Genomic DNA, 63,425 nt, shown 5'->3' on the forward strand with positions numbered 1-63,425 from the left:
ATCCTGTCCCACCAACTTACCATTCTTTGGCGTGTCGGATGTTAGGAAAGGCAGTCATGGGCAGTTGGCGGGATCCATTCTTACACAGCAGGCTGTGTAAGAATGTACGTTGGGGCTGGAACACTTCCTTTCATGCTGATAAGGACTCTTCATGGCCTGTGCTGGGCTTACTGTCTTCTTTGGGAGAATTTCTCCCTATTCCCGACTTGGTATGTACTTCAGTGTTCTGCTTAAAGCTTGTGGGTCATATGGCACCTGGCTGACCCCACTGCTATGGAGGAAATGGGTCCTTTGCTTGCAGCACAAGAAGGGTGCATGCAGACTGTCTCCCTGCATCATCTGCAAGGTGAGACCTGCTGGCCATGGAGGATTCATGCTTACTATTCAGCCTGATCTTGTCTCCTCTCTGTGTGAGTAAAGCCTTGTTCCCTTCCCTCCAGTGCCTGTGACTTGATTTACTGAGTCTTTCCTGATGATCCTGATCCCTGCAAACCGTGCAGTGGAGACATCTGGGGCCTGTTGCTCCTGGTGGCAGGCATTGTTATGCTCGTTCCTATCCTTCCCACAGTGGGACTCTGTCCTGGAAACAGTGACAGGGGTCGCTGGCTCAACAGAGGGCGATGTTGGAAGCATGTGGGATATGCCCTTCCTGAATATTACTTGAGAAACACTATCTAGAGAACATATTTATTTTGATTCCTTGCCATTTCTACCTTTTCATAGATGCCCAATACATGGTAATTGAAGTAAATCGGCCTGTAATAAATATCACCTCAAAGATCCTGTTGGGCAACTTGGACAGCAGCAGCCTCACTCCTAGAGCCGTTTCTAAGGCATCTTCTCTATGGAAGGGAGGATGCTCCTTCATCCCAGCCCTGTCCCCCCAGGGACAAAGGTGGCTTGCCTGAGGCAGTCAGCCCACAACCCGATTACAGCAGCTGCTCCTGGAGATGGAGCCACTGACCCAAAAAGACCAAGGGCTGAGGTTCCGAAACCCTCCCCTCAACTGCAGGTCTGATCTAGTAGCACATCCAGACACTGAGCTGGGCCAGGCGTGTGTAGTTAAGACTATAACAAAACGATCAATGACCTGCAGTTCTTACTTGCTTGTCCAGTAGATTAAAATGAGGCAGGGTAAAAACACATGAGGGTAGCAGGGAGCTCATTATTGGTAGTACCAAACTGTCCTATACTTGAATGCAAGGAAGAGGGAAGACAAATGCCATAGGTTTTGTCCTATAGCTACGGCTGTGGTTATGCCCATAAAGCCCTCACTTTCTAACTCAAAGCTGTTTCCTTGTTCCTACAACAAATGCATGACATACTCACTGAAACAAATCACAGAGTCCGTGTATAAATGCATTGCTGGAGATTTCGACAAGAAGAAGACCAAAAAAAGACTGTTTTCCCTGCTCAGTGCGGATGTCAGTCAGCACCGAAGCATTCCGGGAATGTGACGGAAATTGCATATACAGAAAAGTATGCTGTTAGTGTATTAGCAAGGGTGACCTATTCTTTTAGGCTATTCAGAGAAATAACTGTCATTTGCAGTGATTTTAGTCAACTGCTCTCTCTATCATTTTGTGTAATTAGGGACAGCCATTTTCTCAAGGGTAGCAAAACATGCAGAGATTCAGCTCTCTCCAACCCCCCGCCCCACAGAACAGCTCCATTTCTGTAACCCTCAGAACATTTATGGTCTTTGAGCAAAACGAATCACTGAGGCAGCCGTGGCATCAACATGGAACATGAGGGGAACCAGGCAGAGAGGCACAGCTGACATGTGCAATCAGCTCCGTGGACGGAGGAGGGATGAATGACAGAGCAGTTTACTGAATGTCCTACCTGTCCATCACTGGTGCCGAAATGCCCTCTTGGATATTCGGCCTCTTATTTTTCTCTCTGGAGATCAGAGCCCCTAAGGACATCAAGGCTTTATGTATTTTAACATGTCAGAGGAGAAAGTGATAAAAATTTTCCTGCCACACAAGGTAAAGGGAATTTAAATATGTAATTGTTTTTAGAAGTTGCTTTGTTCTAGCACTACCCTTTTATCTACTGCTCTGAGAAATGACTTCATTTAGCCAAACTCTTCCCCTCCCACCTCCACCACAGGCTCTTTTAAAGCATAAGCCACATGGCTTCGCTTCATTAGCGTCTTTGTTTGTGTACCAGCATCATTGATGATATCAGTTATAGCTCTGGGAGTATGGTTTGTTCATACATTAACCATCATTAGGAACAAACAGCAAACAGCTTTTCTCAGGAGCAAAGCCCATTCCCTGAACTGACACTGAAAGCCTAAGAAATGAAGCTCCATCTAGGTATTGTTTATGCCTGATTCTTAAGCTTTGTCTTACATTAGCTCTGGTGTATTCTCCTGAGTTTAGACAACTAACCCCCTCTACCAGTGTAGAAAGGCTGTTGTTTTTGCTTTATAAGACTCACAAAGAGTATCCTTGTCAATGACAGCATCTAGGAAATCCCAGAGTCTTCCTTCATTTTTTATGCTTTTTAGCTGTTTCAGGTTGTCATTAAGTCATGGATTATCTTACCTGTGGCATCCAGAGACTAAGTGAAGTCTTGGCTCTCAACATTTCAGTTTACACAGCTAAATTCTTTAAGAAAGAAGAAGAACATATACATTAAGAAACAATCCTTTGGTTGTAGATTTGTTATCTAATAAATGATAGGGTTTGGCAATAAAAATCAAACCACTGTGTTACTAACATTGGAAAAATATGATTAAGAACACTTCCAGGCCGGGCATGGTGGCTCAAGTCTGTAATCCCAGCACTTTGGGAGGCCGAGGTGGGTGGATCACTGAGGTCAGGAGTTCAAGACCAACCTGGCCAACATGGTAAAACCCCATCTCTATTAAAAATACAAAATTAGCTGGGCGTGGTGGTGTGTGCCTGTAATTTCAGCTACTCAGGAGGCTGAGGCAGGATACTCGCTTGAAACTGGGAGGCAGAGGCTGCAGTGAGCTGAAATCACACCATTGCACTCCAGCCTGGGCAACAAAAGCAAAACTCCGTCTCCAAAAAAAATTTTAAAAAAAGAACATTCCAGTAGCAGTTACTTTCTCCAGTGCATTTCCTGTGACTTGATTTATCTGAGAGCTGAAAGACCTACTTCTGAGTTGTAGATGATGTATATGGTGTAACTGAATCAAATCCTTCAGCTGATGCATTTTCGCAGTCGTCTAAAATCCACAGTGCCAAGCAATCCATTGATCACTAAATTTTCAATACTTTTTACCAACTAACTCTCATATTTGCTTTATGTTTGATTGATTTCTTGGGCCAAGGCCATTAATGAAACAAAAACAAGTCTAAAACAGTAGCTCCCTTGAAGCACACACAGACATGGCTAAAAACCTTGCTTCCTCTCTTTCCAGCATAACTTGATTATCTGTAAATGGTGACAGATGCTTTATCTGTGATCTGAACTGTCCTGTTATTAAGTGACCAAAAAGATTAGCCATATTTTTTTAGTCTGATGCCTCAGGTCAAATGTATTGTGGACGAAAGTGATAGGAACAAACCTTCCCTTTGCCATCAGACCATATCCGCTTCAACACTTCCTTACTTGTGGTGCAGGCAGAAAATTTCTCTACTGTGGCTGACCGTCTGCAGGTCAATGAGAGAGGGGGTCCTTGGGGAGGACGTTCCATGCCCCGGGGAAAAGCCTAGGACTGTGCAGAACTCTCTCTGCAATTTGCTAGTTGCTGGAGTACCTCTGCTCCCCACGGAGAAGCTGGAGGTTGGCGATGAGCAACGTTTGTGTTCTCAGCCACAATGTCACAGACTTAACCTGTGGCAGGTATAACGTCTGCCAAAAATGGACAGCTCTGTCCTTGCAAAGCTTGATATTCTGAGGTTATGTGACTCATTCTAGATAAAATGTCTGCAATTCAGCTAAGCTACTATGGACAAAGAGTGGTCTAAACCAGGGGTTTAACAAACTTTTCCTGCCAAGGGAAAACATAGTAAATGTTTTCTGCTTTGTGGGACATACGGTTTTTGTCACAACTGCTCAATTCCCTCACTGTAGCACAGAAGGGGCTAGTCACAATATGTAAAAGAATGAGCATGGCTGTGTTGCAATTAATTTTATTTTGAGACAAGGTGCCACTCTGTCTCTCAGGCTGGAGTGCAGTGGTGCAATCTCGGCTCCCTGCAACCGCCAGCTCCCAAGCTCAAGTGATCCTCCCTCCTCAGCCTCCCCAGTAGCTGCGACTACAGGTGTGCACCACCATACCCAGCTAATTTTTTTGTGTTTTTTGTAGAGACAGAGTTTTACCATGTTGCTCAGTCTGGTCTCCAACTCCTGAGCTCAAGTGATTCTCCCACCTCGGCCTCACAAAGTAGTGGGATTACAGGTGTGAGCCACCATGCCCAGCCACATTTAATTTTATTTAGAAAAACAAGCAGTGGGCTGGGTTTGGCCTGGGGCCCATAATCTGCCAACACTTGCTCTAGAGAAGCTGTCTTCAATTCTTTTGATTTTGCATGCTATCAGTTTAAATAAAACAAAATACACATACATACAAACCCACAATGCCTTAAATACAAACCCCAATACTGTATATTTGCATTTATATATAAATTATATACAAGCATGAATGTGCTAATATATTACTTCATTATAAAACATTTAAGACAATTTAAAAAAAGATATAGCTGAATAATGCTTTTGAATATAAATTTAATTGCGATGACTTCATACTGTCATTGACTAATAACTAAAAGTACAACATATACTCAGAGCTAGGTTCACAGTTTATGTCAGAGGATTTAAATCCATAATTTAAATAGTTTTCTTGATAACTGAAAAAAAAGGATAACTTTCTATTAGATCTAAACACATCCTTGTTTTTGTCTTGTAATATCACTGGCAAAAAAACTCAAACTATTTTTTGTTATAACAAACATATTACTTGCTCTACACTAGACATTGTCCTAAGAGTTTCAAAAATATTAACTTATTAATTATCATATTGGCCCCGTGTGGTGGGTACTATTAGTACCCCCCTTTTAAACATTTGAAAACTGAGCACACAGAGGTTAGGTAACTTGCCTCAAGTCACAGCTGCTAGGTGGCTGGCTCCAGAACCCTTGCTCCTATCTACTGAACTAAGGGGCCCCAAGCAGGCATAAGGAGAAGTGTTGGCTCTTCCACTTTCTTGCTCTCCCTTATACTTTCACCATTAGAATTAAACTTCGGTCCACACTTTCAGGAATATTACTTGTCTATTTAGTGTACATTGACTTTAAGTCAAACTAGGTAATGTAGTCCCCAAATCCACTTAATCAGACACATGTAAACCACAGTGTATACTGCAATATAATGAATGGAACTGAATGGATGAGGGCTCCCTGTTAAACCCTCAACCTTATAGAATTCCCTCTTCCTCTTTAGGAGAACCAGAGAAACGTGTCCATTTGACAAATGGACTTACTGAGGGTGCCAGGGTCAATTTGAATCTTAAAAATTATTGCCGGGCACAGTCGCTCATACCTGTAATCCCAGCACTTTGGGAGGTTGAGGTGGGTGGATCACCTGAGGTCGGGAGTTAGAGACCAGCTTAACCAGCATGGAGAAACACCGTCTCTACTAAAAACACAAAATTAACCAGGCATGGTGGCACATGCCTGTCATCTCAGCTACTCGGGAAGTTGAGGAAGGAGAATCGCTTGTACCTGGGAGGCAGAGGTTGCAGTGGGCTGAGATCGCCCCATTGCACTCCAGCATGGGCAACAAGAGCGAAACTCCATCTAAAAAAAACTTTTTAGCCTTAAATTTGTTCTTATTTTTTAAAATACAGAAATCCTAACATATTCTTTGAATACCCTGGTAATCTTGCATACCTCTTGAGATACGCCATCCACAATCATCTATAGGAGTGATCTTACGTCCCAATTATACTGTGTTTCCAATAAAATGTTGACCTTGTATACGGTAATAAATGTAATAAGGACTAATCTATGCCATGATTGGCATTATATTAAAACAATTGCAAAGGTACAGTCAGATGTCATTGCACTGATCTTCAGCTATTATTAATCATTTAGTTAACTTAAAACCCTGCTCCTTTCTTCTGGACTTAGAGAGAAAATCATCTGCAAAGGGACTTAAGCACTGGGCAGCAGCTTGTGAAATATCCCACCCAGCAGTATTCCTTCTGCTTCCAATTTCTCAGTCTGTGGACTGGTGCTTAACACTCTCGACTGTTTCTCACACTTACCTGCACAGCAGAATCACCTGGAAGGCTTGTTCTGACAGATTACCCTGGCCCGGAGTTTCTCATTGGGTAGATCTGGAACGGGCAACAAGAATTTGCGTCTCAACACATTCACAGGTGATGGTGCTGCTGCTGCTCCAGGTACCACACTTTGAGAATCACTGGTCCAGGTAACTATCTGGTCCAGCTCTCCCCAGGAAGCAGAAATTGGCTTCCTGTTGTCTATGTAAGTTTTCTATTTGACATAACCTTGTTTTCAGCCATCAATCTTGATCTCACATCCAACCCCATATCCCAGGTGAACCACTTAGAGCTATTCCTGCTGTCAGTATTTATTCCATGCCAATTCCGGCTCAATCCTTGCTCAGCAACTACCCACTACCAGACCTATCCTCAGCAGTAATTCCAGGCCTGTTGTGGAGCAGAAGTTGGCATAATTATGAGAAGAACTGTACGAGGTTGTATGCTTTTCCTTCTTTGCACCCTCTATTCTTACTCTGTCCAGTTTCATATGGTCACACCCTTGTTTCAACTGTCACCTCAAGGTATGATTTCTAAGCTGTACATCTATAGCTCTTACCTCTCTCCTGAGCCCCAGACCTACACACCTCAGCTTCACACTGGACATCTCTACCTTGATGGGCCCTAAGCATCTGAAACTCAATGTTATGGGTTGAATTGAGTTTCCCAAAAAGATATGTTGAAGCCCTCACCCCCACTACCTATGAATGTGTCCTTGTTTGAAAATAGAGTTCCTGCAGATATAATTTACCTAAGATGAGGTTATACTGGAGTAAGGTGAGCCCTTAATCTAATCTGACTAGTGTCCTTATAAAAAGAGAAACAGACACATATGAAGAAGAGGCCATGTGGTGACAGGGGCAAAGATTGGAGTGTTAAAGCTACAAGCCCAGGAACGCCAAGGACTGCTGGCAAACACCCAAAGGTAGAGGAGGGGAGGAAGGAGTCTCCCCTACAGCTCGCAGTGGGAGAACAGCCCTGCTGACATTTTGATTTTAGAATTTAGCTTCCAGAACGGCCAGACAATAAATTTTGGTGGTCTTAATCTACCTAGTTTGTGATTTGTTACGGCAGCCCTAGGAAACTAATATACTCATCATGTCCAAAACCAAACAGAACAACACCTTTACTCACCAATAACCCTAACTTGTATTTTCTCCAAAGTTCTTTTTTCAAATAATAGCAACACAGTCTACAGTCTTCTCAATGACATAAGCTAGAAACTTAGATTCATTTTATACTTTTTTTTACACTTCACGTCTTATAAGCGACTAAATTTTGTTACCTCTGGTTCTTATCCGACTTTCTCTTTAACATCTTGGTCATTGCAACAATTTCCAAGGCACCTGTTTCTTTTTTTCCTTCCATGTATTTCCAGTAAATTCTTAATGTCTCCTACAGTGATCTGTTACAAGATTAAAATATTTACAGTAATAGTAGCTACGTTTTTCTGAGAATTAACTTTGTGCCTGGATATGTGCTAGGTTCTTTCACAGGTATTTGATCTTCAAAATTTTAGGCAGCAACCTTTTATTATCTTATTTTATGGATCAAAAAACTGGTGCCCATGTTCACAAAGCTGTCAAATGTCAGAGCTGGGATTTGAAGTCTTACTCTCTCTGTTAACACCTCTTGTGGCACATCACGTCACCTCCACAAACTAAAAGTACTGGCATGGCACTCAGGCCAAGCCTCTGCCCTACACATTCCTCTGCAACCCTTGGCTCCAGGCACATAAGACTGCCCATCAATCCCTGAATATGTGATTCACCTTAGTGCCTTTATGGCTTCGGTTGTACAGTTCCCTTACTCTATAAAGCCAACAAGTTTTCACTGCCTACAACCCTTCAGATACTTCAATGCCAAGCTTACCTGTATGTATGGTCTCTTTCACCAACACCCCAGGTCAAAATTACCTGTTCCTTCCTCAGGGTTGGAACTTAGGCCATTCCACCTTGCTTTATAGCTAGTCATTTGTATGTTTATTTCTCCCATTGTCTTGCGGGCTTCTTAATTCAAGGGCTATGTCATTTAATTTTGTCATTTAGTTTCTTCCTGTCTTTTATAGCAGTGCCTCAATCAATGTTTGTTGATTTGAATTGCTAATAACAGCAATAGCAATTATGATAATAATGTCAGCAAGCCTTTGCTAGGCATTCATACTCAATAAATTCAGTAAGATTCAAAAAATAAAGTTTTTTTATTTAAAAAGTTGTTATCAGTTTTTCTTTGCCCCCAACTGAAAAGATGTTTCTTGATCTATTTACCTATTTTGGAAGCTTTACTTGAAATACCTATTCATTTCCATTCAATTTGAAGTTTCTGTGTGATGTAGACTCATTTATTATGTGGTAATATCCAAATCTGTTCATCATTCTTTAGAAATGAAATGCTTACAAAGGGAAGGAGAGGGGAATCCATTTCTTTTCCTGCTCTCCAGAACATGTTCCCTTTAGATCTCGAAGCAGATTTTGTCCATGTGAGGTTATGTCACAGCTAGTTTGGACCTAACCTGGTACTCCATTACATTTTGTGAGAAGAGGTCAGACTGAATTGAAAATAGCATATTCACCTCACCGCCCTTACGGTTCTGGCAGCTTAAACCTAGCCTTCATTTATTTTGGCGTCCCTGAGAAATGACATAAGATCAAATTCCACACTTTTGAGCCAATAGAAGGAACCCAAAGAAGAAAATAGAGAATAAACTAAGTGAGCCTCATGGGAAATCAAGCCAGGCTGGACACTCCGGCAAAGTGGCAGAATAACTTTCTGCTTAAATGAGAAACTATTTAGAAGTCAGTCATGTGCAAATAATGAAACAAAATGGTTATATATGTGGGTGCCTAAATAAGGAACAGACTGAAGAACATGATTAGGAAATAATTAAAAGGAAAACAGTATTTTCCCCAAAGCAGAGAAATGTGATGAAAAATAATCACTCTGCCCCCTTGTGCTTTATTTTTTTCCCAACTGGAAAAATATCCCTATTTCTGCCCGTAATTTGAAATATCTGGAACATTGAATTTATTGACAGGAAGTTTATTTACCTTCTAATCAGAGAAATCCTAAAAGGAAAAGAGTGCTGTACACATCAGAGGTACCCTAGAGACTCTGCTGTTCATAACTCTGCATGAATAGGGTGGAAAATGCCATATTCCCATTAAAGAGCAACACAGTTGGTTAAAGAATGAACAAAAGGCAGCATTTCTTCATTAGTGTCATTGCAGGAAGCTGATGCTGTGAAAGCTGGAGGCCATCAAATGGGATATTGCAGCAATAAAACAGAATGAAAAAATGAAATGCTCCATTCTCTTGTCAATCTCATATCCTTGTCTTTTTCTTTTCAATATACTAGGCACTACCCTGGTAAGCTAATGCATATTTGCAGTTTCATTTTGTGTTTGGTAATTGTGCTATGGGCAATTATTCATTTGACAGAATTTGCTTTAAATGACAGAAACTGGCAGGTTGGAAGAAAAAATCCAATGTTGCCTAATCACCAATTAAGGAAACTGCCAGAGGGAAAACTGGACCTGGGACTAGTATCAGTAAAAATGATATAATGATGCTGCACTTCAAAAGACATTTTGAAGAGGCACTTAATGAAGGATGTAAGAGAGGAGGATTACAGGGTGGCTGATATATATATATATATATAATTGCCAAATTTAGACCATGAAGATAGACACAATGGGGTACAGCCATTTTTGCAAAGTTTTAGACATCTAAACAACAAATGTAACCAATTGTGCTGCAGTTGACAGAAAGGCTGATTATTTTCCTGTAAATGGAGAAAGTCGGCCCCATAATCAATTTGTTGAGAACTCCTTATTGTGAAGGGAGGTCACCCTGGTAGGCACCAGGGATACAAAAATGAGTAAGCCATAGTTTTGGCCCACTGTCATGGATCTCATAATCTAGCAGAAAAACAGGCAGGCACGAAGGCTAATTGTATGCAGCTAGGAAGGACGAAGCAGACTATTCTCTACATTTCCCAGTGAGTCTTGATGCCTATCGGTATCAAGGTGACCTTTCTTTCTCCAGTCTCCCTCACTCTTCTTCCCCATGGGATCCTTGATTTCATTCAATTTCTCCAATTCTCCAATTCCCCATCTCCACGATTCAGCTCCATCTGCAGGAGCAGCATCAAATGTTACCTATCTTGGAATTGCCGAAGAGGCTTTCGTTCCCTATATTCACAAATTAAGAAATCCTTTCCCTCTTGCTAATACTGATATCTTCTCATGGATTAACTTCAGCGAATTATCATATTAACCAAGTCCTTGGCTCTTTACTCTGTTTTACCAAAGAGTCCCCTCCCACGAAAGTGTGAAGGAGAAAAAGAGGAGAGAAGAAAGCTCTAGTTTGCCCTGGATAACATGCACTAAAATCATGGTGTGAACAAAGTCATGTGAAATTACTGAGCACTTGGAGGAAGCATCACCACAGATTTCCTGGAAGAAGAGAGGTTGAGTGAGTGGGATGCTTGTGCACAACCCTGTGCTGCATACTGACAAATTAAAGCACATAAGCTTTGACTTCTGTCCTAAAGAAGCTTTGAATCTAGCCAAGGAGAAAGAATAAACACACATGAAATTTAAAAATAAAGACAACCTAGAGTGGAATGTGTAATGCAAATACATTGAAATTTATGTCCTTGTTTCTGTGCTAAATCAGACTAGGACTAGGCAAAAGCAACTTAGCTAATGGTTTCTGGAAAGACTCGTTTCTGGAAGTTAATGCTGTGAGTCAACTAAACTAGCTTACTTAGCGAAAGACTGACAGTTTGCTTGGCAATATTCACTTTAAGACCTCGTCACTTCGTATGGTCATCAGTCCAAAGCTCTCCTGTCATTAATTCTGCTCAATACCAACCAGTTCTCTGCCTTGCAAGACCTGTCTTAAGTCACCCAGCTCTAGTCTTAAAATACTAAGAATATCTTTCTCTTATTTTTCCCCCTTTGAGATGATACTAAGACTGTCAAGTTTGTCCTCTTTCTTTTACTGCAGTGAATCTAATCAGCTTTCCTTGTTCAAAAGACTTTTCTCATGATCTTTTTGGGAAAATTGACAGAACAAATTAATAATTTTTTGTAAAGACAGATGTCTGGGCTAACTAGTAATTTTTGTAGCTATACAATTTGTGCATAAATACTTCATTTCTCATGCGTCTGAAGATGGAGCCCAGGAAGAAAGCAATAGCCATGACTGAAAGGTTATGCATCAAAAAAACACTAATGAAGTATTGGAATAAAGAAAAGCATTAATCTAGGAAGTGCCTGGAGACCCTTGGGAGTGGCACTTTTGCTTTTTGGTGGTACTGATGATGGGATGGACCAGGGCTGAGACTGGACACAGCTTTGGGTAAAGTTTTATAATCTGATCGAATTTCCTTGGGCTCCATTAGCCAAAATTCCTTCTAAAAAAAGAGTAAGTCATGTCAGTGCCTGGGGATATACACTGAATTGTGACAAACTAGGAGTGGATGGATACTCCAGGAGAGCTAATTTACAGAGCGAGCAGGGCACAGAAAACTCATCCTAAGGCGAGAGAATGGAATGAGCGTCAGTGCCTAGGGTCAATGCATGTGCAGATGTAGGCAGCCCTTGGTCCCAGGACTTATCAGACCCAGTTATCCTGGCAGCACACATACTCTACACAGCAAGTGTGTAGAAGTCAACGAGCCATCTCACCAGACTGGCAACCCCTCAGGGCCCAAGCAACTCTGCTGTGGGAGTCCCCTAAGGGCATTACACGGTAGAGGAAGTGTTTCTCTGTTCAACCCTTGACAGGTCAGGGAGCTTGGGGCACAGAGGTCTGTGAGCAATGAAGGTTGAATATCTTTTCTTTGGAAGGAGCTGAGGCTCACAGAGGGGTGCATGTTAAAGCAGCAGAGACCTGAGAAGGTAGCCCTGAAACATGAACATATGTCAGACAGCCCCTTCGCCCATACTCTCAGAAGGGCTTGGGGCCTGGCGTTTTAGAAGGAACTGGAATTACTTTTATGAGTCATCAAAGCCCAGAATTAACAAGACTTCGGTTTGAATCTCAAGGAATCCCAAGCTTGAGTCCTCAGGCTGATGATGCTTGGAAACATGTGAGTCACATCATGCAAAGGCACTGGTTTCAGGATGATTTCCTGGAGGAGTCCTGGTAGGTGGGAGGTGGCTGTGGTAGGAATCATCATGCATGCCAATGCAGGAAAGGACAGACCATAATTGCTTCAATCTGAGTCTCCTTTGCCTACTGAATTCTTACTCTCCACAGACTGATTATAGCAGAGAAACAGTTAAGAGCCTAAGGAATTCTAAAATAATAGAAGCCAGTGGGAACTGGAATAGTCATAGAAAAACATGTGTGGCAGAGGCAGATGGCCTGAGAAGGCTGGTAAAGAGAGTGAGAGAGGAGCTTTTACCAATACATCTGCCTGATTCTGTTTATTTCCATGCAGTCACTCTCCAAAGCCTAGGACCCCAGCGGCCTGACTGCACATTCAGTTCAGCTGGGTGTGGTACATTAAGATGATTACAAATTCTCCTCCTATTCAGAGTGGAGTCTAATTTTCTTTCCCTTGAATCTGGGCTTGTTTAGGGATTTGTTTGACCAACAAAATGTGGTTGAAGGAATGGTCTGGGACCTCCAAATCTAAGGCATAAGAAGCTTTGTAGCTTCTGCATTGGCTTCTTGAAACTTTAGCTCTGGGGTTAGTCAGGTGCTATGTAATAAATTCAACTATCTGAGACCACCATGATGTGAGGAAGCCCACGCTACCTGCTGAGAGAGAGAGAGAGAGAGAGAAAGAGAGAGAGAGAGAGAGAGAGAAACCGAAACCCATCTATCCCTAGCTGTTACAGCCCACATAGCCCAGTGGTCCAGGCAGCAGGCAAGTGAGTAAGGAAGCTGTATTAGTCAATTTACATGCTGCTGATAAAGACACATTCAAGACTGGGAAGGAAGTACAGCCACAGCTTGGAGTCTTTGTCCTTGGGAGGAGGGCAGGAAGGCAGAAGGAGTGACAATGGTGTCACTCTCTGGCACTCACACCTTTGGCCTCCTAGGTGGGTGTTAATAACACCCCAGCCTTTCCAAGGTAGCTCTAATTTCAAATGATCTGTCCTAAGGTCTTGGAAGAATGGTAGCAATAAAGGACGGACTGAGGAGCCACAACCAATGCCATTGCCCCGGTGCTATCCCTTTGTAGCTGTGCTGTGTGTCCCTGATTGAGTCACTTTCCCTCTCTGACCCTGCTTCCTGTGTCTGTAGAAGGACTAATACTGACCTTATGTAAGGGTGACACGCACTGCTGGCTTTCCTTCTTTCCTCCTTCCATAGTAGCAGAAATGGAGCCAGGCGCGGGGCTGAGCAGCTGGGCTACCCTTCCCCATCTTCTGTGAACAAGATGTGACTAAGTTCTCTCCAGAAGAATGTGATGGAAATGGTGCCTTCCATTAAGACCAGAGCAGGAGAGATCATAAGCTTTCCCCTTTCCACTGGCAATGGTCCAGGTGAGGCACCCACACAAAACTGGACAAAGAAACAAGATGCTGAAGACTCCGGTCCCTGAATGATTGTAGGGAAGAGAGCTGCATGCTAAGCTAGTTAGTTTATGAAATAAATTATTTTGCTTGACCAATTGTGTATTTCAAGTTTTTGAAATTCAACCTTATCCTAGTTGGGTATATCTCACAAAACTGTGAGAAGCCAAAGAGAAAAAAGGAGGAGACATCCTCTTATAAACTGTAAAGTGTTTTACAAATATATTATAGCTGCTCTGTAATTGAATGACCCATCCATGGAAGCAACAATTGTGAAAAACTAAAATTACCCTACTGTCCATCTGAATTATTCAGCCTAATCTTACTACTCTGGGCAAATTAAGCAAGGATGGTAGACACATTTGGGTGTTTGATATCAAGCCTCTCTTCCTACAAATACCCCTCCTCTCTGGGAAGTCTCACAAGGTAAGGACCATGAAGCCTAAGGTCTTTACCTGACATCCCCCTCCACCTGCCTTAGCATGCAACCAGCCTAAGATGAGGCTAGCGGGAGTTCATGTCCATTACGCTGAGGAGTGGCAGAGGCAACCTGGACCGTGCCTGGGGCTTGCCCTTTTCTCCAGAACAGGAACCTTGACTGATGCCCCAGGCTGTTGTCAGCTCTCCACATCGGAGCTACTCGCAGACACAACCTAAGCAATTAAACAATATCTGTCTTGAAAATCTCCCAATTCCCTTCATTACAGCCTTTCACGAATCCTCTCAACATCCCTGAGAAAGTGGAAAGCAGGTGTAGCTTTCCTAACCTGACAGCCAGCAGATGTTTGGGGAAAAAATTAGGCAGCTCATGAGGGCATACAGGAACAGAGCTGGGCCGAGCGTGGTACAGCTGCCCTGGGCACCTGCATCTGACCAGGCATGCTAAGCCCACTCTACCTAAAAATAGTGTCCTGCCTGCCTGCCAGGAGGCCAAAAATACCAGGTATTACATCGTTGGAGATAAGAATGAGAGGTCTCATTCTTACCTAAGTTCATGAGTCACAATGGAGGCGTGGAGCCCCTGGGAGGAGGGACACACAAAACACCCACTTATAAATGACAAGCTGGGATAAGAACCCATTTCTCTCCCACGGTGAAGCCTAGACATGCCCTTTCCATGTTACCACACTTGGTCCCCAGAGCTGAGGAGGACACAAGTCAAGAGCTAATTGGGTCCTCTTTCTGAAACTCCCTCCATTTATTGCAAAGGAACCTCCTGAGGAACAGATTTTTGCTTCAGTGCTTTTCTGTTACGTCAACTTTTGCTGTCTCCTCATCAGGATGTTCTGTCATTGAGCAGTGCAAATTGTGAAGTCTTCCCTAACAGCTCTGGCAACATGCTGCAGCTGAGGGACCAAAGGAGGTTGGACCCCTGGATGCAGTAAAACGCAAGCACGCTCTCATCTGAGCGCTCTGCCATTGCTGTGCCCTCCAAAGAGAGGTGTACACAAACTTTACCTTTGATTCCTGCTCAGGCCACCGAACAAGACACGGTCTCTGAGCACTCTAGACCAGTTTTGAAAACAGAAATCTTTTCCTTTTCCCTCAGCTTTCTGTTTGACACACTATGGCAGCTTCTGATCTTTCTTTCAATTCTCTCCACCGCCGAGGGCCTTGATTCTCTTAGAGATTAGTCTCTCCTCCCAGTTTACAATGACTTGATCTTTCTTTGAGTTAAGTACCCTTTACTTCTTTAGAGGGGAAAGGAAGAGCTAAAAACTTTCTTCTAACTTACACCTTCCCTTTTTTCTATGTCAAGACTGAAATCTCAGCCGGGCGCGGTGGCTCACGCCTGTAATCCCAGCACTTTGGGAGGCCGAGGCGGGTGGATCACCTGAGTCAGGAGTTCAAGACCAGGCTGGTCAACATGGTGAAACCTCATCTCTACTAAAGACAGAAAATTTAGCTGGGCATAGTGGCATGGGCCTGTAATCCCAGCTACTTGGGATGCTGAGGCAGGAGAATCACTTGAACCTGGGAGGCGGAGGTTGCAGTGAGCAGAGATCATGCTAATGCACTCCAGCCTGGGCGACAGAGCAAGACTCCGCCTCAAAAAAAAAAAAAAAATAGAATTTGGATGGTGAGGAAGCATTGAGATAATACTGTGATTTAGTTGCTTGAGTAATGGTCCAGGACAGCTTCCACTGTGAAATATAAAGAAGCATTACAGAAGAGATTGCACACTCCCTGTCAGCTCTTGGCTCTCATACAGTGAGATGCTGTAGTCTTAGTGGGATCTCATCAAATAACACAACAGAGTGACAGCCTAGTTTAAATTCACTACAACTGATACACTAACAAGTTACTCCCACAGTTATTCTAAAATCTTAAACACAAAATGTCAAGCTGGAGAAGAAAATAGAATGTAATTATTTACTTGTTCTTTTTTTGAATTTTTTTAAAAAAACTTCAGAATAACTGTATTTAAACTTTCTGAAATCAAAACACACTGGCATTTTTATTTGGGGTCTGAAAGATAAACTATGTGTTTCCAAACAGCCTAACATTTGGCACGAATTTAGGTCACTTAGTTTTGTTTGACTAAGGAGGGTATCAATATTAAGATGGGATGAGGTATAAACGGGACTATGTGTGAGAGCCAGTGTGTGTCTTAGTCTTTATACCTTCAAAGTACATAATATAGTCATTGAAAGAACAGTCTGATTAAGTGACCTGTAGAGCAAACATGGCAATCATCATATGTACCATATGCATAAGGTAATTCCTTTTGTTTTTTATTGTAAAATGACCTTTGAATTAGATTATTAGGGAAAGGGCTCTGTTTGGAGCAGGAGTTCTTATGTGAACCTCCCAGACTCCTTGAAGTTATTTGCCAAATTTTACATGCATATGACTATGTCCTTTTTTTTTTTTGTTTTTTGTATAGAGAGTTTATGACTTTCAGCAATTCTCTTTTTTTAAAAAAACTTTTATTTTAGGTTCAGGGGTACATGTGCCAGTTTGTTATATAGGTAAACTTCTGTCACTGGGATTTATTGTACTGATTATTTCATTATCCAGGTACTCAGCCTAGTACCCAACAGTTATTTTTTTCTGCTCCTTTCCTTTCTCCCACCTTCCACCCTCAACTAGGCCCCAGTGTCTATTGTTCCCTTCTTTGTGTTCATGAGTTACCAGTTAGCTCCCAGTTATGACTGAGAACATGCCATATTTGGTTTTCTGTTTCTGCATTTGCTAAGGATAATAATCTCCAGCTCCATCCATGTTCCCACAAAAGGCATGACTCATTCTTTTTTATGACTGCATAGTATTCCATAGTATATATGTGCCACATTTTCTTTATACAATTTCTCATTGATGGGCATTTAGATTGATTCTAAGTCTGCTACTGTGAATAGTGCTACAATGAATATTTGCATGTATGTGTCTTTATGGTAGAATGATTTATATTCCTTTGGGTATATACCCAGTAATGGAATTGCTGTATCAAATGGTATTCCTGTTTTTAGCTCTTTGAGCAATCACCATACTTCTTTCCACAACCATTGAACTAATTTATGCTCCCACCAACAGTGTATAAGTGTTCCCTCTTATTTGCAACCTCACCAGCATCTGTTATTTTTTTACTTTGTAATGATAGCCATTCTGAGTGGTATGAGATGGTATCTTATTGTGGTTTTGATTTTCATTTCCGTAATGATCAGCGATATTGAGTTTTTTTTCATATGCTTGTTGACTGCATGTATGTCTTCTTTTGAAAAGGAGCTGTTCATGTTCTTTGCCCACTTTTTAATGGGGTCGTTTTTCTCTTGTAAATTTGTTTAAGTTCCTTATAGATACTGGATATTAGACCTTTTTCAGATGCATAGTTTGCAAGTATTTTCTCCCATTCTGTAGCTCTTTACTCTGTTGATAGTTTCTTTTGCTGCGCAGAAGCTCTTAAGTTTAATTAGATCCCACTTGTCAATTTTTCAGCAGATTCCCAAAGGGGTTCTTCACTCCAGAAAAGTTTAAAAGCCTGTGATTTGAAGGAGGTTGCATAATGCCAAGAGATTACCCAATCTTAAAGTTCCTTATTATCATGTCTAGGCCAAGCCATCAATCCCACCTTCTCCCTCTTGCTACCTTCTCCTTTCTTCCCTGCTGCAGGCCCAAGGAGATGCCAACTGAGACTCTGACTGTGATTCTGCTCTATTTTATCCCAGAAGACATAGTTCACTAAACTTCTCCACCCTTTCAGGCTAATTACCTCCTCTCAGAAAGACTTCTTCTCCTGATGGAGAGTAAAACAATATGTGCCAACTAGAAGTGACCTGTTCTTCGATCGGCATTGGGCATTGGTTCACTTTTAGGAACTTTTCTACAATTAAATACTTTGCCTAAATTAATCTTCACTACAATTCCATGAGTTGGCTCTTTTTATTTTCATTCTAAAGAAGAATTAACTGAGTCTAAAAATGGTTAAGTAAATTGTGCAATTCACATGTCTGGTACATCCAAAAGGAAACCACTGAAAGGTGTTTAAGTTGGAGAGTGGTAATCAGTTTGCATTCTTAAAAGGTTACTGATGCATGTGTGGAAAATCAGTTGAAGACGTACAAGAGTAGGATGAGAGAGAACACTTCAGAGGCTATTGCAGGACCATAGACAAGAGATGATGGTGGCTTAGAGTAGAGAGGTAGCAACAGATATAGTTAGAGTATAGATTCGGTAGACTGGATTCGATATTGACTGAAGGTCATAGAGAGGGAGTATTAAAATGATTCTTAGGTATCTGGTACGAGTCATTGGACTGACAGTGGTGGTAACCAGCCTCCAAGATGGCACAAATGATTCATATCTCCTGACCTTCACAGTCTTATGACTCACCTTCCACCTTATATTGTGGCTAGCCTGTGTGACTAAGAGAATACTGAGAGAGTGACAGTGTTTACCTTCTAAGTCTGGGTCATGAAAGATACTGCAGCTTCCTCCTTGTTCTCGCTTGGATTACCTGCTCTGGAGAGGAGTCAGCCACCATGTTGTGAGGACACTTAAGCAGCCCTCTGGAGCCCTATGGAAAGGTTCATATGGGGAAGATCTGAAATCTCCTACCAACAGACTGCACCAACTTACCAGATATATTAGTGAGCCATTTTGAAAGGGGATCTTCCATCCCCATTTGAGCCATCAGATAGTGGCAGTCCTCGCCAACATCTTACTACAACCTTGTGAGAGACTTTGAGCCAGACAGCCTAGGTAAACTATCCCCAAGTTTCTGACCCACAGAAACTGTAAGGTAGTAAATGTTCATTGCATTTTAAGCCACCAGATTTTTTTTGTAATTCATTTCACAGCACCGGATAGCTAATTTATTAGTATCAGGTTAGGGTTTTTTTGACTAAGGAATGATGAGTTTGGTTTGGGCATGTTGAGTTTGAGATGTCATCTAAATGGTGACAGTAAGTAAACAGTTATGCATATGAATTATTACACAGAGTCTGAAACTCAGGGAGATCTGGATTAGAGATTTGATCTGGGAGTCCTCAGAATATGGATGACATTTGAAATTAAGAAAGAATATGAAGAAACAGAAGAGAAGAGAGCATGGAAGGCTTCTGGGAGGAGGTAATAGCTGATCTACATTTTTATATATGATTAGAGGTTAGCCTGGAAAAAGAGGCAAGGATATAAATAGGAGAATTCCTAGGAAGTTAGGCTATAAATAAACCACTTGTGAAAAAGTGGTATTCATTTGATTTGAGGATATGTGCATTTCCAAGAATCCCCTAGCTAAATGATAAAGCTGCTCAGTCCATCACATACCTCCACTGAAGGCTATCCCTGATATTGTGTTAGAGGATAAATGAAATTACCACATAAATATAACCAAAATATTTGTGCTTAATAAAGGATACATAAGCAGCAAAAAAATGAATTTTTGCAGATAGAAAAATTAGAATTAGCAATCACAAAATAATTGGTAACAATATTCTTTACCTCCTCAAGCCCTCTTTCATAAGTCAAGTGGTTGGAGAAATAGGTATTTTCACTATTTTCACTCAGCTGCGTCTTTCATTTCTCTTTATGTGTCCTGGCTGCTACAAAGAATCTATATTATAAATAAAGCTTTAATATTTGTATATGGAATGATGTATTAAAAAGTGGCATAGAGAATACCTGGAAAGATTTTAGAGCTGAGTTAGATTCTAAGAATCAAACAAGAACTATAGAGCTAGTAATCAGAAAGAAAGATAGATATTTAAAGTTACTCTGCCATTAGATTAGTCCAAATGGCAAGAGTCTATGTACACAATTCCTGTGTTCAATGTTCAATAGAAAAAGAGGAATGTGTTTTCTTCTCTGCCACAGCCATGTGAGAAAGGATTAACTCAGCTACCTGACTTTTAAAATTTAATGGATGTACTTATGGAGGAATATTAGAGGTGACTGGTCTTGATTCAAAAATGTTAAATTTCCTAAACCTGGACTATGTTTTCAAATATTCAAGATGCATTTAGCAAAGCAAGGAAAAATAAATTCAGGCTGCTAGCTTGGCAGCTGGTCTGGATACAGTATTTTGCTCTGTTTACTCTGTCAGGAAGCCAGTTCCATTTGATTAAATTCTGAAATTAGAATGCATGCACTCTGGAAGATACTAAGCAGCTTCATGCTTTTACCCGTATGGAAAACGTGATTAAGGAAATGAACTCAATGGCTGTAGCATCAGAAGCGATCAGTGCAACAGCTGTATTCAACTAGGCTCAATGGGCTAGACCTTTACTTTATTAAAATGGATGGCTTTAGCATAGAAAACTGTGTCCACATCACAAAACTGCCATATTGCTCTGAACTCAGGCCTAGAAAGGAGCCAAGTGGAACTGCCATCAAATATTATGGCAGCAGTGCAAATGCAGATCTGCTCTCACACCACAAAGCTGAAATTTAGCCAAAATGAGAGATAATTAAAGAATTTATATGCAGTCTTTCCACACCAACATATTAGATTGTTTTCAAAACTGCTAGTATGTCCTAATTTGGCAAGTTTGCCAGAATTCCCCCACAAAAATCTTGAGATTTCCTGTGGTGTGGCAACATCTTTTGCTTTGCCTGAAATGAAGTAACCTGTGAATATTAATTTATATGTAAAATATTGTCAGAGGCCAGCTATAACCAGATAACCCAGCAACAAAGACCTTGCTGTGTTTATTGACCCCATTAACAGAAAGAAAGGTAGAATTTTATTGGAAAATACTTAGATTTTGACCTGTGATTGCCAAGTCTTCACTTTGACCATATAGGCTTGTTAATAAGTTGAAAAATGAAATGGAATTGAGGTTTTATTGTATCCATGAAGTGCAAAAGATGTGAAGGGAGTATGACCTAAGAGATGAGGAACTGGAGGGTGGTTGAAAAAAGGCTTTCTAGAAATAGAAATGCATTGATATAGACACTGTATTCTAGGATCTGGTCCTCAAGCTTCAGACATTCAGAAACTCTTTGTAAGGGCCTCCAAATACGATGAGATTCTTTGGAACTGTCTCATACTAACCAAACTGGCAGAGAGTTGGTATGTAAAACAGAATGCCAATAACCATGTGCTATGGTTTGAATGTCCCCCTCTAAAACTGAAGTTGAAATTTATTTGCCAATGTGATAACATTAGGAAGTACGGCCTTTAGTAAGTGATTGGGTCACTAGGGTTCTGTGGGAGTTTGGCACCTTTTTTCTTTGTCTCAGCTCTTGCTTACTCTTCTGCCATGGGATAACACATCACGCAGCATGAGGGCCTTCACCAGATGTTGGCACCATGCTCTTGGATTTCCCAGGTCCCAGAACTGTTAACCAAATAAATGTATATTCTTTATAAATTACTCACTCTGTGATACTCTGTTATAGCAGCAGAAAATGGACTACGACACCTTGGGGCTTGGAATGCTCAGATGAACTGAGTATACTCTCTCCCTCAAGACATGGTAGATCAATGTTTGCTTTTATAGCTTGAAGAAAGGGCAAAAATTAAAAAAAAAAAAAGCTGATGGGTTTCACCTGGCAGTTTTATCTGGCCAGGCATCCATCTCTAGCAATGAAATGTTAGTGTTCTCACATTGGGGCACATACTTCCCTCAGTAGGAGAAACCCTGGCAAATACTTGCTTATTAGATTGTCTCTTTAGAAATACCATGTAGGCCAGGCACCATGACTCATGCCTGTAATCCCAGAACTTTGGGAGGCCAAAGCAGGCGGATCACGAGGTCAGAAGTTCAAGACCAGCCTGGCCAACAAGGTGAAACCCCATCTCTACTAAAAATACAAAAATTAGCTGGGGATGGTGGCGCAAGCCTGTAATTCCAGCTACTTGAGAGGCTGAGGCAGAATAATTGCTTGAAACGAGACCCAGGAGGTGGAGATTGCAGTGAGCCAAGATCATGCCACTGCACTCCAGCCTGGGCTACAGAGTGAGACTCCGTCTGAAAAAAAGAAAGAAAGAAAGAAATACCATGTAGACTACCCCTTTTGCTAATAAAATATTTTTTATTTTCTAATTTTATTGAAATATATAAGTTATATACAGAAACAGGTGTGGTGGCTCACACCTGTAACCCCAGCTAGTCAGGAGGCTGTGGTGGAAGATCACTTAAGCCTGGGAATTGGAGGTTACAGTGAGCTATGATCACACCACCGCACTCCAGCCTGGGCAATAGAGCAAGATCACATCTCTAAATAAATAAGTAAATACAATAAATGCATCAATTCAAAGTGTACAGTTTGATAAGTTTTGATTGCTCTATATACCCATGTAATAATCATTACAATCAAATACAGAATATTTTCATCACCCTCCAAACAATTCTTCTGTGTCCCCTCTTCCCAATCAATTCTCATCCTCAAGTAACCCCCAATCAGTTTTTACCACTATACATTAGATTTGTCCTTTTAGAATTTCATCTACATAGAATCATATGTATATAGCCCCTTGTGTCTGGCTGCTTTCACTCAGCATGTTCTTGCAATTTATTTATGTGTGTGTATATCAGTAGATAATTCTTTTTGATTGCTGAGTAGTACTTCAACTGTTTACCCACAATAGCCTTTAGATAGTACTTTCAGAGAGAGTTTATAAGGTCCACTCTTATTAGCGCCAATTATGAAATGGAAAAAATATAAGATGGGGTTAATTTTTGTTTTTTTTTACAGCCAGGGTCTGGCTCTGTTGCCCAGGCTAGCGTGCAGGGGTGGGATCATAGCTCACTGTAACCTTCAACTCCTAAGCTCAAGCGATCCTCCTGCCTCAGCCTCCTGTGTAGCTGGGACTACAGGTACAGCCCACAACATTTTTTATTATTTGTAGAGGTAGGATCTCACTATGTTGCCTAGGCTGGTCTCAAATTCCTGGCCTCAATTGATCCTTGTCCTTCAGCCTCCCAAGCCCCTGAGGTTATAAGGGTGAGCCTGTGCCTCGCCAGGGTCTATTTTTAGTAGCCACACATCAAGAAGACTTAGTGACCTCATCTTAAGACCTCACATATATGATTTTACACATGTATATTTTGCGCAATGATCAGAATGATAACACCCCAAATCATATTATATACACACTCACACACACATCTTAGTTTTACAAATACATTTTAAAACAATTTAAAACAAGCATGGAAAAGGGCTTCCAGTATTAAACAAACAAACAAACAAAAGTCATCTGCACATGTTAAATTAAGTTTTATATATATGTATTCTATGTATGTAAATAAACACATGTTAAACTAAAGAATGCCACCTTCTCCAGTTAATAAAGAGACTACTTGTTGCTCAACATAGTCATTGAGTCCAGGGACCATAATGTAACCCATTATTGCATCAATATGAATAATCTTTGTGTTTTTGTTTGTTTGTTTTTGGGATGGCATTTCTCTCTTGTTGCCCAGACTGGAATGCAATGGGGCAATCTCATCTAACTGCAACCTCTGCTTCCTGGGATGAAGTGATTCTCCTGCCTCAGCCTCCTGAGTAGCTGAGATTATAGGTGCCCGCCACCATGTCCAGCTAATTTTTCTATTTTTAGTAGAGACAGGGTTTCACCATGTTGGCCAGGGCCAAAAGCACTTCCCAGCTGGGCTCGGTGGCTCATGCCTATAATCCCAGCACTTTAGGAGGCTGAGGCAGGCAGTGACGAGGTCAGGAGATTAAGACCATCCTGGCCAACATGGTGAAATGTGAATCACCTGAGGTTAGGAGTTGGCGACTAGCCTGGCCAACATGGTGAAACCCTATCTCCACTAAAAATACAAAAATTAGCCAGGCATGATGGCTCACACCTGTAATGCCAACTACTCAGGAAGCTGAGGCAGGAGAATTACTTGAATCCAGGAGGTGGAGGTTGCAATGAACCAAGATCGCACCACTGCACTCCAGCCTGGGCAACAGAGTGAGACAATATTTCAAGAAAAAAAAAAAAAAGAAAGAAAGAAAGAGAAAGAAAGAAACAAAGAGGCTGGGAGCTGTAGCTCATGCCTGTAATCCCAGCGCTTTGGGAGGCCAAGACCTGAGAATTGCTTGAGGTCAGGAGTTGGAGACCAGCTGGTTAACATAGGAAGACCCCTATCTCTACAAAATATTTTTAAAAAATAAATAAATAAAAGAGAAATGAAGAGAAATAGTAATAGTTTTATTTAAATATTTTACAGATAATTTAAAAGTTTTAAAAGTATTTTCTGGGCGAGTTCCATGGCTTATGCCTGTAATCCCAGCACTTTGGGAGGCCAAGGCAGGTGGATCACCTGAGGTCAGGAGTTCGAGACCAGCCTGGTCAACATAGTGAAACCCCGTCTCTACTAAAAATACAAAAAATTAGCCAGTGTGGTGGTGGGCACCTGTAATCCCAGCCACTAGGGAGGCTGAAGCAGGAGAATCGCTTAAACCCAGGAGACAGAGGTTTCAGTGAGCTGAGATCCCATCACTGCACTCTAGCTTGGGGTATAAGAGTGAGACTCCGTCTCAAAAAAAAAAAAAAATTCTGGCTGGGCATGGTAGCTCACACCTGTAACACTAGGGCTTTGTGAGGCTGAGATTTGAGGATTACTTGTGGTCAGGAGTTCAAGACCAGTCTGGGCAACATAGAAAGATCCCATCTCTACAAAAAGTAAAAATAAAACAAATATGTTTTCTGATTAAAATTTACAATTATATGTTCAGAAAAATATAATGAGCAAAGTACATATCACACAAAATGCCATAACATTTTGGCAATTCTAGTTTTTTAACGCATATTTGATTCATATAGGTAAAATCATATAATACAGATAATTTCATATCCAATTTTCATCTTATACAATATAAATGTAATTATATCACAAATAAGTTCATATTAATAAAATTTCAGAAGTATTTGAATGGCTATACATTAAACATCATCTTAAATCAGTGGTGGCAGACTCAAATGGCTTCAGGGGCCAGGTAGTAACTAAAATATACAAAATAGATGAGTATAAGATGGCAGGGGGTGGTGGTAACCAAAAATGCATGTCCTAGCAAAAGGCATTCAAATTTAGTTTTGTTTCTAAACATATGCTGACAAAATTCAGTGGGGAAAATAAGCAAGTCACAAAAGAATACGTGCAATATAATATCATTATGTTGTTTTAAAACATGTAAAACAATTAGATATTACACTTAGGGATACATCAGGGATACACATGCAGTTAAAGTCGTTTAAAAAAAATAAAGCACAAGAATGCAAAACACCAAATTCAGGGCAATGATTATGTTTGGCAGGAGAGAGTGATGTGAGCAGATTATCAAGTTGAGTTAAACCTAAGGGATTTAAAGTGTGGAGCAATATTTTACTTGAATGGTAGGTATATAGGTATTGGTCCATTTTACTTATACTGTTTTGTACATATTAAATATTGTGGCCCGGCACGGTGGCTCATGCCTGTAATCCCAACAGTTTGGGAGGCCGAGACTGGCAGATCACTTGAGCCCAGGAATTCAAGACAGGCCTGGGCAAAATGGCAAAACCCTGTCTCTACAAAAAAATTAGCTAGGGGCCAGGAGCTGTGATTTATGCTTGTAATCCCAACCCAACACTTTGGGAGGCCAAGGTGAGTGGATCACTGGAGGTTAGGAGTTCGAGACCAGTCTGGCCAACATGGTGAAATCCCGTCTCTACTAAAAATACAAATTTAGTCAGGTGCTGTGGTGGACACCTATAATCCCAGCTACTGAGAAGGCTGAGGCAGGAAAATGTCTTGAACCCTCAGGTGGAGGTTGCAGTGAGCCGAGATCATGCCACTGCATTTCAGCCTGGGCGACAGAGTGAGATTCCATCTCAAAACAACAACAACAAAATTAACTGGATATGGTGGTGTGTGCCTGTATAGTCCCAGCTACTGGGGAAGCTGAGGTGGCAGAATTAGATGAGACAAAAAAGTCAAGGCTGCAGTGAGCCATGATTACGCCACTGCACTCCAGCCTGGGCAACAGAGCAAGACCCTGTCTCAAAAAAAAAAAAAAAAAAAAAAAAAAAAGCATCTTTTTAAGAAAAAAAAAAAACTGTTAGCCACAGAGAATCTCATGCCAGATCTGCCCACCGGCCACTCTAGCATGATAAGTGGTATTTCATAGTTAACAAGTGAATACTCCCTCCTCCACTAAATAGTTTTGTGCCCTTAGGCAGTTACTAAAATTCTCTGCAACTAAGGCCTGAAGGCTACATCTAGCCCTCTGCTAGTTTTGTACAGCTTTTTAGCTAAGAATGGTTGATACATTTATAAATGCTTGGAAGAACTACCGTTAACCACTGTTATTGAACTGTGAACGGCTTCAGAAATTAGCTTTTGCTGCAGACTTATGTTTCTAATACCTAAAATTATAAGGCAAAACAGCTCTTACATGCCACACTTATATGGTGATAAAGTCATTTCAACAAAAATTAACATTGTTTGAACACCAGCATCTCAAACTGCTTTATGCCTTCCTATATGTTAAAAGTTAAAACAAGAAGCAAGATCTCCATACCCACGCACATTTGCAGTAGATAAATTTTACAAGCTCAAAGTAGAGGTCTAATAGTGTCTTTTAGACCTGGACGTAAGTGCAAAGAAAATGTTCACAATTCAAAATCCATTTAACTGTGCAATTGAAGAGCTTCTACTTCAATTGGTAGCAATTAATCTGCAATGTAATGACAGGCTAAAAGGCAAATATTAAGAGAAAAATGTAATAGAATTGTATAAATGCCTTCCCAACGATGAATATGTTCAATTAAAATCATATGCCTGTGGATTCATATCAGTATTTGTCAGTACCTAACTGTATGAAAAGACATTTTGAAGATGAAATACATAAAATCTCATTTAAAATCAGTATTTATAGATGAACATTTGCTATTGATTTTGATGATAAAGAACACTTAACTTTGTCTTAAGTTAAATGGTATCCCTCCAAAAAGACTTCCATCTTTTCCTTGAAAGCATTTGCACTACAAAAAAAAATTGTATTCAATTAGTATTATACTTTGAATTTCATTAGAACAAATTTTGTGAAAGTTTGCTTTCTCTCTTGTTACGTAAGTTTACATAAGAGCTTCGATTTTGCCTCTTGGACCACAAAGTCTAAAATATTTACTACCTAGGTCTTCAGAAAATGTTTGCCAGTCCTTGTAATAACATGATTGTGAAGATTAAATAAAAGAATCCTTGTGAAAGTGGTTAGCAGCAAACTAGAATATAGTATAGTTGATAGTATAGTTTTGTTTTGTTTTTTTTGGAGACGGAGTTTCGCTCTTGTTACCCAGGCTGGAGTGCAATGGCGCCATCTCGGCTCACCGCAACCTCCGCCTCCTGGGTTCAGGCAATTCTCCTGCCTCAGCCTCCTGAGTAGCTGGGATTACAGGCACGCGCCACCATGCCCAGCTAATTTTTTGTATTTTTAGTAGAGACGGGGTTTCACCATGTTGACCAGGATGGTCTTGATCTCTTGATCTCGTGATCCACCCGCCTCGGCCTCCCAAAGTGCTGGGATTACAGGCGTGAGCCACTGCGCCCGGCTACTAATCTAGATGGATAAAAGTTTGACAAAAAATGAGAAGGATCAAGTGATTTAATTAAGGAGACTAGAATAGGCATAGGCACAGATGTAGAGAAGAGCAGCAACCACCTGGGGGAATTAAGGAGAAAAGGCTGGCAATGCAGCTTGGTCAGATTATGCAAAGCCTTAAATGTCTGTTTTTGAAGTGTGCAATGTATTAGAGTTACACTGCTTCGGTGACTCTCAGGTCTTTGGGAAGTTGAAGGCAATATTTTCTTCCTCTGATTTAGCAGTGCATTTTGAAGTAGGGCAGCCTTCAGATATTCTAGTGAAATAAGGAGCCAAGTAAACTGTTACTTTAAAAAGAAAATACATTATTAGCATTGTTAAGATAACACTTGCACCCACCTGTATTCATCAGGGGATGTTCCTAATGTCTGTCATCAATAACAATGCCAATTTTGATCCTCAGTGTCTAGGGAATCCCTTCTCCCACCCACTTGCCAAAGACATTGATAGGTATGGGTCATCACGTGCAGTAAAGACAGGGTTGAACCTTATCAAACCAGGAGTGAGAAAACCAGCCTATCTGCCTAATGGATGACATTGTTTGTTTGTTTAGAGGGAGTCTCCCTCTGTTGGCCAGGCTGGAGTACAGTGGTGTGATTATAGTTCACTACATTTCCTCCAACTCCTGGGCTCAAGGGATTCTCCCACCTCCGCCTCCCAAGTAGCTGGGACTACAGGCCCAACCCACCGTGCCCCACTCCTAAAATTCTGGAAGCTTACCAAAATCTGCCACACTATATAAAAATCCATTCCTAATATCTGAAAAATTGGATCCAGTAGGGAGCCAATGGAGCTTTTTAAGTACAGCATTTCTAATTATGTTTCTGTAGAAGAGAGGCTCCTCAGGAAGGCAGTAGCATGCAAATATTTTAAATTTATGGACAAATACATTTGTGAAACACTATTTGAAACAACGCCAAACAGATTTCTTTTTCTGAACCTTTCACATGCCCTTACACATATGGCTCTCGAAGAAGGCGATAAAGCATGCGCTTGTCAAATTCATTGGCCTCATGTCCTTTTTTCAAAGGAGTATCCTGTATTTCTAGTAGAAGTTCTGTAGAATATACTTTGGGAAACAATAAAGTATTAGTTATGTGATCAGGAATATGTGCTTATGTGCTTTAGGAATATTCATTTGGAGGCTACATACATTAAGGATGAAGTAGAGAGACAGAGGCAAAGAAAACAGGCAATATGTCCAGGTAAATATAGTCCAGGTGATAAGAGTGATTACCAAAAGGTAACATAAATACATTGTGAATTTCAATGGGGCAGGACTTTGCAATTGAATGGAAATAGGCAGCAAGGACAGGACACAGGTGGTACAGAGTCACAGTATTCAAACACACATTTTGTTGACTAGAAAAATTTCTTCAAAGAAATTAAGAAAATAAAAGCTGCACCTTAGTGGGATCTGGATAAACTTACCAAGGGAATGAAAGACCTACAATTAATTCTGCTGGAAAGATAGTTGAACCTTACTCTTTTCTTCCAGGTGGACTTTTCGCCCTCCTTTCTTTTTCTTTTCTACCTTCTGTTGGCCCTCTTAAAGTTACCTTTATCACCAGATCTGGCTACTGAGGGAAGCAATGTCATTGGTCTCTTTTTTTCTGTCTCCCAAATGGATATTAAAACAAAACAAAAAATAACTCTTCTTTTTCAGAGTTCTTAAAACTGCTTTTTAGGAGCTTTAGTGCTGATGAATAGAGGAAATAAATATCTTATTAGGACCCCACTTCAACATATGCTAGCCAGTTGCTTAGTATGATGTAAGAAGAAGGGGCAATACAAACAAACTGAAAGTTACAATGGCTTTTTAAAAACTTACAGAAGTGTGATTGTTTGGGACTACTCTTAAATCTCATCTCTTTTAGAATGACAACATGCTATGTTTAATCATTGATATGATATAAAAATTCATTTTGTGCACTAATATATGGATGCTTAATAATATAGTCTGCTCTTGGGAAACTTAGTTGTCCCTGCTTCAGATAATTAAAAAGAGGTTTAGGTTGGTTCGTGCTTCTACAATGTAGTCTTTGTGACTCGAGGGTCACATTGTAACTTGAATGCTACTGCAGAGGTTAAGAACAAGAATTTAGATATCCATTGACTCAGATTTAAAATAATGGAGCATTTATGTAAACAGGGTTCTCCTCTTGCCAAACAAAACATAAACCACATCATTTTCTTTTTTACTCACATACATTATTATTCAACCAAAGCCCTATTCTTGATTACCCCATTCCAGAACAAACAGAAATGAAGTCACTTCTACTTGGTCCTCCCTTGTTTTAGTGCAGTTTTGTGACATTTGTTCCTTCATTTGACACATTTCATCTTCTTTTCCCTCACAAGCTAAAAAATACGCTTCCAAGGCATATTTAATGCTGAATCATTTTGTAGGTGATAATTATATGAGCCAACTGGTCTGCCTGTCACCTTAGCATAATTGATAGCACTCTCTTCCACTCCCAAGTGCCTCATTTGCCGATATGGTCACCCGATATGTCATACCTAATTTTTCTCTTCTCATCCCCCAATTTCCCATTTCCAATTTTAACCACATTTATTTTTTAAGGCATAGGATTATATACTAAATTGGGAAAAAACGAAGAAGTCATCTAGTTGTATTTCACACTATGAGAATTCCTTTGACAAAATCCTTCATAGGATGCCCCTATCTGAACTTTCTGGCAGCTAATTCGTTACCTTTTGAGGTGGTATTTTCCACTACTAGGCATCGCCCCCTTTTTTTTTCTGAGACAGTCTTGCTCTGTCGCCTAGGCTGGAGTGCCCTGGCATGACTCAGGTCACTGCAACCTCCACCTCCTGGGTTCAAGCAATTCTCCTGTCTCAGCTTCCTGAGTAGCTGGGATTACAGGCACACACCACCAGACCTGGCTAATTTTTGTATTTTTAGTAGAGACGGGGTTTCACCATGCTGGTCAGGATAGTCTAGAACTCCTGACCTCATGATCCACCCACCTCAGTCTCCCAAAGTGCTAGGATTACAGGTGTGAGTCATCACGCCCGGCCACTACTAGTCATCTCTAAGTTTTAAGAAAGTCTTTATCTTCAGCTTTAATTTTATTCTTCTTCCCCAGTCTGAAACTCTGGTTATAGTTTGGAATTCCTTTCTCAACCATGAGTTTTTGTAATGCCCCAGTTAAGGCATCAATTGTATATTATAAACTAACTTCTTTTTAGTTATTTGAAATATTAGTTACATATTACCCTTGGGAAAATTGAGAAAATAGTTACTCAAGTCATTTTTTTGCATTCAGATGAGGCACCTCATTTGAAAGGCTGCAGGGCTCTATCATTTAGTAGCTGTATGACCTTGGAAAGTTTATTTTATCCCCTTCAGGCTGTTTTTCAGCAACAAAATGAAAGTAAAATACCCCTCTTACGGGCTGCTGTGAGAATCAAGTAACAAAGCTCCTTAGGAACAGAGACTTTATCATGCTTACCACTTTATTCTAAGTGTTTACTGCAGGCAGTAGCAAGTAAGAGTAAGTTCTCAATAAATCTCTCTATAAACAATAAAAAGTCCTAGCACATTGACTTGCACATAGCACTCAATAAAAGGTAGCTATTACTATTCTTTCATTCTTCCTATGATCTTGTTTCTAGAATTCTCACTCTCTTATGGAAGTTACCTTGTTTAATCAACATTCTTCTTAAAATGTAGTTCTTTTTTTTTTTTTGAGATGGAGTTTCGCTCTTGTTACCCAGGCTGGAGTGCAATGGCGCGATCTCGGCTCGCCGCAACCTCCGCCTCCTGGGTTCAGGCAATTCTCCTGCCTCAGCCTCCCGAGTAGCTGGGATTACAGGCACGCGCCACCATGCCCAGCTAATTTTTTGTATTTTTAGTAGAGACGGGGTTTCACCATGTTGACCAGGATGGTCTCGATCTCTTGACCTCGTGATCCACCCGCCTCGGCCTCCCAAAGTGCTGGGATTACAGGCTTGAGCCACCGCGCCCGGCCTTAAAATGTAGTTCTAACAATTCAGTACTACGTGGTGTATGGGGAGACTGCTTTATCTGAACATAATTATTTTAAGGAAGTCTAAACAAGAGTCTGCTGGAAAAAAGCTAGTCTACCAGCTTATATAAAGAGCAGGTGCTTACAAAACCCATTAACTTTCTCACAATACAACCCTTTAAACACTAAGAGAACAAAAAATATCAGCAAACAAGAAGTGATCATTCAGGTAAGAGAAGAACCAGGATAGTGCAGTATTACGGAAAGCCACTGCAACCAATAGTTAGGTTTATTACTGTACCTAATAAACAGGCCAGTGTGGTGATTCCTATTCACTTAGTAGCCTCCCCATCTAGAATATACTCTGTGATCTTTTTTGATGGCCAGACTGTGTAAAGTTCATACACAGTGTTTACTCCAGGGATCCCCAGATATTGTTAGTTGAATGAGTAAACACAGATTTCAAGGAGGGCGCTACAGTGAGCAGATGAACAGCTTTCTGATAGGAGATTGTACAACTAATGTTTTCACCAGTGTATTTTAGGACAGCAGATTCAGATTAAGGCGCTGGGATTGAATGCAAATAGTAAAATTACAAATATAAAGGAAAAAATTTATTTGGAACCTTTGCCAAAGAAAGAAAAGTAAATTGATTTAATAATTTGAAAGAACAGTAAGGTTTAGGTTTTGTTCTTATTTTTAGTGTGACTGAGATTGGAGTTTGTAGACATATCTGAAAAAAAAAGTGAAGGGGAGATGGAAGATGGTAAATGCTGAGGAAAAGATGGAAGGATAAGTCAGTGTAATAAAAAGGAGCATTTCTTTTTCGCCAACAGAAGTGAAGGTAAAGTGTCTGAGTTAAAGAGGTAGACAGGAAGCTGGAATTTTGGGATTCCTTGTTGGAAAGATGTGAACAAAAGGTGAATGAAAGGATTGATCTCCCGGGAGGGTGGTCCCATCAGCTTGGCTTTGAGACGACCTAAGAAAATCCCTTCCATCCCCCCTTCCCTGATCCAATCATTCTGGCTGCATAAAACCACCTGAATCAATCAACTGTTACACTTCCGTTAGTGCTAGGATACATTCATATAACTCCCACGTATTATATTAAATGAAAATAAATCTATCTAAAAATAAGACAAGATTGCTGTTACACCAACAAAGGATTTTAAAGAGGCGTGTTTACAAGCTAATTGAGGGCCAGAGGAAAGGAGTTCGTTTAAACTGAAAGTCGAGCTGCGATGACACCTCTAATGAAATCAAACGCTGTTGCAGCACACTTCTTAAAAGAGACTGGATTTAACGCCAGGTATCGGGTAGGGTGAGAATCGGGCGTGGCGGCTGCGGCTCCGGCTCCGGCTCCGGCTCCGGCTCCGGCTCCGGCTCCAGCCCCGGCCCCCACCATTCACTCGACGGCTCTCCGCCCGAACGCTTGGTTGCACAGCCTGCCGAGGTTCTAGATGAACTGCCTCGGGCCTGGAAACAAGGAAGCCGTCTCCAGAGACCATCGCCAACGCTGACGCCGGCGGGCTGAGGTCGCCGTGGGAAAAGCGGTAGGTCACCCTGCTTCTCTGATCACCGGCGGACAGGGACACACTGTTTAGGGCCATCTTGAAACACTGCCTGCAGCATGTGCGTTACGTCCCTTGGTCAAGGCAGGCCCTTCGCGGCTCCCTAGATCAGTCCAGCCTGTCTCGGACCCCGCAACTAACCACACCAGAAGCCATAACTGGGCCGGCGAAAGAGCAAGAAGCCGCCTTGCCTTTAGCGAGCGCCACCCTCGCGAGCATGCGCAGTCCGTCCGCGCACGTCGATGCCCAGAGTGCAAGCGCAACGGGCGTTTACGTCGGTGACGCAAGGGAGCGTGAGGACGTGGGGCTTCCGAGATTGCGCAGTGAGTGTGTCGGCCTCGACCCTTTGGCCAGGTTAGGGAGGGGGCGACGTTGAGATGGGGGCGGCGGCGGCGGAAGCGGATCGCACTCTCTTTGTGGGCAACCTTGAAACGAAAGTCACCGAGGAGCTCCTTTTCGAGCTTTTCCACCAGGTAAGCGTCTGGGATCGGCCCTTTTGCCTTTCGTTTTTCCGTCTGGCCTAGGGCCCGGCCCAGCGGCCACCCCTTCTTCTTTGCGCGAACTCGGCCTTCTGGGGACCGGACGGGTGGCTGTTTGAGGGTGAAGGGCGCGTCTGGGTTGGGAAACGCTCGCTGGGTGTCGCTTTCCTGGAAGATCTTGCTTCGTTTAGGCCAGAAGTGACGACTAAAGGTGGTGGAGGGATCCTCGGTCAAGCTTCCCGTGGTAGAGATCCAGGGGTCCTTAGGGACATAGTGCGTGTGTAGGGTCTTCGTTGAGCAGTGCTTTTTCTTATTTCTCCTGTTCTCATCTTCCTCTTAGGATAATTTGCCTTTGGTTTATCTGACTGGGAACGTAATATTGTAATTTATTTGTGTTTGTTTTCCCTTAAAGTTTGCTTATAAAATTGCAGCATTATTAAAATACATAAAATAAAATCGTAAGTACTCCGTAGAAAAACAGCATTTTAGTGTTGCTGTATTAAAATGTGTGATAGATTCTGAGTATCCCATTCCCCCTAGCCCTATCCCCTAATAACTGGTATTGTTTGATTAATCAATGCAAAAGTCAGTTTTTAGTCCAAGAAAATCGTTCTGTTGTTCTTGATAAATGTTCATTTTCACGGAGTGGCAAAATAATGGCGATTGGTCACTATGTTAAGAAGCCATACAGTGCTGTGATTTGCAAAAGTGATGGTGTTTCCAGTACCTTACGGGCCCCCTTCCCCAAATAAGTAAATCTAATGTTCAGTCATAACTAGGATGTTTACTGTAGCCAAAATAGAAATCGGTGCATCAGTTTTAAACGAAGTTTCTGATTACATTTCTGTTGTTTTTAAACTTTATCATCTCTTATTTGTAAAATTCGAGTATTTTCCGTTAGTTGCTTTATTTACATTCTAAATGCCTTTTTGTTTGTAGGCTGGGCCAGTAATAAATGTGAAAATTCCAAAAGATAAGGATGGCAAACCAAAGCAGTTTGCATTTGTGAATTTCAAACATGAAGTATCTGTTCCTTATGCAATGAATCTACTTAATGGAATCAAACTTTATGGAAGGCCTATCAAAATTCAATTTAGATCAGGTAACTGTCCAATGAGGTTAGGGGGGCATTGTTTCCTGCTGTTTTTAAATTTATTATTAATTTTAAAGAACCTCTTATTTGTAGATGAAACTGCTTTCTTAAGCATTGTGAATAGCAAACTTTATATATCCCTGAAAACGGGTAACATTGACAGATTTTGAAATTATAATTTTAAAACTGAGCTTAAAATTTCATTTTGGGTTAGTGAAAAGAACATAAACTGTATCACTAAGAGAGTTGGGCTTGAGTGCCCTGAAAAGAGCTAGGTTTATTTTCTGAAAATACTTCTAGCTGCTTTGTAATTACTTTTATATGTTTTGATTCTTGATCATGTGAGGATGAAACTTTCTATGTATCCAGTCTTACAATTTACGGTGGTGATTAGAAAAATGTAGTCAGATTGGATATTTATGGGATGCTTTGTTTTGCTTATCCGATATTATACACTTATAATGTTCACTCTGATGAAACTGTAAAGCGGTCTACAGCAGTTTGAGACTTTTTGTTTGTTTGTTTTTTGAAACAGAGTCTCAAACAGAGTCTTGCTGTTGCCCAGGCTGGAGTGCAGTAGTGTGATCTCGGCTCACTGCAACCTCCGCCTCCCAGGTTCAAGTGATTCTTTTGCCTCAGCCTCCTGAGTAGCTAGAATTACAGGTGCGTGCCACCACGCCCAGCTAGTTTTCATATTTTTAATAGAGATGGGGTTTCACCATGTTGGTCAGGCTGGTCTCGAACTCCTGACTTCATGATCCTCATGACTCCTGACCTCGTGATCCTCATGACTCCTGACCTCGTGATCCTCGTGACTCCTGACCTTGTGATCCGCTCGACCTCTCAGAGTGCTGGAATTACAGGCAACAGGCATGAGCCAACGTGCCTGGCCAGCAGTTTGAGATTTTTCTCTTTTAGACTGTGTTTACCTTTTTGGAGTGATTTCAAGTGGGAAGACATAATTTCAAATTAAATTTTCTATCAAGAATAATTTTTCAAATTATTTCATTTTAGGAAGTAGTCATGCATCGCAAGATGTCAGTTTGTCATATCCCCAGCATCATGTTGGAAATTCAAGCCCTACCTCCACATCTCCTAGCAGGTAATATTTCTCACTTATTGTTAAGATCATTTATCAGGAATTCTTATAGGGAATAGCCTCAAAACACATGAGTAAATAGTTTCCTTTTTTGTGGTCCTATGTCTTTATTCTTCTGCTGTATTACTTGCCTTTTGGGGTTATTGTTATATATCTATTCTAAGGGGGCTATAGACAAACTCATTGTATATAGTTCCCTTAAAATAGATACTTACATAAGTGTATGTTTATTTGTAGCAACATAACCATACCCACATACATATGTGTACAGTACATGTATACACTTGAAACAAAATTTCTCAAAACATTATTTACCCTCACTACTTGCATTTCTATTTTCTATTTTACTTCATTTTTTAAAATTTTATATTTATTTTACAATCGTTAATTGGTTGTTACTTACAGTTGAAAAATACCAGTTAGTCAGCAGACTACTGGAGTAAGAATTCCTAGAATTGGATTCTAGGTCTGCCTCTGTCAGTTGTATAATCTTGAGCTAGTCTCCTTTCTTTAGTCCCATCTTCCCATGTGTAAGGAAAAGAAGTTGAATTAAATGATTTGTAAAATCCCTTCAGGTACTGAGTATTAGAAGGTATCATATTTACTTAAATAATTTTATTTGTTTTGGGGAGGTTAATATTTTACCAGGGACAGTTTTTTCCTGGTATATCCATAGAGCTATTTAAGAGTCATTTAAGAAAGATTTAATAAATACCTGCCATATGTCAGGTTCTTCACCAAATCTTTTACATATATGATTTCATTTATTCCTCACAGCAGTTTTATGAGGGTAGGGATTATTTTTATCTCTACCTTATATATGAAGGGAAATGAAGAATGGAGGTTAACTTGCTCAGGTTTAGTGGGCTGGGATTCAGACCCAGGCAGTATAGTGTAGTTAATAAGCCCAACCACTCTGGGGAGGAGCTTTAAGTCTAAATGAAGACAGGTATTATATATATTTTTGCGACTACCTATTCGATTACTGTAATAAGCTCTCTAAAGTTAAAGAGTAGAAAGGGCACTGAGAAAATTTTAAGAGAAGGAGATGATATAGAGGAATGTGGAACTGAAGGAAGCCAGTGTACGTAGATCATAATGAATGAAAATGGAGAGCAGTAGGGGATATTGGTAGATAGTCTGGAGAGGGTCTTGTAAACTATTATCAGGATTTTGAGGTTTTACCCTAAAATAGAGTAGGAAGGCAATGAAATGTTTTAGGTAGAATACTGATAGGAACAAGTTTATACTTTAAGAGTTGTTTGGTTGCAATGGGAGAATGGACTGGAGGGCACAAGTGTGAAAATACAGCAGTGAGGATTTGGTTGCAGGGTATTGATAGTGGTAGCAGTGTAGCAAGGAAGCTATTGATGGATGAGATTGATAGTTTAGATTAAGGTGGTGCTATGAGCTAGAGAGAAGTGGATGGATATGAAGAGATACTGGAAGGTGGAATTGTAAGCAAGCAATAGTGCAAAAAGGGTATCCTGGTATTCTTTCTTGCCAGCTGAAGTTAACTAACAGTATTTAAACATTTCTTGGTAAAGCTGGAATTTAAAGCACTTCTGGCCACTTTAATGAAATCTTCAAAGGCATCCTAGCTGGAGGAAAATAAAAAGAAGTTTCCCCCGCAATATCTTGCAGGGTAAAAAAAACCAGGTGCAGTGACCCATACCTGTAGTCCCAGCTACTTGGAAGGCTGTGGTGGGAGGACCACTTGAGGCCTTGAGTTCGGGACCAGCCTAGGCAACATAGCGAGACCCTCTCTTTCTTTAAAGAATTTCTTTGAAAAAAATGTACAAGTAAATACTTTGGTTTTAATCAAAGGCTAGAGAGTTTGTAATTTTTATAATATAAATTGTACTCCCCCCCACTTAGCATACAGATAATATAACCTAATTAGAGAAAACTAAAAATTAAAAGATTCAAACTGTAAGACCAGCCAATTGGTTATTTGATTCTAATGACATTTTAAAATAATTTAAACATTCTTAAAGTGAGTTTTTCTGTAGAGTAAGTTACTCCTATAGGAAGTAAGGAATAAGGTATAAATCCTCAAAAGTAATATCCTATGAATGTTGTAGAACTCTTAATTCCTTACCTCTGAAAACCTTTCTTTTCTGTCTCAGGAAATGTCTACCTAATTGCTCAAGCCAAAAGTCTAGATCTGATCCTTTATTTCTTCTGTTTTCCTCATTCCACATATCTAGTCGATCAAATTCTTTTCATTTTAGTTTTCAATCTAGGTCTTTGCATTAGCTCAGGGACTGACAAATTATTTATAGAAAGGGCTATATAGTTAATGTTTTATTTTTTATTTATTTATTTTTTTGAGATGGAGTTTCACTCTTGTTGCCCAGGCTGGAGTACAGTGGTATGATCTCAGTTCACTGCAACCTCCGCCTCCCAGGTTCAAGTGATTCTCCTGCCTCAGCTTCCTGAGTAGCTGGGATTAGAGGCATGCACCACCACACTCAGCTAATTTTTCTATTTTTAGTAGAGATGGGGTTTCTCCATGTTGGTCAGGCTGGTGTCAAACTCCTGATCTCAGGTAATCCACCCGCCTCAGCCTTCCAAAGCGCTGAAATTACAGGTGTAAGCCACTGCACCTGACCCATAGTTAATATTTTAGACTTTGCAGGAGATACTGTTTCTGTCTCTGCCATTGTAGCACTAAAGTAGTCATAGATAATACAAAACAAGGGTATGACTATGTTCCAATAACACTTTGTTTAGGGAAAACTGAATTTGGCAGTTTGGCCCACTGGCTATAGTTGCTCACCCCTGCGCTAGTCCTTCAGCTGGGAAGGTTTTGCCTCCAGGTAACCTTGGTGTTCAGTTGTCACCTTTTTAGAAAGACAGTCCCTTGCCAGATAAAAGATAGGAGACCTCCTATCTGTTTCACTTCTACTTGATCTTTAATCATACATTTTATCGCTTAAAATCATGAGAAAATATCTTCTTGTCTGTATTCTTATTCTAGCTGCTTGAGAGCAGATACCTTGTCTGTCTTATTCATTCTGACCTTTGAGAAATGTGTTTTGCTTGTGGTTGTCATTTAGTAAATAATTACTGAATGGTTATATGTTGGTTTTACTTTTAGCAGGTACGAAAGAACTATGGATAACATGACTTCATCAGCACAGATAATTCAGAGATCTTTCTCTTCTCCAGAAAATTTTCAGAGACAGGCAGTGGTAGGTTGACTATTTTTCAACTTGAATTGCCAAAAACAAACCATACTTCATTAAAATGTTCCTGTTGTATCAAGTAACTGGTTTTTAATTAACTTTGTTAAGTTGGAGGTTTTATTCCTTTAGTCTTCAAGGCGTAAATGGACTTTTTAGATATCCTTTTCCCAAATTTTTGTTAGACTAGCATGATCTTTTTAGATTGAGCACTCGTTTTAGTTTTCACTGGGCTGAAATATAAACTTAAAAGACTGAAGAAATAGAAGTAAAACTGCTTTTGTACTTGTTTTTCTTTTCAACCATCATTTACTCATTGTCTGATGCTCTTGCACCTTATCCTGAGTGACTTTTCATAAACTTGTGTCTCTAGACCAGTTCCTTTTTGAACTTAACTTTTTTTTTTTTGGTGGTGTAATATCATCATGAGACTAGGCTTAAAACCTTGGCTATCTTTTACTGTTTCATCTTTGTCATCACTTACTCAAATAGGAAGCTATTGGTAACTGTTTGGTGCCTAAATCGTGACCTTGGCTTATAGTCCCCAGGCTTTCATATTTCATAGGTTTGCAAAATGAAATATAAAAGTGAAATTAAATTTGAGAGACCAGTATGAAGCATGTTAACTTTTACGTACATATTGCCTATTTTTCTGATTTTACTGCTGACTATTAAAAATGATCATATAGTAGTATTTATCCACAGGCAGAATTTGGGAACCACTGGTCTAGTCAATGATACCTTCATTTTCCCCACACCAGTTCACCTTGCACACTGTTTCAGAATTAATATTACAATTCTGTTTTGCTTATCTTCTCTGCACATTGACTTTCCATTGTTTGTAAGATAAAGTCACATTTCTGTAGCCCAATTACTAGGGATTCTTATTGTCTGATTCCAGTAAACCCTGTAGTCTTACCTTTAATCATTTGCTACTTACAAGATCTGTAAGCTGTCTCAGCCAGAATTACTTGGTATTTTGTGAACCTGTTCTGTGTTTCCCTGTTATTATTGTTTGTGCAATTGCCTTTTCTTGGAATATCTCCGCTTTAAAATATTTTCTTAAAATATTCCATCCGTTGTTTTAATACCCAGATCATATGTCACATTCATGAAACCTTTCCTAATAATACTGACCTCCTGATTCTTTATATGTTTTTTACACAGTGATTTTGCATTATAATCATTTTGTGTGACTTATTTTAAGTTGCATTCTTGAGGACAAAAAGTAGTCTTTATGTATATATATCTTGTAGGTATACATTGGAATTAATGAAGCTATTGTACTACTTTAGTCATGTTTAATATATGATCCATCTAGGCAACAGTGATTTTATTTTCTTTCATTATCTGTAACTGACCAAATACATATTGGCTTTGCTATCTAGAAGTATTAATATTTCCGCTTTTCTTCTCCCCTCAGATGAACAGTGCTTTGAGACAAATGTCATATGGTGGAAAATTTGCTTCTCCACCTCTGGATCAATCAGGATTTTCACCATCACACAGTCATAGTTTTAACCAGTCTTCAAGCTCCCAGTGGCGCCAAGATACCCCATCCTCACAGCGTAAAGTCAGAATGAATTCTCATCCCTACCTAACAGATAGACATTATAGCCGGGAACAGCGTTACACTGATCATGGGTCTGACCATCATTACAGGGGAGGCAGAGATGATTTTTTCTATGAAGATAGGAATCATGATGGCTGGAGCCATGACTATGATAACAGAAGAGACAGTAGTAGAGATGGAAAATGGCGCTCATCTCGACACTAACACGTGTTAAAAGGACACTGTTTTTATAGGGTCATTTTAGGCCTTTGACTAAGTTGATAAGGAAATAGTTTGTTGAAAAACTGTACAGAGCAGCTTTACAAGTTGTCACATTTCTTTATACATTTTTTAAAGCTACAATTTCATACAAAATGAATTGTGGTTTTATTACAGTAATAACCTTTCACCTCAGGGTTTTATGAAGAGGAAAAGGTTTTATGCAAAAAAAAAAAAGTGCTACAATTCCTAATCATTTTAGACACTTTAGGAGGGGGCAAAGTTGTATGATAAAGCAGATATTTTAATTATTCGTTGTCTTTTTATATTGCAAGAAATTTCTTGCTAGTGAATCAGATTTTGGTGTACATAATAGAAAACATCCAAGTTGGCAGTCTAAAATGGCTACCAGTATTTTGTTAATAAATTCAAAAAGATAACTTTTCAGTGACTCATTTTACTAACATTCTATTTGAGAGGGCTATTGGTTAAGTTTGGGGATAAAGGCATTGCTTAACTTCTTAGATAATTTAGGTATAAATTCTGTGACATGCTCTTGAGCTCTACCCTAGTTGAACATACAAGTATAGATCTACACATACTGTTTCATTCTAAAATTTTAGAAATTGTTCATTAAATCACATTAGAGGTATAATAAGTCACTCAGGAAGTTGAAATATCTCTACATGTATGTTTTTACACTAAAAATACAGAGTTAGCATAAATCCCCTTTTCAGGAAGAACAAAAATGTCAGTACATAGATAAAATGGTAAAATGTTTTACTGAAAGCATACTCCTTTGGAAAAAGATTCATGAAGCCTTTAAGTACTGCCTCTGTTGGTCAAACATTAAAAATTTTAACATTTTCAAAGTGCCCAGGATGCATACAAAGACACATTTAATGGAGATTGTACAGGTAGCTTTTTTGTTTGAACCTTTGAGAAAATCTAATCTTAACAATTTCTAATTTTAAAATTTTAAAATCTTGTTATAACAGAAACTTTTATGTATTAAGATACTGTTTTCCTTTACAGAATTGTTTACAAAAGTTCATTTGTTGAAAAATAAGGATCCTTTTTAATACCACAGCATTTGTACTGTCACTTTTTAATATACTAAAAAAGTATAAAAGGAAGGGTGTGTGTTTTTTTTTTATGTCACTGACTTCAGAGACATTGTATACAAAGAATTACCAACATACTTTTATTCACTGATTGCTTGCTGTTTAGAATGTCAGTTCTTTAATTTTGAGCATCTTGAAATACATCTTTTGTACATATAGAGCATGATGTTTCAGAATCAGATTTTCAGTGACCCCTGGATTATAGTTCAGAGTACTTTAGTTACCTTCAGTGGTCTCTGGGAGTTTTATGTACACTTAGATTTCCTGTTTAAAAATGAACTCAGTTTTTTTGTATCTAAGTAAATGGAGTTATTCAACTACTCAGCAAAGAATTATGATGAAAAATTTGCTTAAGCATTTTCACAGTAGAATTTGTTTCCAATGAGATTATTATTATTGGGTGTCTTACCTATATGAAAACTTATTCAGTAGGTTTGTAGATACTTAACAAAGATGAATACTGCTTTTTTGTTGTTGTTGTTTGATTGTTTTTCGAGACGGAGTCTTGCTGCAACACCCAGGCTGGAGTGCAATGGCTGGATCTCAGCTCACTGCAACCTCCACTTTCTGGGTTCAAGCGATATTCCTGCCTCAGCCTCCCAAGTAGCTGGGATTACAGGCATGCACCACCACGCTTGGCTAATTTTTGTGTTTTTAGTAGAGATGGAGTTTCACCATGTTGGCCAGGCTAGTCTTGAACTCTTGACTTCAAGTGATCCACCCGCCCAGCCTAAGTGCTGGCATTACAGGCATGAACCATTGTGCCCCGCCTAATACTGTTTTATTACAACTTTACCTGTGGTCAGATCCTTTCATGCTGGTTAACAGGTGACCCTGACTCAGAGTAATCTTTTTCAATGACTTTTTGGGGGAAGCTTGTGAAGTTCCGGTGAATCTTCTTTTTCACTTCACGTTCAGTGAGCTGAAAGTAAACCAAACTAAATACATGTAAAGAGACAGGGTGAGACAACCTCAAAAAATTGAATATAGTTGGTGAGACAGCTCCTAAGTACGGGTCGAACATCCCTTTCCAAAATGCTTAGGAAGTGTTTTGGATTCTGGAATATTTGCATTATGCTTGCTGGTTAAGCATCCCAAGTCTGGAAATCCAGAGTGCCCCAATGAACATTTGCCTTGAGTGTCACATCTGTGTTGGCACTCAAAAAGTTTCATGTTTTGGAGCATTTCAGATTTCGGATTTGGGATGCTCCAGCTCCAGCTTTGGGAGAGCTACAAGAACAGAAAGGAAGAAGAGATAATTTTTGTGGGAGAGCAGTTTCTCTGAGTGTTTCCCATGGGATGCTAGTCTCATAAGGTGTTATGCAAAAAAAAAAAAAAAAATCAAATGTTTGCAAGCCATTGTGTATTATTGCGTGACTTTCTCTTAGTCAAAAACAGCACCATAAAATTTCTGTCAAGTACTACAGTAAAGAAATTCCTTTATACTTAACCTAGTATTTTCTTCATTTCCCCATCTAAAATAAAATTTTTATCCCACTTTATAATTTTGTTGTGTGTGCCCACTTTCCCCATACCCACTGCTACCATCTTAGAGCAGGCAATTTTCTCTACAGGATTATTCCAGCAGCACCCTAATGTTTTCGTGCTTCCAGTCTTCTTTCCTCAAATTCATTCCACACTCTTAAAAATTGAAGATGCAAATCTGTCACTCGCCTGAATTAAAGCTTCAGTGGCCTCTGACTTAAGTACAAAATTCTCAACCTAATATGACCCCTATTTGGCATCTGCTACTTCAGTCTCCTCTGATGACTTCACTGCTTTAGTCCTCATAGTAACTGTCCTTCACTGCTCAATCTATGCACTACTTCCATTAGAAAGTCTCTTCAGGACTTGCTTTTAAGGTATGTTAGGTGGCATTTCATGAGTATTTAGTTTTGGGTTAATTCACCCCATTAGTGAGGCAAGACTTTTGAATAATAGGTAGATGCCTCCTGAGTTATGAAATAACCCATTCTGGCTAGTAGGAACAGACACTGATTCTGGTCACATGTGAAGGCTAAGAAATATTCCCTCTGATTCTTTTGGGAAATCCTTTCTCCGTCTTTAGGTAGTTTCTTCAAACCTGTACACTGATCAGCTCTCTCATGAATATTGGAGAAAACCTGCAGGTCTCTAGGACTTCTCTCCCTGTGCAACTTGCCGCTTTTCAGTGCTGTGTACCAGCCGTCCCAAATGCCTTTGTTTCCCTGGACTCAGCCGTGTCTCCTGAGCTTGTGAGTTTGCCAGGATCTGCCTGCCCTGTCCCCCATCTCCACACACTGCAGCCTGAACATTCCCTCAAGGTAGCAAGGAAGGCAATCATGCTTCATTTGTTTTCTGTTCTCTGGGATCACTGTCCTTTGTTCCTGATGTCTATGGTCTTGTTTTATACCTTTTACCTTTGTGATGGTTGTTTCAGGCAGGAGGGCAAATCTAATCCGTTACTCCATCTTGGCCAGAGGTTGAAGTTAACCCATGGATTTTGATTTGTAATGCCCTCACTCTTCTTCGTTTTTAATAGTCTGTATTTTTTTTTTTTCTTTATGAGATGGAGTCTTGCTCTGTCGCCCAGGCTAGAGTGCAGTGGTGTGATCTCAGCTCCCTGCAACCTCTGCCTCCTGGGTTCAAGTGATTCTCCTGCCTCAGCCTCCTGAGTAGCTGGGATTATAGGTGTGCGCTGCCATGCACAGCTAATTTTTTGTATTTTCAGTAGAGATGGGGATTCAACATGTTGGTCAAGCTGGTCTTGAGCTCCTGACCTCATGATCCACCCACCTCGGCCTCCCAAAGTGCTAGGAATACAGGCATGAGCCACCATGCCCAGCCAATAGTCTGTATTTTTAGTTTTGATTTTTCTCTTTTAACTTTAGATATTGAGAAGAGTCTTTATTTCTAAATGACTTTTTTCCCTCCATTCTTCTGTTGTTATTTCTAATTTCATGGCTTTGTAGACAGAATGTAACCTATGTGATAAAAACCCATAAAGAGACAAACCAGATTGCCACCTGGTTGGTAACAGGATTTTTCTAGGTTGCCTGGCAATGAGTTAGCTGGGCTGAACTGTGGCTCAAGCACACCTCTCCAGAAGATGCCAAGAGAGTCTAGGCCCACATCCAACCTCTCTGGCTGACTCCGTCATATGCTGTGTGACTCCAGCATGGCATTGCATTAGTTGCATGGTATTTGCTTGATGATTTCTTTTCCCAGCTTTTATAATGGTTTCATGGACGTTTGAATAAGATTTGTTTTCTCTGTGTCAAAATTTTATCTTTACAAAATGCTCTCTTACCTGATAAGATTTGTAAACCCAAAAGTCAGACTGAGGGATCATTTAAAAAATAAAAAATTTCTATGCATTTTATTTTAGTTTAATACACAAAAATAAACATTCAGTTGTCAGTCTTTTGATGCAGGGCCAGGACCTTATTTAAATCTTTTTAAGAAAATCTTGAGGCCAGGCGCGGTGGTTCATGCCTGTAATCCCAGTACTTTGGGAGGCCGAGGTGGACAGATCAGGAGTTTGAGATCAGGAGTTTGAGACCAGCCTAGTCAACATAGCAAACCCTCGTCTCTACTAAAAATACAAAAATTAGCTGGGCATGGTGGCAGGCACCTGTAATCCTAGCTACTCGGTAGGCTGAAGCAGAGAGAATCACTTGAACCTGGGAGGCGGACATTGCAGTGAGCCGAGATAGCACCATTGCACTCTAGCTAGCCTGGATGACAGCAAGACTGTCTCACACACACACACACACAAAATTCTTGAGTATACCCATTGAAGTTCAGTCCACTTTTTTGGACTGTACTACCAGACTGCATTGCCTATGATTTCTAATTTGGATTTCTTTATGATGCAAGGCAAATGTAGAGAAACTGGTGGAGTATTCAAATTTTCCAGGTTTCTCACTCAAATCATTTTATAGTTGTCTTATGCATACATATCTGATAGCAAATTTCATAGTGCTCCATCTGTATTGAATCTTTACAAAATATTCAACTAATTTTCTAGTAAGAACTAATGCTTTTTACATTCATATTCTATTAGTTTACATAATATTAAAAATAACATTAATAGGATCTGATGTTAGAAGATCTGGAATAACTTAACTGGGGCGAGAAAAAAGGGGTGAATTATGAAAGTGGCTTACTCCTCTAGCTTTTGCATGTCAAGGGCATTAACATTTGTTAAAGAAAGAATAGAGAACATCAGTTAATCCAATGAATCAGGAATGTGGCATTAAAAGAGCTTCTAATATGATAGATGAAGCTTGCTAATTATATTTTTCAAATCCTTTATATTTTTTCTCTTCTTGATCTCTTAGTTCTGAGAGAGGTGATTTTACTTTCTCATTTTTCTCTGAGTATGTCTGTCAGTTTTTGCCTTATATAACTCCAAGTTATGCTAGATGCAAAAAGAAAGAAAACATTTCTTCATCATGTACTATAAACTTTATTAATGTAAATATCCTTGGTCCATTTTCATTCTTTTAACTTCTAATTCTATTTTGTTTTATATTACTATCATCATGTTTTTATTTTAATTAATATTTGCCTAATATGTCTTTGTCTATTGGTTAAATTTTAGTACTTCTCTGCCATTTGAATTCAGGAGAGTCTCTTATGTTCTGATGTATTCTTGCTATGCTTTCTTGTATGTGTGTGTTTGTGATATTGACCACTTTTCTTTGTTCTTTTTCTTTCCTCTACTGCATTTCATAACTCTTGAGTGCAAACTGTAACCACCTTTCAGAAAAAAAATAGTGCCCAAACTTTACCCCAAAATCTCAGAGGAAGAGAGTAGTATCAGTATTTTTTTTAAAAGACTAATATCTGTTAGGGTTGAAAACTCTAGTATCATACTATTCCTATTCCCATGGTGTTTCCTCTTAAATTCCCGATAATCACAAACATATTTTCTATCAATGGATAGACTGAAACAGTTGTATCAGTCAAGGTAAAAATCAGAGAAGCAGAACAAAGAGTTATCTGGAATAAGAGTCTGATTCTTGGGATTCAACATTATGCAATTGGGATGGCTGGTGGAGCAATCTGCTGGCCTGCATGTGGTGCTGGGGTTGAAGTCACCATGGGTCAGCCAGACCAGCAGTTGGGAAGGAAAGGTGAATAAGAACAAGAGCAGGAACCAACCAAAAACTTCTAGAAAAAAAATGGAGCTTGCTTCTCTCTCTCATTACTCCACCTTAGGTGACTTGGATGGCCTGATGCCTGCAGGAGTAGCTGGCACCCTTAGCTCTAGGGCTGCACATATCTTTGGCCCAGAACACAGAGAAGTTTGAGGAGATGTGGCAGCAGCTGGAGGAGCTGCGGGCTGGGTGCTGCCACATGCCAACAAGGTGAGCCAGGGGATCAGCAACAATGTGCATGAGGTACCACAGTGCCTGGCACCCTGCATTGATCTTCCAGAGGGTAAAAGTTATGCCTGCTACTTCCCTATGACTTCCAAATCTCAAGCAAATTTCTCTTGTGGTCAACTGCATTGCAATTCTGACACTAACTGCTTGGAGTTAGGCCAAATTCCTCAGCCTAAGGGCTCAGTCTTCTTTGAGACTGCTTTCAATTCAAACATCAGCCACATGCTCAGGGATTCCCAGGCCACCCACACTTCAACTGGCTACAAATTCAAGGGTTTCCACTACTTTCTTGCTAGAAAGACTCAGAGAACTTTGGAAAAAGCTATACTTAAGATTATAGATTTATTATAGCAAAAGAAAACACATAAAAACTAGCCAAAAGGGAAGATGCATAGAGTGAGACCCAGGAGGGTCCTGAAGGGGAAGCTTCTATGTTCATTCCCCATCACTGTGTATTACCAGCCAGGGGCATTATCCAAGCTTTAATAGCCAGAGTTTTTACTGGAGTTTCATTACATAGGCATCATTTAATCCTTGGCAATGTGATTGAACTTAATCTCTAGTCCCTTCCAATCCCAATCTATGTCAGATTGATATCACATGGCATAAAGCCCCAACCCTATAATCATATGGTTGACTTTTCTAGCATGGCCAGGCCTCATCTTGAAATATCTAAGGACTCTGTAGGGGTCACCTTTGTAGCATAAATGATCAGGGCTTGCCAGGAATAGCAAAGACACTCCTATCACTTGGGACATTCCAAAAATATAGAGGTTCTCTCCCAGGAACCAGGAACAAAGGCCAGTCAAGTTCTGGCCTTTGTTGGCATTGATGTATAACACCAACTCTAAATGGAAACTAGACAGGGAAGGGAATTCTGGGAACCATAGTTCCACCTCAGCTAAGTAGACACAATACAAAGCCACCACAACAGTATCACATCTGTCTCCCCTGCATTCCACCAAGAAAATAGCTTTAGCAAACTGTTATTAGTCTGTTCTCATGCTGCTATGAAGAGATGGCCGAGACCTGAGACTGGGTAGTTTATAAAGGAAAGAGGCTTAACTGACTTACAGTTTAGCATGGATGGGGAGGCCTCAGGAAACTTACAATCATGGCAGAAGGGGAAGAAAACACGTCCTTCACAAGGCAGCAGGAGAGAGAAGAATGAGAGCCGAGCAAATTAAGAACCTCCTTATAAAACCATCAGATTTGTGAGAACTCACTCTCACAAGAACAGCAGCATGGGGGTAACTGTCCCCATGATTCAATTACCTGCCACCACGTCCCTCCCATGACACATGGGGATTATGGGAATTACACTTCAAGATGAGATTTGGGTGGGAACACAGTCAAACCATATCACATACCTGCACATTCCTTGCTGCTTCTCTTCCACCTCTCACATATAGATCACCTCTAGTGCAATGCTTTAACACAGTCACTTAGATTTTAGTTTCACATAATATTTAAAAATATCCCATCTCATCTAAAAAAGTTGAACTCATAGAAGTAGAGAGTAGAATGGTGGTTACCAGAGCTGGGTGGGGTAGGCAGGGAAAGGGGAGGCATTGGTCAGATGGTACAAAATTTCAGTTAGACTAGAGGAATATATTCTGGTGTACTATTGCACAACATGGTGATTACAGTCAATAATAATGTCTTATGTATTTCAAAATAGGTAAGAGGATTTTAAATGTTCCAAAGATCAAATTCTTAACCATTAGGTTTATTTTAATTACATGTGGCAGCATCGAGCATAGACAAAACTGCTTTTGTAAATTGATGTATGAAATTCTTGTGTTTTATGTTTAAAATAAGAAATTGTTTAGTTTTTATTATTTCAGTAATTTTCCCTCTGTAAATGATAATAGCAAAGATGCCAAGGGTATAACTACTTATGCAACAATTACAGTTATATGCAGTTTATTTTCCCAGTAAATGAAAAGCCAAATTGAACAGAATCATTATTATATTTATCTCGATATTGACTTTTGAAATACAAAGCTCTATTCATATACCATTTTAAAATGTATTTATTTGTGTTGCTTTTACAATTTATTTCTTAGAATAGATAATACATTTGCATGGTTCAAAAATCAAAACAATATTAAAAGATGCATATTGCAAAGTATTCCACTCAATTCTGTTCCTGTCAGCTCATTCCCTGCCAGTTCCCAATAAGTAATCACTTTCTTAGTTTGTGTCTTTCTACTGCTTCTTTATCAAATATTGTTTCATTTTCTCTACTTTTTTTTCACATGGTGCTTTTTGCACTTAATATAACCCAGAGGTCTTGAATTGTGATTATTTGAATGCAATTTTTATGGATCTGATAAAAAACAATTTTCAGGAAATTTGCAGATTATCATTTTATGTGTCTTATTGCTTTGCTTTATTTTGATATCAGTGTATAATATACTTTCTAAAATATATTTGTTTCTAAAAAAATAAAATAGGTATAAGTTTCCTTAAATACATTAACATTTCTTTGCCTAAGAAACAAGAGAGTGACCTAGTTCCTAGCAGTGAAGGTAAAAATTCATTTATTTTAGTTATCTATTGCTTTTTAACAGACCACCCTAAATCTAAGTGGTGGCTAGAAAAACAATCATTTGGTCAAGTTCAACAGGGATGGCTCTTCTCTGCTCCCCTTAGCATCACTGAGGTGACTTAAACGGGGGCTGAATGATCCACTTTCAAGGTGGCTTACTCACATGGCTATCAAGTTGGGGCTGGCTATTGTCTGGGTGCTCAGACAGGGCTGTGAGCTGGGTGCTTTGGTTCTTCTCCATGTGGGCCTCCTAGGGCTTCCTCACAGCATGGTGTCATGGGTTCCAAGAGTGAGCATTCCAAGACAGCCAGGTATAAATAGAGGTTATTTTATGATCTAGACTGAAAAGTCACTTCTGATGTACTCTGTTGGTCAAAGCAGTCACAATAATCTGTTTTCAAGGTGAGGGGGCACAAAGCCTACTACTCAGTGAAAGGAATTTCAAAGTCAGATTGTAGGGAAAGTGTGTGGGACCGTTGCCATTGTTTTGATGATCTTTTAAAAGTTCAGTCTGCCACACCATTGTTCCAGGTCCTGGATTCTGCAAAAAAAAAAAAAAAAAAAAAAAAAAAAATCAAAACCAGTTGCTGTTTTCTTCTAGCAATTTTATTTTTTAATTTTTCCCATTTAGATGCTTAATCCTTTAGATTTTATTTTGGTATAAATTGTGAAGTCAGGAGCCATTTCAGATTTTTTTCCAGGTAACTACCAGTTGCGAATACAATTTATTATTAATCTATCTCTTCTCCATGCTACTTTTGGGGAATGTTTGTCCACTCCAAAATTCAAGTTAAAATGTAATTGTCAGTGTAGCGGGATTGGGGGTGGGGTCTTAATAGGTGATTAGGCCATCAGGGCTCCACTCTCATGGGTAGGTTTAATGCCTTAATAAAAGAGCTTTTGGAAGTAGGCTCTTTCTCTTGGCCCTTCTACCTTCTGCAGTGTGAGAATACAGCCTTTTTCCCTTCTGGAGGATGAAGTGTAAGGTGGAAGAAGACCTTTTCTTTCTTTCTTGGAAGAAGAAAATGGCATCACCAGAAAATGAACCTGTAGGCACCTTGATTTCAGACTTCCCAGACTCCAGAATTGGGAGTCAACATATTTTTGTTTGTTATAAATTACCCAATCTCAAGGATTCTATTATAAATAGGAGTACAAGTGGACCAAGACACCTGCTTATATGAAATGGTGTCATTACCACATTCTAAATTCCCCCGTTGTATTAGGTCTGTTTCTTGACTTTATATGTAAATGTTTGACTGTTTATTGCCTAGAACCTAATTATTGGAGGACTTCTCCCACATCCATGCCATGTGCCATCACTCTTCTTTTTCAGAATTTTGCTAATTATTACATGTTTATTTTTCTTTCTGTGTTTTTTGTTTGTTTGTTTGTTTGTTTGTTTTTTTGAGACAGAGTCTTTGCTCTATCACCCAGGCTGGAGTGCAGTGGCATGATCTTAGCTCACTGCAACCTCCACCTCCTGGGTTCAAGCAATTCTCCAGCTTCAGCCTTCTGAGTAGCTGGGATTACAGGCGTGTACCACCACACCCAGTTAATTTTTTTGTATTTTTGGTAGAGACAGGATTTCACCATGTTGGCCAGGCTGGTCTCAAACTCCTGATCTCAAGTCATCTGCGCACCTCAGCCTCCCAAAGTGTTGGGATTACAGGTATGACCTATAGTGCCCAGCCCTATTTTTCTTTACAAACTTTATAATCAGCTTGTCTAGTTTTTAAAGTGTATTGGTATTTTAATCAAAGTGATAATTATTTATTTTAAAATTTCTTTTATTATTACTTAGATTGGATATTTTTGCTTCTATGTACCAATTATATTTCTTCATGAATTATCTGTTCCTATCCTTTGCCCATTTCCTTATTAGAGTTTTACATTCCTCTTATTGATCCTCTAAAACTCTTTGTATTTAAGAATAGCAGAACATTGTTTGAAATGTTTCTTACAAATATTTTCCCTAGTTGATTTTGTTTCCAATGCTTTCTGAAGTCTTAACATAATAGTAAACATCCATATGTGCATGGGAGTAGAGGGGTGAAAGTTAACCATGTTTTCTTGTGTGGTTTCATCTGCTCTTTTATTTATTTATTTTTAATTTTTGTGAGTACATAGTAAGTTTATATATTTATGGGTATATATATTTATATACATGAGATATTTTGATACAGGTGTGCAATGCATAATAATTACATCAGGGTAAATGGGGTATGCATCACATCAAGGATTTATCCTTTGTGTTACAAATAATTCAGTTATGCTCTTTTTAGTTATTTTAAAATGTACAATTAAATTATTTTTTACTACGGTCACCCTATTTTGCTAGCAAATACTAAATCCTGTTTATTCTTTCTTTGCTGGGAGCCTTTTTGTTGTTTTCAGATCTCTAAAAAGGAGGACGGGAGAGTTTTTATTACAGCTTTGATCTCATGACTTGGTATTGGTCTGTTCAGGTTTTGGATTTTTTTGTGGATCAGTCTTGGCAGATTGTATGTGACTAGGAATTTAACCATTTCATCTAGATTTTCCAATTTATTGGCATCTGGTTTCTCATAGTAGCCCCTAGTGATCCGTTGAGTTTCTGTAGTATGAGTTGTAATGTCTCCTTTTCCATCTCTGATTTTATCTATTTGGGTCTTCTCTCTTTTTTTATTAGTTGGTCTCACTAATGGTTTGTTAATTTGTTTATGTATTCAAACAACAGCTTTTTGTTTCATTGATCTTTTGTGTTGTTTTTTAAATTTCCATTTCATTTATTTCTGCTCTGATTTTTATTATTTTATTTCTTCTCATAATTTGAAGTTTGGTTTGCTCTTACTTTTCTAGCTCTTTAAAATGCATTGTTAGACTGTTTATTTGAGTTTTTTTTATTTGACATGTATAGCTGTAAAATTCCCTGATAATGTTGCTTTCACTGTATTGCATAGGTTTTTGGTTTGTTGTGTTTCCATTATCATTTGTTTCAATAAATTTTTCCATTTCCTTTTTAATGCCTTCTTTGACCCACTGGCCGTTCAGGAGCGTATTGTTCAATTTCTATGTTTTTGCATAGTTTCCAAAATTCCTCTTTTATTAATTTCTAGTTTTATTCCATTGTGGTCAGAGAAGATGCTTGATATAATTTTATTTTCTTGAAAGTTTTAAGACTTGCTTTGTGGCCTAACATATGGTCTATGCTTGAGAATGAGCCATGTACTAAGGTGAATAATGTGTATTCTGCAGCTGTTCGATGAAATGTTCTGTAAATCTGTATTAGATCCATATGGACTACAGTTTGCTTTAAATCCAGTGTTTCTTTGCTGATTTTCTGTCTGGATGATCTGTGCAATGCTGAAAGTTGAAGTCTCCAGCTATTGTTGTATTAGAATCTATCTCTTTCCTTTGACATAATAATATTTGCTTTATACATCTGGGTGCTCCAGCATGAGGTGTATATACACATACACATATACCATTGTCATATATTCTTGCTGAATTGACTTATTATTATATAGTCACCTTCTTTGTCACATATCATTTTTATCTTGAAATCTATTTTGCCTGATATAAGTATAGCCGCTCCTGCTCTCTTTTGGTTTACATTAGCATTAAATATCTTTTTTTCCCTTCTATTTTCAGTCTGTGTGTCTTTGTAGGTGAAGTGTGTGTCTTGTAGGCAACAGATCATTGGGTCTTATTTTTTATCCATTCAGCAACTCTGTCATTTGATTGGAGAGTTTAGTCCATTTACAGTCAATGTTATTATTAATAAATAAGGACTTATTCCTGCCATTTTGTTATTTGTTTTCTGGCTCTTTTGTGGTCTTCTCTTTATTCTTTCTTTCCTTCCTGCCTTCCTTTTATGAAGGTGACTTTTTTCTGATGGTATGCTTTAATTTCTTGCTTTTTAATTTTGTATATCTATTGTATATTTTTTGATTTGAGGTTATCATGAGGCTTGTAAATACTATCTTATAACTCAATTTTTAATCTGATAACATAATGCTGTTTGCATAAACAAGCAGAAGGAAAACTAATAAAAATTCTACACCTTAACTTTGTCCTCCCACTTTTTAACTTTTTGTCATTTTTATTTATATCTTATTGTACTGTCTATGTCTTGACAAGTTGTTGTAGTTATTACTTTCGATTGGTTCATCTTATAGTCTTTTCACTTCCGTACACACCATAGTTACAGTGTTATAATATTCTGTGTACTTCCTATTACCAGTAAGTTTTGTACCATCAGATGATATTTTATTGCTTATCAACATCCTTTTCTTTCGGATTGAAGAACTCCTTTTAGCATTTCTTGTGGGAAAGGTCTAGTGTTGATGAAATCCCTCAACTTTTGCCTACTTGGGAAAGTATTTATTTCTCCTTCATATTTGAAGGATATTTTTGCTGGATATACTATTCTAGGGTAAACAACTTTTTTCCATCAGCACTTTAAATATGTCATTAAAAGTGACACTCTCTCCTGGCCCGTAAGGTTTCCACTGAAAAGTCTGCTGCCAGAAATATTGGTGCTCCATTGTATGTTGTTTCTTTTCTCTTGCTGTATTTAAAATCCTTTCTTTATCCTTGACCTTTTGGGGTTTGATTATTAAATGTCTTAAGGTAGTCTTCTTGGGTTAAATCTGCTTGGTATTCTGTACCTTTTCTGTACTTGGATATTGATTTCTTTCTCTAGGTTTGGGAACTTCTCTGTTAGTATCCCTTTGAATAATTTCTCTATCCCTAGCTCTATGTCTACCCTCTCTTTAAGGCCAATAACTCCTATATTTGCCCCTTTGAGGCTATTTTCTAGAACATGTAGGCATTCTTCATTTTTAAAAAATTCTTTTATTGTCTCCTCTGTCTATTTTTAAATCGCCTGTCTTCAAGCTCAAGAATTCTTCTTCTGTTTGATCAATTCTGCTATTAAGATACTCTGATACATTCTTCAGTCAGCATGTCAGTTGCATTTTTCAACTCCAGAAATTCTGCTTGATTCTTTTTAATCATTTTTAACATTTATCTGATAGATTTCTTAATTCCTTCTCAGTATTATTTTGAATTTCTTTGCATTTCCTCAGCTATTTTGAATTATCTGTCTGAAAGTCGCATATTTCTGTTTTTCCAGGATTGGTCCCTGGTACCTTATTTAGTTCATTTGGTGAGATCAAGTTTCCTGGATTTTTTGGATGCTGTGGATGTTTGTCTGTGTCTGTGCATTGAAGAGTCAAGTTCTTATTCTAGTCTTCATGGTCTGGCCTTGTTTGTTCCCATCTCTCTTGGGAAGACTTTCCAAGTATTCAAAAGGACTTGGGTATTGTGATCCAAGATGTATCTGCATTATGCATCACCCCAAGCCCAGTAACACTGTAGTTCTTTCAGACCCATAGAGGTACCACCTTTGTGGTCTTAGATAAGATCCAAAATTTCTCTAGATTACCAGGCAGAGATTCTTGTTCTCTTCCCTTACTTTTTCCCAAACAGGCTCTCTGTCTCTCTCTCTCTGTGCTGAGCCACCTGGAGCTGGGAATAGGGTGACAGAAGCACCCTTGAGACCACCACCACTGGGGCTATGCTTGATCAGACCTGAAGTCCGCACACCACTGGGTCATGCCGAAGGCCCACTGTAGCCACTATCATGCTAATGTCCATGTTTGCTCAAGGCCCTAGGGCTCTACAACCAGCAGATAGCAAAGCCAGCCAGGCTTGTGTCCTTTCCTTCAGGGCAGTGAGTTTCCCCAGCCTCCAGGCAGGTCCAGAGATGCCATCCAGGTGCTAGGGACTGCTCAAATATCTTAGAAGCCTATGTGGTATTTTATATTGTCCTGCGGCTGTGCTGGCACTCAAATCACAAGACACTCCTTCCTACTCTTGTCTTCACTTTCCACAGGCACGAGAGCCTCACCCCATTGCCACCACCACTACAGACCCATGAGGCTACTGCCAGGCTACTGCCTATATTCATATAAGGCTCAAGGTATCTTCAGTCAGCTTGTGGTGAATGCTGCCAGGTGTGGGATTCACCCTTCAGGGTAGTGGACTCTTCTCTGGCCCAGGGTAGGTCTAGAAATGCTGTCCAAGAGCCAAGTCCTAGAATCTGGAATCCCAAGAGTCTGCTTGGTGTTTTATCCCCCTGTGGCTGTGCTGGTATCTGAGGTGCAAGACAGTGTTTTCTTTACTTTTCCCTCTCCTTTTCTCAAGCAGGATAAGTCTCTCACCGTAGCTGCCACAGCTGGAAATATGCTGGGTTTCTTTCTTTCTTTCTTTCTTTTCTTACTTAGCAAACAGGATGGAAAGTCATTTATGCTGAGTTTCACCTGAAGCTAGATGTCTCGGAGTGTCACCCAAGGCCCATGGTATAATGTCCGTGTGTCTCTGCTGGTTATTTAGGACCCAAGGGCTGGTTAGTCAATAGGTGATATGTCCTGCCCAAACTGTGTGCTTTCTTTCAAGGCAATAGGTTCCCTCTGGCTTGGAGTATGTTTAGAAGTAACTTCTGGGAGCCAGGGCCTGGAATGGGGGCCACATGACTCTGACTGGTGCCCTACCATACTGTGACTAAGCTGGTATCCAAGATTCAAGGCAAGTCCTCTTTACTATTCCTCCCTCTTCCTGCTTCTCTCCTCAAGAAGAAGGAAGGTGTCTCTTTTGGACCTGCGACCTGTGCTGCCTGGGGCTGGGGAGGGGTGGTGCAAGCTCTCCCTTAGCTGCCCTGGCTTGTGTCTCAGTAGGCTGCATGCCCCCGATGGCCACTGGCCCTGAGCCTAGCTCGGTACTAGAACTTCCCTAAGACTTGCAGTCCTTGTGGCCTGAACTGCCTTTTATGTTTAGTGGGGGCCCACACGGCATGTTAGCCCACAGTGGCATGGCTTGCCAGAACAAGTTGTGACCACTGAAATGGGCTGCTGAGATGGGCAATTCCTGGCTAAGGCTTGTCTAAATACTCCCTCTGTGGGCTTGTGTCAGGTAAGCTCAGCCCAGTTTTGCTTTCTGCTGTGACTGGGCATTACTGAGTTAAATGAAAAGGCTCACAATCTCTGTGCTCTCCCTTTCCCAAACCGTGGATTCTCTCTCTGTACCACATGGTTGTTGGGGATGGGGGAGGCATGGTGTTGGAAATTTGAAACTAGCTTTTCTATCATCTTTAGTGACTCTTTCAGCAATACGAAGTCAAAATCCAGGTACTTTGAGTGCTCACCTGGTTTTCGGTTCTTATGAAGGTGCTCTTTTTGTGTAGATAGTTATTACATTTGGTGCTCCTACATGGGATAGGGGTGACTGGTGGAGCCCTCTTTTTGGACATTTTGCCCCAACCCTCTCCTTCTGCTCTTTTGAGATTTATACATTCCTACACCCTCAAAAAAATTCAGTCATATGTTTGCACAATTTTTCATAACTTTGTTTTTATATTTAACTGTTTAATGCATCTAAAATGTATTTGAATATATTAAATGAATTCTAGTTGAACTAATTCTTTGCCTAGTCAATTTCTCCAACACTATTAAACAAGTGCTTTTATTTATCTAATTTTTTAGAACTCAAAATTGGATTAAAACACTACTTTTCAAGTTCGAAGAAAAATTCAATTATGATTTTGACTGTGATTGTGGGAAGCCTCAAAGTAAAACAGGAAGAACTGGCTATAGCTTGAGTATGGATTTCATGTCTTCTAGTTTATATTTTAAGAAGGTGAGTCTTCTCCCAGATTTGATGATCTGCAAGTTTTAAATGAAAATTTATAATTCATTTTCATAATGAATTCTATTAAAATTTTTTGTTGAGCTAAAATATATGTAACATAAAATCGGCTATTTTAACCATTTTAAGGTATACAGTTTAGTAACATTTCGTGCATTTACAAAGTTGTGCAACTATCACTAAAACTTTTTCATCACCCCAAACTGTAACCATACCCGCTAAATATGGTAACCTCTAATCTACTTTCTGTCTCCATGAATTTGCCTATTCCAGTTATTTCATATAAGTGAAATAATGCAATACAGTCATGAACCACATGACAACATTTCAGGCAATGACTGACTACATATATCATGACAGTCTCATAAGATTATAATACCATATTTTATCGTACTGTTTCTGTTTAGATATGTTTAAATACACAAATACAATTGTGTTGTAATTGCCTACAGTATTCAGTACAGTCACATGCTGTACAGATTTGTAGCCTAGGAGCAATAGGCTATAACATATAGCCTAGGCACCATAGTAGGCTATACCATTTAAGTTTGTAAATACACTCTATGATGTTTGAACAATGATGAAATCGCCTAAAGACCCATTTGTTAGAATGTATCCCCATTGTTAAGTGACAATGATTGTATTTGTCTTTCTATGTCTTGCTTATTTCACTTAGCATAATGTTGTCAAGGGCCATCCATATTGCAACATGTATCAGAGCTTCATTTCCTTGTATGACTAAATAACATTCCACTGCATGTGTGTACCACATTTTCTTTTTCCATTCATCTGTTGCTGGACACTTGGGTTGTTTCCGCCCTTTGGCTATAGTGAATAGAAATAATTCCATTTTAATCAACCACTTGGTTATCTATCACCAAATTTTCAAGTTTTCTTTCCTAAAGAAATAAATAGGTGATTAGTTTTTGAGCAGCTCTTAAAAACAACTAACCTAAAAAAATTAACCAGGGTAGGAGTGGTCCAGTGCCAAGAAATTCTTGAATATATGTATCGTTCTGTTTCCTGTCTCATCGAACCAACTTTTTCAGAAACATAATTCCAAAAAAAAAAAAAAAAAAGGGAAGCATAGCAGTTTTCGAATTGTAAAATGTCTTGTTGTCCATTGCTATGCCCTTGGAGAATTTTAAGAACCTAAAAAGAAGAAAAAGGAGTTTCTATTAAAATAAATAAAACATTCTCAAATATCTGCCAAAATGCATTTTCTGAGGGAGAAGCAAATAAAATAAAAGTTTTCATTTATCATTTAATTATAATTTTAAATCATTTGATTTATTTGTCATAAGGTGTGGCTGACACGTGAGCTAATGGAATCTTCACAGTAACTTTAAAAAGTAGGGGATAGTTTTTTTTTAAATTCATAAATGGAGGAAAAAGCCGTTTAGATAGGTTTTATTACTAGTCCAGGGTCACAGTGATCAGTAGAGTCAGAATTTGAATGTAGATCTTTCTGACTCCTGAACCCATGGTGAAAAACTGAGGCACCCCATATTCTCTCTTTCTAACCCCCGTGAAGTGTTCTGCTTTGGAAACAACTGTTTATATGCGGCAAAAAAGTGAACAAAAAATTAATTTTTTTAGGTCTGTAATTTTTTATTCCCTATTTTTTCCCCTTGGCATAAAATTTTTAATAGACCACTTTGAGGTCAGTGTTGAATTAGAAGACAGGAAATGGGAGATGTCCTCCTGTTTACAATGTTTAGGATTAGTAATCAAAGTGTAAAGTGAAGTACATATTTCTTATTGCTTTAAAAACTTTATTTTTTATGGATACATAGTAGATATACATATTTTGGGAGTAGGTACAATAAATTAATACATTCATATAATTCATCTTATTGATTTTTATAGGAAGGAAAACAGAAACAATAAACTCCTGAAATGAAATAGTATTGCGGAGTTTGTAGAGTCTGCATTTATAGCAATACCTAAGTTTAGCATTATCACCTTTATAATTTTTGTAAAATAAAATGTAATTAGATCAAATAAAAATGTGTTGTTAAAAACTTCAGTTGTGGCACAAAGTGGAGACTGAAATTTAGCGGTAAATAATAAGCTCTGAAGAGCATTTGATTTCCTTAACATGCTTCTGCTATATTAGTTTACTCTCAGTCTATTCTTTGTCAATTTAACTTAAAAAAACTAGAAGGCCCATTTAAGCTAATTATGTAGTTTCCCCAACAACTACATTTCCATATGAAGATTTTTTTTGTTGTAAAATCTTTCCCTGTTCAATATTTAATACTGAGTGTTGTTATGCTTATTTAAAATTTAATGCAAGTATTTGAAGATGGTACTTAATTTACCAGGTAGAAATAAAATTACTGTTGTCAGCACTTACATTTGAAAAATATTGTCAGGGAAATATAATTATTTTAAAAACCCAGTTCATTCAAAGGAGAAGATTCCTTTATTAAAATGATAATTCTAAGCCTTGTCTAATAGCTGTGCATCTGTGTCTATGGTTTTGTTTTTCCAGAATCTTTTGCATATATCCCTTTCTAAGCTTCATTCTTCTTTCTGCCTCTTTCATTTCTTGAGCTTTTTCCTTTGGCTGCAATATAGTCTTTAATCTTAGCAAAGTTTGCTCCTTTACTACTTTTCTTTCATTCTCTCTAAGATATCAAGAGAGAACCTTTATTTCCTGTGTTTTATCAACTTGCAATTTTCTTGTTTCTCAAGCTGCAGTAGAATTTTGCTAGTAGTGAGAAATACAATGACATCTTTTGAGACCTCATCCTGAGTCTGATACCAGTGCCTTCATATCTTCATTCAAACTTTCTCTTCCTTTAATTTTTGTAACGCTACGTTTTCTTGAATCTCTCCCTCCCATTCTTACCAGCAGTTATTTGTTTCCTTTTCTGAGTTCTTTACTCACCATTTAAATACAAGCATTCTCCAAAGTGAGTTCTGTATGAGAAAGTGAGAAATTGGATTAGCTGGTAAACATAGTGGCTTAATGTACCATGGAATTTCTTTTACATGACCCAAGTTTCCACCTTGGTGGAATGGAAGCTTCCCTGAGCAACCCATCAGGAACCTTAGTGGTTCTTTTTTGCTTCCCTGTCCTCCCCACGTTTCATTCTCAAAATCACATCATGTTTTAAGACAGACACTGGGGCATCAGTGCCAGGCCAAAATTTTAGATATCAGGAAGGGTAAAGGAGCACTTTCTTTCTCTTTTTTTAGAGATGGGTTTTGCTATGTTGTGCAGGCTGGTCTCAAACTCCTGAGCTCAAGTGATCCTCTCACCTAGGCCTCCCAAAGTACTGGGATTACAGGCAAAAGAACCTGGCCAAGGGAGCATTTTCTCAGGTAAATCAACTCCTTTTAAGAAACCTTTTGGAAATCCCATAATTTCATAGGCCAGAACTTAGTCACATGACCTTACCCAGCCACAAGGATGGCAAAGTGCCCAGCTAAACACCAAAAATGTGTTGTTAATGAAGAAAGAGGTGTATTTGATAGGCAATGATAAAGTCTCTGTCACAATCTGTTTTTTCAAATGTTGGCTACATGATCAGAAGTGATTGGTGTGTATAATGTTTCCATGGAGTGGGCTTATTAACTAATAATAAGTGATTTATTTATACTACTTATTAAGGACCTGCCACATGCCAGGCATCATGTTGCCATCACATATATTATCTTAAACTTTCACAATCATTCTTCAAATGCAGTAGTGCTTCACCTATTTTTAAAAGGAGGAAAATGAATCTCAAAAAGATTAGAGTCTGTTTCTGGCTGCTTTTTCCTTTAGCTGAGTTTTCTCCTAGGGCACTCCTTATTTTTCCAAGAAATAGACTTGAGGTGGGCTTTTTCACCAATTTGTTCTATATGTGCCAACATGTACAAATTAAATTCAGGATCTACTTTATGTGCTAATTAGTTTGCAAGAGTCAACCTGTTTAAGGAAATACAGATACCAAGTAGCTGAGGTAGGGCTTGAATTCAGCTTTGTTTGTCTCCAAAGCTTATTGTCTTTTTTATTTTACATGGCCCGTACTGAATCTTTATTCATATATATCTTCTTTTGTCCAATAATCATTTAGATTACTCTAGTGTGATGTCGTAATTTCTCATGGAATTAAAACTGGAGTCTTCAAAATGAGAGAATTGCCTGAATTTGGCTACAATGAGAAGTACTAACCAATTCAAGCTTGTTATCAAGACACCTAGAGATCACCAGGTAAGTTGGTAGTATGAGAGGTGGTTAAATCTCAGTAGCATGTGGGTGCAACAATGTGTGATGTCACACTAACAGAATTAACTCTCTGATGTCCCTCACCTGAATAACATAGGATAACTGCTCTCTTCAAAGCCTCCTGCTTAAGTGCTTCTAGGATTCCTATAAAGTTCCCCTGTCAGGACACTGTCTTTGCTTTGGTAGGCAAGTATACCAGAATTTTCACAATGCCACTGTTTCAGTGTGGTTTCTGGTGAAGTGAGCAAAGATGTAGTTGGGTTTTTCCTTTAGTGAAGAGGGGTGAGAAAAATAAAGCAGACGCTAGATTGACCATGTCTAATTTCCATCCCAAATCTTCATGTTTACTTCACCTTTTTCCAGGGGAATAAGAGGAGCCAGGTGCCAGCAGCCAGGAATGTTATGCTAGAGGCATCTCCTGCACATGGACGGAAATATCAAAAGCGAGGAGGAAACATCCCTCTCTATTCCCCATTCCTGCTACTGCCTTGCTTCAGTTTTGTCTTTTCAAAAAATTGTGCTACCAGAGAATGTCAGCAGTGTTGTGTGATACATTATTATATGTGCTTTTTATTGAAAAACCCCTTTTAGAAAACCTGTAGCTCTCTGTCCTCCACTGGCCTTAGACATGAGTCCAGTAAGGACGAGGCTAGGAGACAAACCAGTGTGATAGTTGCTGGGCTGTCAGAATTACTCTCTCCCTCCCTCCAGCTTAGCTTTGGTGCTGTACCATGCTCTTTGTTTCTGGCTGATTTTTCCTTTGGTTGAGTTTTCTCCCAGGGCACTCCTTACTCTTCCAATAAATAGACTTTAGGGGGGCTTCCTTCACCAATTTGTTCTATGTGTGTCAACATGTACAAATTAAATTGAGGATCTGCTTTATGTGCTAATTAGTTCGTGTAGAGTCCAGCCCTACAGGGTCCTTTGAGTCCCTCTCTGCTGGTGTGGAGACTAGAAACTGTAGAAATAAAAGACACAAGACACAGAGATAGAGAAAAGAGAGTGTGGGCCCAGGGGTCCACTGCCAACCAAAGCGCGGGGTCCGGCAGTGGCCCTGTGTCTGCACACTCTGACTTTTACTGAGTACAAAGCTGGGGGCAGGTAGGTAGGGCAAGGCACTGGTGGTCAGTGATAGGGTCAAGTACATCACGTGTCATATAGGTAGGGACCCAAGACTTTCTAGTAGCCGAGATGAGGTAAGGAGCATAACATATCAGCACTTTTCCATACTTGTCAAGAAAGAACAAAGACATTAAGATTTATAAATTACTTCTACTGATTGTCTTTTCTAAGAAAAAAGGAACCCGGTGCAGAAGCAGAATATGAGAGTGGACATGGAATGTGACCACTGAAGCACAGCATCACATGGAGACAAGCCCCTAGAAGTCTGCGGGCCTACCTGACAGCCGTCAGGCCTACCGCCAGAGCTTA

At 39.5% G+C, this 63,425-nt stretch overlaps 2 protein-coding genes across 6 annotated transcripts; one reads left to right on the plus strand and one right to left on the minus strand.

Moving 5' to 3' along the window:
• Positions 1–32,980: 32,980 nt before the first annotated feature.
• On the minus strand, positions 32,981–33,621 carry CUNH11orf71 (chromosome unknown C11orf71 homolog). Its single transcript, XM_064375305.1, has one exon. It carries the CDS (start codon positions 33,440–33,442, stop codon positions 33,116–33,118), a length of 327 nt encoding a protein of 108 aa, XP_064231375.1. The 5' UTR covers positions 33,443–33,621; the 3' UTR covers positions 32,981–33,115.
• Positions 33,622–33,716: 95 nt separating this feature from the next.
• On the plus strand, positions 33,717–43,503 carry RBM7 (RNA binding motif protein 7). 5 transcript variants are annotated; one of them, XM_064375432.1, is made up of 5 exons: positions 33,717–33,876; positions 34,822–34,984; positions 35,990–36,077; positions 39,178–39,271; positions 40,686–43,503. In XM_064375432.1, exons 1-5 carry the CDS (start codon positions 33,781–33,783, stop codon positions 41,037–41,039), a joined length of 795 nt encoding a protein of 264 aa, XP_064231502.1. In that variant the 5' UTR covers positions 33,717–33,780; the 3' UTR covers positions 41,040–43,503. The 5 variants fall into 5 exon arrangements, with proteins under 5 accessions (XP_064231502.1, XP_064231503.1, XP_064231505.1 ...); XM_064375433.1 differs by having other exon boundaries at positions 39,181–39,271; XM_064375434.1 differs by lacking the exon at positions 33,717–33,876 and adding an exon at positions 33,931–34,126.
• The last annotated feature ends 19,922 nt before the right edge of the window (positions 43,504–63,425 follow it).

This window comes from Aotus nancymaae, unplaced genomic scaffold (assembly GCF_030222135.1).
Source record: "Aotus nancymaae isolate 86718 unplaced genomic scaffold, 86718_ANA_hifiasm-v0.15.2.pri h1tg000012l, whole genome shotgun sequence".
NCBI lineage: Eukaryota > Metazoa > Chordata > Mammalia > Primates > Aotidae > Aotus > Aotus nancymaae.

What these genes read in the sequence shown, in the direction of transcription:
- CUNH11orf71 (XM_064375305.1), bottom strand. Translation starts at nt 33,442, where the DNA reads ATGGCCCTAAACAGTGTGTCCCTGTCCGCCGGTGATCAGAGAAGCAGG.
- RBM7 (XM_064375432.1), top strand. Translation starts at nt 33,781, where the DNA reads ATGGGGGCGGCGGCGGCGGAAGCGGATCGCACTCTCTTTGTGGGCAAC. An exon ending in CAAAATTCAATTTAGATCAG is followed by an intron (nt 34,985 to 35,989) that starts GTAACTGTCCAA and finishes ATTTCATTTTAG; the next exon opens with GAAGTAGTCATGCATCGCAA. An exon ending in ATTTTCAGAGACAGGCAGTG is followed by an intron (nt 39,272 to 40,685) that starts GTAGGTTGACTA and finishes TTCTCCCCTCAG; the next exon opens with ATGAACAGTGCTTTGAGACA.